This window comes from Squalius cephalus (assembly GCF_949319135.1).
Source record: "Squalius cephalus genome assembly, chromosome: 13".
NCBI classification, from domain to species: domain Eukaryota; kingdom Metazoa; phylum Chordata; class Actinopteri; order Cypriniformes; family Leuciscidae; genus Squalius; species Squalius cephalus.
The window spans coordinates 19,733,593-19,805,681 of NC_137134.1; the positions used below are offsets into that span (position 1 = coordinate 19,733,593).

A 72,089-nucleotide genomic window follows, 5' to 3' on the forward strand; every position below is an offset into this window, starting at 1 on the left:
GTTAAAATACTTTACAATATTTTAGTACCAAGTCTATTTCTTTTCATTCTCGGATTCACACAAAAAATATCTATGATTTGGTGCTTCATTTTGGATTCGCTAAACAAAAATTTGTCATCACATGCAAATCTATACACAGTAATCCATCAACCGACAGGCTATTTGATTGTGCACACATCTCCCAAAGGTCCCAACTAGGTTTATGTCAAATCCAAGACATAGACTATTCTAGTGCCTGAAATGGGACATCATTGTGCTTATATACAACTCAACTTTATCCTTTGTACAGATTTAGCTGTCCCTGACATGTTTGGGATTACAGTTAATCAAAACCAAGATCTGGATTTGTAACAGATAACCCTTGTGTACGTGTATTTGACAATGCCGCGTAAATGGACATTTCAGATTTCCATTTGCACAATGCAATAACAGCTTTTAGTTCGTTTTGTTTCTGTTTATTTATTTTTTTTTAATAAACTCTGTAAGGTAATTTGGCCTATTCAATTATGTACGCTCAAAATGAGTTTTAAGAAATAAGTGCTCTAGTGGGGATCTCAACCTCGTTCTCTTAAAGGGATAGTTGACCCAAAAATGGAAATTCTGGCATCATTTACTCACATTCATGTTGAAGATATTTTGAATAATGTTTCCGCTGTTTTTGTCCATATAGTTAAAACCAAACCTTAAACAGGGTTATTATACTTAACTGAAACTAAAACTAAAACCATAAAAAAAAAACATTGTCATTACTTGAAATAAAAAAGTAATAATTTAAATTATATATATTAAATAAAAAATTAAATATGCAAAAAATAAATATGCAGAAAATAACGCTGATTGGACCCTATTGACTTTCATTGTATGAGATTTTTCAGATGAACTATCCCTTTAAATGTTAAAAGCACAGGAAGGCACCATATTAATCATGTGAGATGGTCTGTACGTTTCATTTAGCCTGAAACAATCAATCAACAATATCAGCTAGTCTGAAGCTCTCTTTTATCTGGCACTGTTAATTACTCCATGCACATCAGCCATTGTTCACCTAGATAATGAAAGCTTTTTATTTCTGGATAGGGTACTTTAGCTGCAGCCTAAATAGCACATGTAGACTTTAGTGTACTACTCAACAGCTCTATCAATCGCCCTAAAAGGGCACAAGACATTGTGAGCCTTCATTGACAAAGCCTACAGATGCTACACAAGCTTTGCTTCATTACATCAAGAGCCTCTACACTGTATGTCGCCAATGGCCCCACATTTCACAATGATAGACTTTCTAACATATCACAACTGAGAATCCACCGAGGACAACCTTTTGTTTGCATGCTTATGAGAAGATCAAACCCAGAATGATCAATACAACGCAACCCATACTGTGAGCTCAACCCAAGAGCAGATGCTGACAGATGGGAATACTAGCATAGTGGATAGTTCGGATTAATGTGAATGGTGGCATTTGTACCGAGATACAACAATGGCTTATGCTGGGCAGTGGGATTTGCTCTAATTGACTCTAAATGACGGTTTTATCCAAAATCAGCGTGTGCAACCGTTCAATTCTCGTCAAGGTCATCTTCACGTTAAAGTACTGCTCATGAACACACAGAGCTCATTTTGTGAAATACATGCAAGAAAAGGCATGCCCTTCTCTCAATGAAATTCATTCAAATGTCTCAGGCTTGATTCAAACCCTTAGAGAGGCATATCTGTGATCCTTATTTTACAGGACTGGTTTTTCTTTCCCAACTGTTGCTTACAGTGTTTTCATGTTTGATCTTGGTATTACCTGACAACAATTTGGCACTATAAACTTGAAAATTGTTCACTCTACTATTCATTCTCACAGATATGATCAACGATACAGAACAAATGATACAATTAAAAGATGAAAAGCACAATAATTATAATAATTCAATGGTCAAAAAAATTACAGTATCTCACAAAGAGGCAGTTTTAGCCATTCAGGACTTCAACGAAAAGAAAGAAAACGCTATTAAATGACAGGGACACTTAATAGTGAGTTGCGAATGTGTCAATGGGAAACAAGCTAGTGTTTTAGTGCAACTAATCTTGTTTAACCCAAATTACAAACACTGGGAAAGAGTTTGCTTAGGAATTGGACCAATGCCATGGCGTTTCAGATTAATCAAGACATTTAGCATTGATAATGCTGTTGTTGTTTTTTTTAAATACAGGTTATGTGACATAATTAGACACGTCTACCCATACCAGGAAACTTCTACAGTTTATGCTAATTATTATTTATAATTTAGGATTTTTTCTGAAAAAAAATATTTATTAAAGGAGAACTCCGGTCAATTTTAACATTGAGCTCATTTTTTTGTACATTTGGAGTGCTGTCAATACAGAGAACAACGACAAAAATCGGTGTTGCCTACACCGAGTTATTCTATTTTTAAAATTTGCACCCTGTTGACTTCAATAGGGCAAGTAGTAAGCCTGCTTTTTAGCCTCTTAACATCCTTTAAGTGTCATTACAAGTGCACAGAAAATGTGAGTGATTCCTTCCGAGTGAACACGGTGGATCTGACTGCAGTAGATGTTAGAGATATTAATAAAAATGAAGTTAATTCAGCCAGCGCTCATACCTTTGTTTACATCCTGTTTTCGGTGGAACGCCATAGTAATCGATTGTCGAGTTCACGCGCGTGATCATTGGTAACTAAACCTATGCACGTGAACTCGACAATCGATTACTATGGCCTTCCACCGAAAACAGGATGTAAACAAAGGTATGAGCGCTGGCTGAATTAACTTCGTTTTTATTAATATCTCTAACATCTACTGCAGTCAGATCCACCCGTGTTTACTCGGAAGGAATCACTCACATTTTCTGTGCACTTGTAATGACACTTAAAGGATGTTAAGAGGCTAAAAAGCAGGCTTACTACTTGCCCTATTGAAGTCAACAGGGTGCAAATTTTAAAAATAGAATAACTCGGTGTAGGCAACACCGATTTTTGTTGTTGTTCTCTGTATTGACAGCACTCCAAATGTACAAAAAAATGAGCTCAATGTTAAAATTGACCGGAGTTCTCCTTTAAGTCAGACAGCAGGTTTAGCTACACAACAAAAACCCAGATGCTAATAATAAATAGTATTTAGTGTTTCATTTCATCACAACGTCCGAAAGCAAAACATAATAACTAAATAGAGGGCTGTCTTGTACTTTCAAAATAAAAAAATTATAATAATGTTATTAATTTGGGTCATGAACAGACATCCGGAGAGGCAGCATTGCAATACAATTCATGCACTTAGAAATATAATCAATCTTTAATCTAATAGCACCCAAATTCACAGTGGATTACCTAGTGCAGAGAAAATATTGGCTTTTGAAGTCAACGAGTAGCTAAATGGAGAGCTTTAATAACAGACTTTGACATTTCATTTGTTTAAGACTTGGTCCACTGAGCAACGTGAGGTATGCGCCTTAACTGCCTTTTATTTAACAATGGGCATGGAAGAAATGCCTCTACACCATTGGTCTAGGACATAATGACAATGATTTCAACTTCATTTAAATGACCAAAGTAAACCTGTTCCAGATCGGAGCCAATGTCGATCAAAACTTTGGACCTGTAGTTGCTGCGAAGTGTTCTTGTACGAGGAGATGAAGGGAGCCACATGCTACACTGGACTGTGATCGGGCGATGTGTAGGTCATAGTCACTGCACTACACTCGGACGGTTCCCTGGTCCTGCGGAGATCCGAGTACAGCCGTTCTTCGAGGGTAGCCGCTAGCTTGTCACTCAGCTCTTCTGTGATTGTCTGTGGGCCGTAGCTTGTACATTCGTGTGTACATTCATCAGGAGGCTCGGGGGGTGGCAATGCTAGCCTAGAGTTCTCTCGGTCCACCGATTGCTCTCCAGCATTGTCAATTGTTGGAAGGGGCTGTGATGCCTCAAGGACTTCCTTTTCGTTGATGGTTCCACTGCTTTCAGTGCTGGAAGATATTCTTATGTTGTCTGGATCCACATCAGCAGCAGTATCCTGATCTGCCTTGAGTGTCTCGGGAGTACTGGTTGCACCTTCGCTGCTCTCTTCATCAGGTGCACTGATGATTCGTGGGAGCGTGCTGTGGTAGCTAGTCTCTAAAGGATAATTGACAGTTTCGCCACGTCGGAGTGGAGAGCGGTACCGGTCAAAAGAGGTTTGGAAGCGCTGGCCGGGGTCGCTGTATTGTTTGGAGCGCTGCCACTGCTTGCGCAGGTGCACGCGAGAACGATGCTTGGAGCGCAGCGGGGACTCCTGCTGATCGAACTGCGGGTCGTGCCGCAAGTACTCGTTGAAAAGTGCGTCGGTTTTCTCGTCAATGCTGTAGTCGCGGCGGGAAAGGACGGGGGGATGAGGTTGATCGTTCCGTTGAGTGAACATCTGGCCGTATGGGGACCACAGAATGGTGCTCTTGTCCGTTTCCACTCCGTCCACACCACCACTGGCACCCGCGGGTTCCTCTTCGAGTTCTTCGTCAAAGATGTCCGTGTCGAAGCTGTCGCACACGGTCCCTTTTCGGCCGGAACTGAAGAAGTGCCTGCGCTCCACGGCGGAGCCGTCTTTACTGCTACTGCTGCTTCCGAACAGTCGCAGCTCCTCAGGAGCACGCGGAGGTGCTTCTATCGAGGCGTAACCGCTGTCCATCTGGAGGAGCTTGCGGTTTCCCGGCTCCCCGTCACTTCCTCTTTCAGAATCGACACTATCCTGCTTACGACTTTTCTCCGATCCCTCATCTAGAGGCAAGTCTGCATCCCCCTCTATCTCATCCCCAATATCCTGCGAGGGGAACCTAGGCAGCCCTCCCATCTCGGTCTTACCCCCTACAGAGCACACGCTTTCTGCGTCACTGCGGACTGAGTCTTTGTCATTGTTGCTGCTCTGGTCGGACGAGACATACCGCTCAAGGGAGGCGCGAAGAGTCCAGATATCACGGTACAAGGTCTGAGGTTCTAAGCTCTCCTGATGACAGCCCATTCCAGGACTCTCATCTGGGGGTTCGGAGGTAAGGCCGATCACCCCGGGACCCATCGCTCTGCTGCAGCTGGGCTCCACCATCACCTCCACCTCTAACCTGAAGAACAGCACACATATGAAATCAGACAAGCTCATAGTCCTACATATAGTCAGTATTTCTTTAAAAATGCCACAATGTAGCAAAGCATGTTTCATGTCAGTGTGCATCTGTCAAATAAGCTTTCCGTTAAAGCCATAAGCCCAGATTCAGACATTTGAACTTTTATTTGACATAAATATACTGTATTTTTATATGATTTTATTATTTATATAAAATGGCAATGCTCCAAAAACAGTAAATAAATAAAAAACACAAAGCACGATAATTAAAGTAACACTGCTGAAAATATCTAAAAACAAATAGATCCAAACTGAGGTAAACTATTCAGCCTAACTAACTGACTAGTCTAAATTAGTCAAAAAGTCAACCACTGTGAACCATCCCTACTATATTAATATGTTTTATGTTCAAAAGTAACTTTAATGTATGTAACTTTTTTATGTTTTAAAAAAAAAAGTCTCTTATGATCACCAAGGCTGCATTTATTTGATCGAAAATACAGTAAAAACAGTAATATTCTGAAGTATCATTACAATTGAAAATAACTTTTTCTATTTAAATTTAGGGATGCACGATATATCAGCCACCATATCGGATATAATTTTTAATGTTATCGTTATCGGCCCAATAAGAAAATTTGTCCAGTATGAATGCCAATAAATAATGGATTATTTCCTTCAGCTGAGACACTTCAGATGCACACTGTTCACCATGATGGTTTTAAATTGCTTGAAATATGATTGGAATCACTTCAAAAAAGAAAAATACAGTTAAGTCTGTTGTATAGGCTACATAAAATTATAATGAGAAAATTATAATTGTGTGTTTGGGACGTGGCTTTTAATGGTGGGACTTTTGTTTTGTAATCAGGCTCTCAAAAAAGATATAAAAAATTGGATTTCGATTTATCGGCCAATATATCGGTTATCGGCTTTCAAATATAAAGAATTATCGGTTATCGATATCGGCTAAAATTTTCATATGTATTTTATTCCTTTGACAAAGCTGAATTTTCAGCTTCATTACTCCAGTTTTCAGTGTCACATGATCCTTCAGAAATTCTAATTCACAGTTGTGCTGCTCAATATTTTTTTATATAAAGAACAGCATTTATTTGAAATCGAAAGATTTTTTAACATTGTAAATGTTTTTACTGTTGATCACTTTTAATCACCCTTGCTTAATAAAAGTATTAATTTCTTTAAAAAAAAAATTACTGACTCCAAAGTTTTGAACGGTACAGTATATCAAATATATTATGTTTGTTTATTTTTCCTTTCCGTTAAAGCTCTGAGGCCCAGATTCAGAGATGTTAAAACAGATGCCTCCATGAACGCACAGATGGTTGTGACTCACTCTGTGATGGTTCATTCGAGGAGACCACTGCACAGCAACAGATTCAAGAAAGTCAGTTGTACTAGGTAAGCAAATATAAACAAATATACTAATAATGCGATACAAAACCATCCGTATCGACCTTCCTGGAACATTTTGCAAAACATATGCAAACCAATCGCTACAAATACCAAAAAGGCACGCCTGTGGAATTTACCCACACTCAAGGAAATAACTTCCATATTCTAAAGCAAAGCTTTTTGCACTGTAAGCTGATGATGCCATGATACGGCAGTGTGATCAGCGAGCTGAGATCAGTCCAGCATGGAATGGGGTCTGCTTTATGAGGAGTGGCGTGGCAGATGGTTGCTATAGCGAATGCATGGGCGAGGCAATTAAAGATACCTGCCGAGGGAGGGTGGGGGTGTGGAAGGGGGGGACAGAAGGCGTGGACTGGGCCGGGTGGGGCAGTAGGTAACATCCTTGGTGCGAGCGATGTATTGTATGAGGTCGATGTGATGGGCGTCATGCTCCTCTTGGTCCATGCTCTCGCTGGCTGCACGCTGCCGCTGGAACTGCCTCCGTTTGGGGGAGCCTTTAGGGACGACATGAATTTTGCGTCAACAGCCTCACAAAGCAAGTTAAAAGGCTAACATGAAATCAAAATCAACATTGTCAACGATTAATTGATCCACCAAAAAAACCTGCATAGATTCTTGTTAGTATTAGCCAATGGTCGCAAGTTCCGTTTTCACCAATGTTCAGCGATTCTATGTTTCCCGAAACCATAGTTCCAATGAACATTCGCAAACACCAAAGTTGCGTGGTTGGAACTACAGCTCTCGACAATATAGGTTTTGTTCTATGAATAAAAGCCTAAATTCAATCTGTTCAACATATAGAGTGATCAAGTCTCTTCAGAAAATTTCTAAATTCATATGGATCAGTTTCACATTCTCTTTATGAACTTTTTGAAGCGTCAAAGTGGTAGTTGCGTAGACTGTCAATGGAGGTACAGAAAGCTCTCAGATTTCATCAAAAAGATGTTAATTTGTGTTCAGACGATGTAAAAAAGTCTTACGGGTTTGGAACGACATGAGTTTTGATTAGAATACATTGCATACGAACTTGCCGCAAAAGTGTAAATATCCACAGATCAAACCGAAATTTATTTAGGCATCGTTTTAGCAAACTTGCATTTGGTCTGGCTCCATTTTGGTATATAACATGCATTGTCTATAAACTGTTTTTAATTATAAATTTTAATAATGCACTTTAATTTGTATTAAATTCGTTAAATTAATTAAAATATATATATATTTTAATGTAATTATTATTTTTATTATTTTAAAATAATTGAATACTTAGTTGAAAATGTTCGTCTAATTGCTTTTTTAGGTGTATTCTAAATATAGTACATTAGTTGTAATGCATTCAAAAAACATAATTAACATATTAACAATATAATATGTATCTTATTAGTTAACCAGGGCACTCTACAATGGAAATCCATTCTATTAGAGCATTGCTTTAATCATGACCTTATTGTTTCACAAAATAATAAAAAATGATATTTTTTGCCATCTCTCCTTTAAAAAAAAAAAGAAGAAAAAAAAAAGTTTGGAATGGAAGAGCCCTGCGTCAACCGGCCATCTGCTTGAGTGTGAGTCTTGGCACACAAATACAGCAGCTCCGTCTTGGCTGAGAGAATATTCTATAGTCTGCTGTGTGTGTGTCTGTGTGTGTGTGTGTGTGTGTGTGTGTGTGTGTGTGCGTGTGCGTGTTTAGCAGACTATAGATTACTATCGAATATAAAGCCGACCTGTTTCTCTGCTCCATGCTACATGAAGGCACTAAAACTCTATTAAGGTCTTCAATCATTTTTCCAAGGTAATACACAATGCAGGGGCTAAATGAAAAGCACAGAAACATTCAATATTGCTTTGCATCTAAGCCCTGAGGTTAGGAAACTGATCGCTTCACAGGTTCATAACACTGTCTGTACTTTCCACAGCAGTGTTCTTTCACTTCCTTTCATGCTGACAGACTTGAGAGGATAAACTGAAAGATTTTTACAGTAATACTTATATAATCAAACAACAGCATTCTAGTTAATCTATTCATTCATGTTTATTCATTCAGTCTCATCAGCTTCACCATGCGCTTTTCTCATTATTGAAATATTAGGCAGATTAATATCATACTTGCGCAGCAAGCATTAAAAAGCTTTTTGACATGTCAATGTATTGGCAAAAAAATAATAATTGGGCCAAGCCCAAAAAGACTAAATTTAAGCTTTTCATTGTCTTAACCACAAATTATTGTTCAGGAAATTAGCCGAATTTAAAGGGATACTTCACTGATTAGCATTACGCTTTGTATCTGTAGAAACCTGGTAGTATTTTCGAATGACCGTGCTTCCCTCCCTCGTGTCCTCCTGAGACGAGAGATTTCTGTATTGTGTGTCTGGCAAAAAACCTCAGATGACGCAAAAATCGTAATTTTGCGTCATCGGAGGCTTTTTTGGCCAGAGGCGAGAGACTACAGCCAGTAGGAGGAGCTCGTTCCGTATGTTTTCAACCCGCCCATAGGGGGATCTCACGATAAAACGGCGTCTTTTTAGTGTCGAGTCAACTAGTAGCCTAGTTGTATAATTTCTTCCGATACTGCCCTCTGTAACCGGTAGGCGCGGCTTGGGAGTGGCCTCGTAGGGCAGCGAAGCAAGTGCATTCTGGGAGTTGTTGTCTTTCATCCTCATGAGCCAAAAATACATTTTCTGGCTTTTCTCAGTCTAGAAGGCACAAACTTCTAAAATAATTTCACATTTCTACTACATAAATGACCTAATTTAAATACACATTCATCTTTCCAGTGGTGAAATATCCCTTTAAGCAAATGCACTACTTAAAAAGCTTTTGCTTTCTCAGAAATTATTATTTTTGGCAGAATATGGGAAGTTGAGTGTGGAGTGATGAATCACAATGAAACACGAGTTGCATGGTGATGCTCCAGAGCGGTGTCATCATAGATCTGCTGAGAAATATAATAATAAATGCACCTCTACCACAGTGAAGCATGGATTGTGCGGGAAGCCTTTTTAGCTGCTAGTATTAGCGAGCTGCTTCACTGTGAAAAGTCATTTAATGCTTTGGAGTACAGGAGAATATTGCAAAATGGCTTGCTTCCCACAATTGAAAAGCTGTTATCTAAAGAGGAATGATCAGATTTAACTTTTCAACAAGACGATTCTCCTGCCCAAATTGCGAACACAACCAAGAAGTGGCTTGAGAACAAGTTCATCAGGTTCATGTTTTGACCTGGTCAGAGTCCAGATTTGAACCCTGTAGTCTCATATTAAACTCAAACAAACTGGGAGACATTGTTTCAACTACCGTTAACATGAAGTGGAACAACACTGACTGTAAAAATCTGTCTGCAATATTTCTGGCTATTCCGTGCTATATCTACAGTATTTGTGCAATTCATGCAAATTTACTGACCAGTGATTTGTGATTAAAATACTTAGACCATTAAAAGACCAATAAATATTTGGCCCCCCTTTATGGTTTTTTTGCCCAGGAGTGAATAATAAAGACACAACGGAAAATGGGGAGAAGAAGAACATGTGATAGAGCCAGTTTTGAAGGATCATGTGACACTGAAGACGGAAGAGTAATGATGCTGAAATTTCAGCTTTGCATCACAGGAAAAAGTTATTATGTATTATGTATTTTTAATTTGTTATGATATTTGACAATATTACCATTTTACTGTATTATGGATCAAATAAATGCAGCCTTGAGATTCAAAAACGTTTAATAATTGTACTGACCCCAAACCTTTGAACGGTTCTGTCAATTACATAAATGACCTAAAACTATTGTGGACACAATGTGCAAACAACACAATTTTTTTCAAAATTGTCTACTTGGGTTGTCTAAAAAGTCTTTCTAAAGGAGATTATAATACTATATGGGGGTCTCTGGCATTAAATACTGTCGGAATTAGTTTTTAATACAAATCAGCATATAGCAATTCCATTATAACATGCACTAAAAACACTACAAATTTAATTAACAGTCTGTTCATTAATTATGAAATTCACACCGAGTGCTGGATGCGTCACTTACCTCTCATGTCTAGACTTGAAGCTCTTTGGCTGCTGTCAAACTTCCATTTCTTGATCTTGAAATAGGGACTTGCTCCCTCAAGGCTGGCGTGTCGGCGGAGCTTGGTGAAGAACTGCAGCATTGGGCCCTGCGGGGCCCCTCCAGACGAGGACAGGGCCGTGGCTGAGGCCGATGTACCCTCTCTACCATTACCCATGATGCCTGCGCTTCTGCCGACTCCTCCTCTGACCTCCATCTGTTTTTGTTCGCAATATTACATAATTGCAATATATCAATTATAAGAGATTAATTATCGGCATCGGCCGATAAGTTTAACTATTTGTGTGTCGGAAGCAGGACTTTTATTTTAAAAGCACTGAGAACGTCCAAATCTCCCTTAGGCTTTATGCCGAACAAACAGGAAAACGGGTCTAGTTGCCGGAGAAAGTACGGCAGAAAGAACTGATGTGTTATCTATGAACTTTTTAGGTAATCAGCTAACTTAGCTAGTTCTTTTTATTGTTGGTGTTTTATTCGATTTAAATATCTGAATGTTAGATGAAGAAAAAAAAATGTGAGAAAAAAAACGGTAACACTTTACAATAAGGTTCGTTAGTTAACATAAGTTAACAACATTGGTTAACATGAACTAATAATGAACTGCATGTATACAGCATTTATTAATCTTTGTTGATGTGAATTTCAACATTTACTAATACTTTATTAAAATCTTGTTAACAATTGTTAATGCACTGTGTACTAACATGAACTAACAATGAACAGCTGAATTTTTACAAACAATTAACAAATACAGTAACAAATGGATTGCTCATGGTTAGTTCATGTTAGTTAATACATTAACTAATGTTCACTAATGAGCCTTATTGTAAAGTGTAACCAAAAAAACGTATCTTTAAATTAATTAATAGTGAGATATCATATATTCTGGCTTAATATCGACCCTCCTCTCTAAAATATCGGTTGCGCACTAATTATTATACCTCAGCTGGTGAGTGTATTAGTGTGTGTGACTCACTAGACATGGACTGGAGGGCTCAGGACCGGCCGCCGCAATGCTCTCACAGAATGTTGTGCGTACAGTGGAGTTGAGAGAGTCGCCAGGAAGGGCCGAGCTGGGACTGAGACTTCGGCTGATCAGGGCAGTCTGTGGCAGTGAACACACTGGTGGCTGCGCATGGGACAAACACAATGCGTGTTATTGCTTATGGCCGTAATGAGAAACAACCCAAACAAACAAAATCATGCAGTCATTCGAAACTTGTCTAGTACAGGTATAAAAATGTTTATCAAAAGCTTCAGACTGAATAAGAGAAGCATTCTAACATTGTATACTAATCAGGTACCATAAAACCGATTTTTTAAATATGACAGGCAACCAGTTTATATTTAATGTTTCTTATGAGGAATTTTGGACCAATGAGATTTGACTGTGGGAGGGGCTTCCTTGAGGAATGACGATGAAACCAAATTTTAAAATGCAACAGACAATCAGAACATATATTATAAGCTTCTTATAGGGGATTTTGGAACAATGAGATTTGACTGTGGGAGGGGTTTCCTTGAGGAATGACAATGAATCCTATTTTTAAAATGCGACAGCCAATCAGATCCTATTTTATGTTGCTTATACCAAATTTTAGACCAATGAGATTTGACTGTGGGAGAGGTTTCCTTGTGGAATGACGATGAATCCTATTTTTAAAATGCGACAGCCAATCAGATCCTATTTTATGTTGCTTATACCAAATTTTAGACCAATGAGATTTGACTGTGGGAGAGGTTTCCTTGTGGAATGACGATGAATCCTATTTTTAAAATGCGACAGCCAATCAGATCCTATTTTATGTTGCTTATACCAAATTTTAGACCAATGAGATTTGACTGTGGGAGAGGTTTCCTTGTGGAATGACAATGAAATCAATTTTTAAAATGCAACAGCCAATCAGAATATATATTATAAGCTTCTCATAGGGGATTTTGAACCAATGAGATTTGACTGTGGGAGGCGCTTCCTTGTGGAATGACGATGAATCCTATTTTTAAAATGCGACAGCCAATCAGATCATATTTGATGTTGCTTATACCAAATTTTAGACCAATGAGATTTGACTGTGGGAGGGGCTTCCTTATGGAATGACGATGAAACCAAATTTTAAAATGCGACAGCTAATCAGAATATATATTATAAGCTTCTTATAGGGGATTTTGGACCAATGAGATTTGACTGTGGGAGGGGCTTCCTTGTGGAATGGCTTTGTTCGCAATATCAAACTACCATGTACCCTTACTGTTTTTGTAGAACATATTGCGCAAATACTGTGTACTATATGCAAATTTCCTAAATGCATGCCATGAAATAATTAGATAACCGACTACTTTCGCAAAAAAATGGTTATATACAACAGAGTACACTGTGCTGTGTACTGTATCCCACAATGCACATTCTCAATTATCTTTTTCCAGCATGATGAATAACCACAGCTACTATTTTTAACAATTTTTCCTCATTATTTGATAAGACTGCCATTTTTACACACGTTGAGATAAAATTCCAAAATACCTGTATTTATTTCTTGGAAATATATGAAATGTTAATACTATAAAGTGTTGTCAAAAGTTTGGAGTCAGTAAGATTTTTTAAATGTGTTTAAAAGAAGCTGGAGCTGCTAGGGACAAAAATAAAGTACAATTTGAGGGATACAGTAGGATTTACTCTATATCATGCCGCTTCATCATCATGTGACTAAGGTAAAGTAGGAGTAAAAGCTAATATTTTAAAACGTCAATGACCCCAATATACAGATAAATCAATTTCTCACTGCATAAACGTCTCCTTACACACCATATCACTTGACAAACTGGCAATCCATCATGACCTTAATGATTTAAACTGACATCATACTGACATATATTAGCAGAGCAATGTGACTGTCACCTGAAAAATTGAGAGGCTGGATTTAGCGACGGGGCGAGTTGTCATGGCAATACTGTTCTCTGATGACTCACACTCGTGGATGGTGAGTATCTGGAGGGCGGGTGGAGGGAAGTGGAGGTGGGTGAGCCGCGCGTTCTTCAAGTGATGGAAGTCGCCCTCCGTAAGCGTGTACCTGAGGGGAGATGGAAAATCACACACACTGTTAGTATTTTTCACTTCATTGTAGATTTGCATTACAAATATATCGCGGGAGTGTTTGCTGAAAATGTCTTTTAGATGGTTAAAGATGTGCTAGATTTATGCATAGTTCCTGTTAGATGAATAATCATAGAATCATATTTTCTATAAGAATGATATAAAAAACAATTATTTATACAAATATATAATTATATAAATATCTCTTATTTAAAAAACACTATTTTAAACACCTTTTACTTTTTGTAGTAATTAAAAGTCAAAAGTGAAATTTGACAAATGACAAAGTGCAAATTCAAAGTGTTTATTTTGTGAGTTCATATAAATGTATGCATAAGTATTAAAGAATTAAATTGTTTTTTTAAATAGTTTTAGATTAAGTACATCTCAAACTTAATAATATATAAAAATATTATAACAATAAACATACACACACACATATATGTGATACACACACATATATGTGATATATGTGATACCTATATATGACCTAATTAATTAAATGTAAATATTCAAATATTTTAATATTTTAAAATAACATTTAAATAATTAAAGTTGTTTTAAATACTCTTAAATGAAACACCTAAAAATGTTTATATATATATATATATATATATATATATATATATATATATATATATATATATACACACATTTATATATATTTATATATATTTATATTTATATAATATATCATATTTACATTTATAATATACATTTAATTATTTAATACTTATTCATTCATTTTTATGACATTACAAATAAATTACAGAGTATCTGAAAAATGCGTACTTTCAAATATTCATTTGTCAAATTACATGACAGGTGATTAAAATGAATTTTATTTCTTTTTTTATTTTATTTTTTTTATTTTTTTTACAAAGTATACACTTTCTTTCCCTTATACATTCTCAGTAATTTTTTAACCCTAAATCTTGATGTTGACAAATGCCCACCATGTTATCCATCAAGAGCTAGTGCATCTGACAAGCACAGATGTAAATGTAAAACGCATCCATAAAGGAATAATGAAAGCTGCGGCTGTGAATAGGAGCTGCTCTGTGTGTCTAGAGTGGGCGGCATGAGTGAGTGGGCGGCTGACCTTCGACCTTTCTCCTGTGTTTTTTTGCTGTGATCGAAGAGTGCTGCTTCGTTGAAGGAGACCCGGCGGCCGGTTGTGCCCGTGGAAAGGAAACGCTCTGTCTCCATGTCGTGGGAGCTGGCTGCCGACAGGCAGTCTGACTCATCAATGCGAATCGTAATCTCTGTGCGGGGAGAGACGGATTAGACCAGAGGACGTATTTGTTTTTCACATAATGCCCTCAGTTGATGTATGTGAGACTGCACAAATGTCGCTTTAACTTGACCTCGACATTTTACCTGAAGCATGTATGTAAATAAATATGGAAATGCATTAACTTGGAGGCTGACATATAATATAAACATTAACTTTATTAGTGAGAATCTTACCATGCACTGGCTGGGCCTCCTCAATATAGGTGGTATTACTTTTCTCGGTGTCATCGCTAGCCCTGAGGCAAACAATGAACCTTCAATGCAAACATGTAATGAGTCAAATTCAAACTTATGTAAATCTCATTCATAGCATGCATAAATGGGTCATTCTCAAAATATGGTGCAAACATGTTCCTAGAGTTTGATTCTATTGCTTTGCACAGTTTTTATTATTTTATTTTGCATTGAAAATCCCTTTAATATTATATTATATTAAATAATATATTTAATATGAATATATTAATACATATTTTATATTAATTATATTAAATATATTTTTTATATTACGAAAAGTTAGAATTCAGTTATATGAAATGGTTTGATTCTATAGTTTTGCACATTTTGTTTGATTTGATTTTGCATTGAAAATCCCTTTAATATTATATTATATTATAAGTTATATCACAAAGTTAGTATTAAATAATATGAAATATTTTTTATTATTATATTATATTATAAAGTAAATAATAATATATTTAATGTAACACTAATGTTTATATTTTGTTTTATTGGTTTTGTCAATGTGGAGATTCCCTCACCAGATTGAAAAGTTAATAATTTACCTTTAAAATAAATTGTATGTTTCATTAAAAATGTAGTTGTCAGTCAATACTCAAAGTTAATGAAATTAAAGTGGCTTTTAGTCAATGTGAGTTAGCGTTCAGGTAATCTTTAACCCCTGAAAGTTCTTAAAACTTAAATACACATTTAAAATTTAGCCTTTTTCTTCCAAAAAACAGAGTGAAAATACTGATGATGTCATCCTGCACTACGCAGATTTTTGTCCACTCAAACGCTGGAATGAAAATGTCCCTCCCCCTAATGCCACCTTCAACCCGATAAAAAAAAAAAAGTAAATCATGCCTGCGATGTAATTCAAAACCAATTGAGATGTCCTGCCCAAACTTCCAGTTTCAATATGAAACATGATTTTATGTGGTCTTTAAATTAGGTTTTGCAATATATTTTGAGAATGTCCCATTTGTGAACAATTCAGAAAAAAAATAACTCATTCACTTTCACCTGCGTTGACATCTAACTAAATGCCATATGATAGGGACAATAACAGCACCGGCTTTTACGACAATATACGGTTTGATTCGCCATAAGGCACTGCGGGTAATGAGAAACTGGAAATGAGTTTCCAGTCCTCTAACCACAGTGCACGGTCCCACACTGCGAGTGTGTGTGTGTGTGTGTATTAGTGGGTGTTGGCTAGAGTGCACTCTCTCCCGCACCAGGAGTGATTTATCGTGGCTGATGGCTGCTATGAGATCTCATTATACTCGTCATTTGTGTGAGCCTGCACTCCTCCAGGCTGCCTGGAGAGCAGACAGACTCTACACCTCTCAGCAGTCACTGACAAATACACCCAGGCTGTGACCAATGTGCACTGAAAACATTTTCGGGACTGGGCGTCCTTGGCTTCACGAGAGGATCTGTTTATTCCAGTTTAATCTCTGCGTTACGGTTCTTTCTGATGTATAATTTGGCGTCAAACATAATCATGTGCATCAGCTGTCAGATTTGTAACATACGCAGCAACATGCAAACGATGATTCAATCTGCAGACTGTCATAATGTATATTCATAATGAAAGCATTCTTGTTTATTTTATGCTATTTTATGTATAAACTGTAATTGTTTCAGTGTTTTTATGACGTGTTTTAAGTTAAATACACCTCTGAATGTAAAAACACGTCCTGTTGAAAAGATCTTTTATTATCAATATCAATCATTGATACAATGTGCTAACATGGATCCTTTTGGTATACATTTTGCAACCATTTTAAGGGTTTTAAATTAATAAATGGATCTGTACATTTTACAAAATCCACAAGGGCTGCTCTGAAAAGATAAATATAGAAATATCACAGAGATTTAAAAAATAAACAAAGTGCACATTTACTGTACTAGTCAGTGTTGTTATTGCTAACTAAAACAATTTTAAAAACTTGAAATAATTGAAAATAAACCTGAGGTAAGTAAAAAATCAATATTAGATGAAAAACTTGAAATAAAATAAGACATTTTGCCTTGGCAGCTAACTGAAAGTACTAAAATGACTAAAAACAGAAATAAAAATGACAAAACAAATTACAAAATTAAGCTAAAATTAAAATAAAAACCGAAAATATACAAATAAAAGCTAACTTTAATAGTATATAAATAATACTAAAACATCACCTACTACTACGACTAACATGAAATACTACACATGTGAAGGTAATTTATTAATTAGTAGCCTATCTATAAATAGATACTGCAGTTGCACCACATGACATTTTTCCAGGGGAAGAACAAAGCGGTAAATGTTAGGCTGAATATTGTTAAAGTTCCCAATCCTAAAATCTGATTGGTTGACAGAAATGTCCATTGATTTAGGGGCGTGTCAATGTATAAATTGATTGATTGGATTGGTCTTACCACGCATGGCGTCTGTCCCCTTCACAACATCGACGACAGACAATCAGAAGGACAGAGAGCAGGACCAGTGTCCCCCCGACAAAAATGGACAAGAGGACCAGCAGGAGGACATAGCCATTCTGTGTCCCTGACGACAACGGGACGTCCTAGGTAAACGCCAGAGAAAGAAACAAACCAGTCAAAGATGAAATTCCTTCTCCGAGTACAACCGCATGACTTCAATTTTCACATTATATAGGTTTCTCCAATTACGTTGTCCAACTTTTTCAGGTCTCATAACCTAGTTGCAATTTTATGACATACACATAAACCAGAGACATTTTTGGCATTAAAGCAAAACTTGGCCAAGACATTCTTAAAAAATAAAGATTCCAAAAGGGGGTTTTCGCAGCAATGCCATAGAAGAATCATTTTGGTTCCTCAAATAACCTTTCAGAGAAGTTTTTCAATAGGATATTTTAATAATCTAAAGGACCTTTTTCTTCTATAAAGAACCTTTTGTCCAATGGAAAGTTCGGTGGATGTTAAAAGGTTCTTCATGGAACCATATAAAGAACCTTTATTTTTAGCGAGATTACATAAAGCCCAGTTTCTGGAGAGGAGGGCCTTCAGGTGTGGGGGCTTTTGTGTCTGAGTTGAGATGTTAAGTACAGTGTTTGCCAAAGACGAGTTTAGAAAGATCTAGAGGTGACAACAGCCACGGAGACAAGAACGGAAGAGACAGAAGGTTTCTTCCTCAAAGACATCAAAGCACAATGGCATACAGCCGCCTTCTTAATTGTCATCTTCGTTCATGTATGTGAAGAGGTGTTCAATGGAAAGAATGCTAAATAAGAGCACAAGAACAAGGCCTGAACAAGTCTTTGGCTCATATATGTAACACCTTACAATTACTCTTACATTATACAGTTTCAATTGGTGGAGCACAACATCCTAATTACCCAGAAGGCATTGTTCAGTTGAAGATCAGGGAAGACTTTATTCAGGTCAGGTCTATTATTTTGTAAATGAAAGCGTTTTGAAGACTGATTTCTCTGTACGTCAGCAGGCTTTATCACTGGGGCGCCCCAACATTAACCCGGATCGTGCAAAAGTGAAGGATGTTCTCAAAGGAAAACCTGGGAACTCTTTCATCGAGTAGCATTGCCAACTTGTTTAAAGACCAACATGTTCTTTCAGAGCAGTTTCACTGTCACCGAACAACAGTGAGTTGAAACAGTCACTAATACAATAAAAAAGAAAATTACAAACAATAAGACAAATACAATAGAAAAAAGGATACAAATGTAACAATTTTGCCTATTAATAATAGCCTACTGTACATACATTGAAAAAAATCACAGCAGTCTTCACAGTATGAATTAAATATACACTGATTCTTATTAGTTACTAAAGTTATTCAGTGAAGAGCAGTGAATGATTTCTTTTGTTGTTTGATTACCGTTAAATGACACAGAGAGCAGGTTTATTAGGCTACTGTCACTTTAAGACCAAATGCATAGATAATACTGACAAGCATTCGATTACTTTCCCAACTGTTTATGTTCACTTAAGACTGACTGTGTTTAAGTGAAACCTGCCAAGACAGGCATTTTGACATATTTTTGTGTGTATTTGTCCGTTTAAGTGCATGCCTGAATCCCAAATTAGCCTGTTGTCCGTGACCACGGATAGAGCGCATAGAAAGGCACCTGGGGAACAGCGTCTCTTTTGCAGCTCAATGCACTTTTAACTTTTTTTTTTGTATCGAGCACGTCCCTCAGGAGACTGTATATTACGACAGTCATATTACATGATTAGACTGATTTGGATGTTACGTAGGAAGGGAGACAACGCTTCCCTTTAAAGGAAAGGAATGGAATGTGGCATCGTGTTTTCATCGTTGAAAGCCAAAATCGAAAACTAAACTAAAATTCCATTAATCGCTAAGATGTAGTCATTAAATCATATTTGAAAGCAAGGGGCAATTAAATCATATTTCAAACCACTTGAAAGCAATCATGGTGGTTTGCATACAGGTAGGACTGGCACTGGCACAATATATATATATTGTTTTCGGACTAAATAGTTTTGGAGAACCAAAATCACTGATCGAAACAGCAATGTTTAATTAGCGTTTCTACCATTCAGCATTTCATGCACACATTGTGGATAAGCTAAAACAGCTAACCAAAAATTATGCTACTTCACAATCATGCAAGAGTAGCAATACGTAAAATTTGTTAGACCAAAATTACGAGAGGCGGCTCATTGGTGAAGAACTTTACTTCAGCTTCATTTATCACCTGAAAACACGACATCCTGAACCGCAAACCGCGTTCAATTACTCAATTACCCAAATTGAATTACCGAAACTTTATTTTTGTTTTTCGGCTAAACGAAATTTTGGTGTTTCGGTTAAAAAAAGAAAAGAATTCGGTGCATCACAAATTGTATGACTTTCTTTCTTCCATGGAACAAAAATGGAGAAAGTTTCAAGAACAATTTTGTGAATTGACTCATTACAAAAATCTGACTCGAAAGAATGATCCATTGACAAATCACACTGCTACATCTTTCTGTTCCTCACACAAAGCTACTATATGGCTTCATTTTTAAGTCGCTTTGGAAAAAAATGTCTGCTAAATGAATACACAAAAATGAGTCCTATATACCACATTCATTATTCGTTTCGTTGTAATTGCATGGAAAAGAGCAACTAGGACATTCTTAAAATGTTCGGAACGAGTAAATTAATCATTGAGGAAACCATTCCTCTAAGCCTTACATAAGGTCCAAAAATCCCGGAACATCCTGGAATTAGTTGCTATTCCTGAATAAATCTCTCTATTCTAACCTAATCGAATGATGCTGCTTATGCCGGTAATTGAAGTTCCTGACAGTAACTCTGGGTTCTGATGCTCTATCACATCGTCTGACGGCGCGATGGATTCGGTCTGACACAAACTTCTCTCGCAAAGGGCTAATTTGCTTAGATCTTGCGGTGGATCCAATTACAACGGATGCAGAACAGGATATTTTTTGATTCGCATGTCTGGAGATAGCTCTGCAAAGAGAGGGAATGGACGTAATGAAAGTAACCAGCACAGGAAGGAGAAGCGCGAGTACTTACGGTGGGGTGTTCTGTTAGGTTCCATATGGCAGACTCATTGCTCATGGTCCAAGCCAGAGAGAGTGTCCCCCCTGAGAAAGACATTACAGGAAGTCAGGCAGCTGCTTTGAAGCCGGTCATGGCACTAAAGACGGATTTGAATTCTCTTTTCAGAAGGAAAATCAAACAAATGCATCCCTGACCTGGCGGTTTCTTTAGAATGATTAGCTTTTAAACAAGAATACAGTTCCCAGTCTCCTTCTTAAACATATTTTCTTCACAATTCATGTATGTACAAACACTTCTGCATTCCAATGTCACCCTTTCCATCAAATAACCATTTTCTTTTTTCCATCCAGTCTGAGGCCCAGCAGCATATGCTCCCTTTAACACCATTAACACTGCAGATTCTGCCTAAACTGCAAAGAAACCCTCTCTCACACTCCTGCACACTCACCTCCCAAGCAGTCCTCGTTTCTTTAATGCTGCGACGCTGCCTTTTCTCCCATTATCTGAAGGCAGCGTGTGTTTGTGTGCATGAGATGCAGAGATAGCAGTGTGTTTAACGGCTCGGACTGCGAAGCCTTGAGCTTCTACTGCATACTCATCCAGCTTCTGCCCACCTACCTGTTTTCATAGCTTCTCTCTCTCTTTCTCCCTCTTGGAGTCTTTAGCATTAGGCATTCCTGAGATAATTCAAGCTCATTCTTTTGCGTCTCGGAAGCATAATGCTGCTGTATTGGTCGCGTCTAATGGACTGCGTTATTAGTAATGATTATTAAAACGAACCAAGAGAGACCCATTTAGTACCATTCATGGACTATTCTTTCAGATGTCATTGCCAGATTTCACTCACAGAGATTCACTCTCTTTGGTTTTCAACAGTTCTCGCTGTAATGAAATATTTTGCTGTGTGATATACTGTAAAGAGCGTTTTTACTCTTTGTGGCCAAAGTCGTCAGGTTAATTTGGTTAATAATTTGGCTTAAGTACCACATTAAGCACATTTTAGGTTATTTGAAGAAACATATTTTACAGTTTCTAATAATTATCTAACTATCATGAACGTTTTGCAACATATGCTCCTGTGATTCTTCTTGTCATGCATGGACAACTCTGCGGAGGTGTAGCACATTCAAAAATCATGCATTATCTTCATGTACACGAGTATTTTCATATTACTGGTACTCATTTTATTTTTAATTAGTACAATACCAATTATCTTTCTCATCATCACTACTGATTAGCCATTCAGTACTTATTACAACAATAAGTAAATATTCCATTGTTACTGGCTTTCTTTTTTTCAGACAAGTACTTATAATTAATGTTGGTTGATTTGACAAAAGATAAAAGTTGTGATAACAAATCATGTACTTGTTTTACCTTTCCCAAAAGTTTTACCAAAAGTTTATATTGCAGTTTTTTTTTACAACTTATTCAGGTCATCGTGATTTTGCCAAATACGACATCCTGGTACAATATCATGTCCTAACCTACCCCTAAACCGATAACTTATCCCTATAATCAGAGTGAAATGATAGGTGAATAACACTGATGTAGAAGCACAAGCACCTAACCCTGGTTGCAAACCTAAACTTAAACCTCAAAATCTGATCGGTTGATTGGAATGCTGTTCCAGAATCAATAAAGATATTGATCCAGGAACATGTTGCATTTGGTGAAATCACGTACACCAACTTATTCAATAGATACTAGTATATTTTTAAACACTAGTGTTACTGTTAATATTTTTAAGCGTGCTATATATAAATTATAGCTAACTGAGCTATTCTGAGTGTTCATTACATATGACATGTAAAAAAAGAATGGTAATTTGTGAAAATAAAAAAATATTCCTAGTAATAACAGTGATCAATTCTAGTCTAGATACAAGAATCGAATCAATTGTACTAAGATACTAGGTAACGTTACTATTGAGGTAAGCATTAGGATCGACTGAATAATAATAGATTAGTCAGTATTGGATAACTTGCTAGTAAAAAACTATTAGTAGGATAAAAATAGATACTAGTTAGTCTACATGAATAAATGTTCACCCCGCTTGCCATAGTCAACAAACAGTACAAAACCCATATAGATGAATTTAAATCTCATTGCAAACCAGTGATGTCCAGGCTATTATTTCTACTCGATAACCGTTTAAAACACATGTCTGTTTTCCAAAGCTACTGCTTAAAGATATTCTCCGCATTTCAGACTACCATAATTCCCCAAAATAAAGCACGATGTCATTCTGAGCGCTCATCACGGAAACAATAGCAGCGTGAATGACAAGCAAACAGAACTCACCTAACTATAATTCACGTGGTCCATGAGACAAAAAGCTCGCAAACGATTCCCCGGTCTTCTCTTTAATTTGGGGTTTTAAATCTTTGTGTATTTATGAATGAAGTGCCCCGTTAAACCCACCCACTCTCCCATCGCCCAGTGATACGGTGACGTCAGAGTGAGGTGCAGAGTTACTTATCACGAGTGTCTCTCACGCCCTCATCTGATGATGTTATGGAAATGAGGTAATCCCCCATTTGAGTCAGTAAAAATCCTCAGTAACGGGCAACCCCATGCGGTCTGCTCTATATATATAGCTAAAAGTTTTAACTTAAGGTCAGCAGGATTGGTAGTTTTCTTAGAAAAGCCTTTCTATGGACCTGAGATGCAAATTAGCAAATGCATATCTCTAAGTCCAATGCATATTTTTCAGCTTTTGGCTGGAAACAGAAAAACGCAATATAGAGTTATAAATCTATTTGAAGTGAATCATTATTATGATTCAATGTGATGCTCCTATCGAACAAGAGCAAATATGTAAATCAATTCAATTCGTGCGATGAATACGGTATATTGAAATTGATATTTACTGAGCGCCCCCTCCTGGTCGTACAACACATTACACCCTTAACGTAGTTGTATGTGGCTAGTTTTTACCTCAGTGAATATTTCTTCGTAAGTTTATATAAACTGATATTTTAAAGACAAAATAAATGTACAACATTTTGATAGTTATTGCACAGGGACAAAGATACAGCTCACTGATATAGTTTGTGACAACTTGCCCCAATGGCTTTCAAAGTTGTTTAAGCCAGGGTTTATGAGCAAGGTTTCAGTTAAACATGAGACACAACCCGATACTGCAAAAATGGAAAAGGTAGTATTTCAAACCAATTGTTTGACATTCACACTCGTTTATTTGTCAAACCATCAGTGAACATACATGCACATCAATGTCGTTTTTAATTTGAAACGATATATTATTTAACAATATAAAGCACCACAAAGTCACTCATTAACGACCTCATTTAACCATTTTTTCCCCCAATAAAATGGCCGATTCATTTGTCTTGCTAATGATGTTTTAAATCATTGTATGTCAGTCTCCTCTACACATTTTCATAATTTTCATAATTACAGCTGGCTTGGCAATGCCGTACAATGACGTACAATACAAATATTTTGCTCACAAGTGATAACTACCTTATTTTTTCCTTTGTTTTCTTCACACATCCTCTCATAATTGATCTTGAGCTTTCTCTTCACGACGCTTTTTCTGTTTGATTAATAAGTGGGCTTGTCCGTAGCGGTACGTCACATCTGAAAATTGTTTTGAGAAAAATAATATATTTTCAGATTTATTTTTTTTACAATATTAAGTTTAAAAACTAACAAAGCTTTAAATATATTTGTCTTTTTATTTTATTTTTATTTTTATCTGTATTTTTAAAATCACTAATAATAATAATAATACTGGTTTTAAAGATTTCCAAAAAATGTTTTGACACAATGAATGTTGAAAACATTTGTGTTTATTGTCCTCCTTGTTCAATATAGATTTGAACGTGCAATAATTTAGATTTGTACGATCGATTTAAATATTTTAAGCTAAATTTGGGACAAGGCTAAAACAAGCAAATCTATGCAAAAACGGCATTTTTACGTTGCAAAACACCACACTATACTTACATGAATAAAAGATAACCTCCATGTCAGATCATATTTGCTTTAAAAAAAAAATACAGTTCCCATAAGCCCCACAGTTCGCGCAAAGCCTGACGGGATAGGTTTCCCGTGCCCTTGTCCTATCAGCCGCACTCCCTGACTTGACTGCCTGTGCTGTGTGGTGGACAGGGAAGCCGAGGCTTGTACATTGTCGTGCTGTAAAGGTCAGGTCTCTTCTCCGTGGTAAAAATGATGGCAGCGAGGTTTCTCCTTCGTCGCGCGGTGCCTGCGTTGAGACACGCGCGCTGTTATGCCGAAGTGGCTTCCTCCGCTGAAATGTCCTTCACTTTCGCATCGCCGACAGAGGTACTGACGCTCCGGCCTCGGGCCTAACTTACACGCTCTGCTAACACGCTAAGCACCGGCTGTGATTGCTTCAGATATATTATATGTCTTATATGTCATGATTTACATCAGCTTATCGTGGATATACTCTTGATTGTAGCTATAGTTTGATTTGTGTGCGCGCGTGCATGTTGCGCGTGCTACTTACGTGGGTAAACTTGTCAATATATAAAACTATTGTGGTACAGATTATTGTTTTGCATCTGTAGCGAATGTATTTAATGTAACACTATACAATGTTTACGCTGTAATGATATATATATACACAAATTCTGGCTTGCAAAACATGGACGCACGTTTGAATGACTTTAGCAGACTGCTAGCATTGCCACCGATCACCTTGACTTGTTTTTTTGCTTTTGTTTTTGACAGATTCAAAGGGAAGATCAATTAAATGTCTTTAAATGTAATTTCTTTATGAAATTATGAATTATCAAATTTTAAATCACACTTAACATTGTTTTATGGGTGTCATAGTGGCAGGGCAACGTAACTGTCACAGTCTCGACAACATTAGATGTTTTGTTCACACTCATGAAAAATCTGGAAATATCAGGGTATTTTAAACTGATTCCCAGTAGAAAAAAAAATCCTTAAAATTAATCTTTAAAAGTCAAGGAAATTTCTGTTATAATTAAGTGACGGATATTAACTTAATGTATTTAATATATTTGCTTGTGGAATTGAAGGGCATATTTGTTTACTAACCATATAAAAATGTAGGCCTAATTTGTAGAAAATGCCATTTGTCATACGCATCTGTATTTGAATGAATGAATCTTAGGAATATTTTGTCAATTAAAATGATAAATAGTAATATAATAATAAATTAAATCATATTATGATCTGTACATTTGCTTGCTAAGAACAACATCAAATGCATAAGTAAGTAATACATATAAATAATGCACAGTTCATAACACAGTAATAAAAAATAACTAACATTTTATTAAAAATAAAATAAAAACACAAATTAAATCCTAAGTGGGAATACAATATGTTTTTCTGCTGGCAAAAAATATTGAGGAAATCACCACTAGGCATTGTTTTGCAGCCCCCACATTTTGAATATATTTTTCCAAAGACCATGATTCATTTCTATTTTAAATAAATGCAGTTCTTTTGAACTTTCTATTCATCAAAGAATTCTGAAAACAAATTGTACACAACTGTTTTCAACATTGAACATAATAATTAATGTTTTTTGAGCATAAAATCAGCATATTAGAATGATTTCTGAAGGATCATGTGACACTGAAGACTGGAGTAATGATGCTGAAAATTCAGCTTTCTAATTAGGCCTATATGTTGCCATTTGTTTGGTTGCTGATATTTGGCTTCTTGGCAAACTGTTCATCTGGTGCATTGAAGCTTGTTGTGCCTTTTGCAGGTGTTCTTCAAGGAAGCCAGCGTAAAACAGGTTGACGTCCCAACACTGACAGGCGCCTTTGGTATCCTGCCAGCCCACGTCCCCACACTGCAGGTCCTCCGGCCCGGCGTAGTCACCGTCTTCAACGACGACGGTTCCTCTGTTAAGTATTTCGGTGAGTTCTAGCTTCAGTAGCTGCGTTTTGCATTCAGTTGTGTCATTCTCTAGTGCTGTTTCAACAACCATTATAAAAACTCCATAGTGGGCGTCCATTTATTTTCTTCATAGGGATTTCAAAAAATTCTAAACCAATTAGATCTGAGATGAATTGCTTTGAGTTGATAGTGCTGATACTGACTTTCCATAGGATGATTTCAGCATTATTATTCTCTCTTTGTGTAGTACTTTAATTAAACCTTTATAGTGATTTATGTAAAAAAAGAATTTAGTGATGCAAAAAAAAAGTGTGATTTTGTTGGTGCATCTGCATAGAAAATAATAAACGCATTACAAGCATGGATGAATACAATAGAACAAAGATGCAAATGAAATAACCAGTGCTTTGTTTGTCAGGTAAGTCTAACAGGCACAGAAATTGAATAATCAAATGTAAAATAAAACTGTATAGTCTTTACTTTATAAATGAAATATATTTCTTTTAGGGCTGCACGATATTGAAGAAAAATGCGATTTTGCCATAACTCATTAAATAATGCGATATTCGATATGTAATACGATAATGCTTAAAGCTACACTGTGTAATATTTTAAGTTGATTTTTAGCAAAAAACACTTTGTTCTTTCAAAATTATATATTCTTATTAATGTGTAATCACTTCAACCAACTAATCAAGTTTTCTCGTAAGTGTAGAATCTGCAATTTAGAGTACATACAAGTGAGTTGCTCGAATGGCGGAAGCCATGTTGCGCATCCATCTTGAAAATACATTAGCCAAAGAGGGACATACCTGGAAATTCAAGCTTCGCCTTTCGTGTTTTTACACTCAGTGGCACCGTGACGAATGCGAGGGGGAGATTACTCGCGACTGCCGGCAGATTTGAAATAATACGGCCACCGTAGGAGTTAAAACACCCTCGGAATGGGAGGGGCTAGAAATTAATATTCAGTTGGTAGTCATAAACAATTTCACCGCTAGATGGGAGAAAATCCAACACAGTGTAGCTTTAAAGTGTGTTAAATTATCTTTAAAATATATTTAAAATGATATAACCTACATACGTGTTTCACATTCTTTTTGTGACAAGAAAACATCCCTATAACTTCTGAAAGTGAACAGCAGTGTTTTACTGTAGCATAAGAAGTAAGTGTTATTTTTACATCAGTGTAAACCACGGGGTTTAGGGTTTCAGGTAGGCCTTTAACAACAGAAACTGAATAATCAAATGTACAAATAAAACATGGCTTAGTTTTCACCCTATGAATTAAATATACATAGTATACTGATTCTTATTAAAGCTACAAAAGTTATTCAGCCAAGAGCAGTGAGTGATTTTCTCTGTCTTTTGTTCATGACCCCAGTTATTTCGATAGTTTTGATATATTGTGCAGCCCTAATTTCTTTGCTAAAGCTGCAAAAGTGATTTTCAGCAGCAGGTTTATTAGGCTGCTGTCACTTTAAGGCTAGACTTAGACTAAAATGCATGTTTGAGCTGTTTTAAAGGAACACGTCGACTTTTTGGGACTTAAAGGGATAGTTCACTTTGAAATTAAATTTTGGTATGTTTTAGCTTACCTCAAGGGCATCCAAGATGTAGGTGTCTTTTTTTCCGCAGTAGTTTCAATTTTGATATTTTTAGGTCAAACCGTTCTTGTCTGTCAGTCATTTAATGCAGGTCTATGGTCACGGTCTCAAAGAGCATGCACAAAGTCCAAATTAAAACAATTCCCCATCGTCCAAATTAAACAATTCCCCATCGTAAGTACACATTGATGGCCTAAGACACGAAACGAGCGGTTTGTGTGAGAAAACGAACAGTATTTATATCGTTTTTTAACTCTTGTACACAGCCACGTCCAAGTGATCTGAGGGCGCGCGCATCCTGCTGTGTGACGTGTGCGCAGACTGGTGCATAGATATATATAAACACTAGATGTCACCTTGGCTACGGCAGTTCATTGGAACGAATGCCGTAGGCAAGACGGCATCTATTCTAGTGTGTATATATATCTATGCGCGAGCAAAAATATCAAAATTGAAACTACTGCGGAAAAAAGACACCTACATCTTGGATGCACTTGAGGTAAGCTAAAACATACCAAAATTTAATTTCAAAGTGAACTATCCCTTTAAGCTTATTCACCATATCCCCCAGAGTTAGATAAGTCCATACATAGCTTTCTCATCTCTGTGCGTGCCGTAACTCTGTCTGACGCACCCACCGCTAGCCTAGCTTAGCACAAATACTGGAGGTAAATGGCTCCAGCTAGCCTACTGCTCCCAATAAGTGACAAAATAACGGCAACATTTTCCTATTTACATGTTGTGATTTGTATAGTCACTGGCGTTATTTTGTTACTTATTGGGAGCAGTATGCTAGCTGGAGCCATTATGTATGTATGTATGGGTAAGGGTATGTATGGACTTAACTAACTCTGGGGGATACAGTGAATAAGCTGAAGTCCCAAAAAGTCGGCTTGTTCCTTTAACTGAACGCAACCTGTACAGACATATCTTAAAATAGGTCAGTGTCATTGTTTTGTATCAAGATGCACACCAGCAATGTTTTTTTTTTTCTAAGGCACGTTTATAAAAGCTACTTAATTGTCCTAATCGAACTAAGACCTAATCCTGGCTTAATCTAAGCCATCTGTGAAACCAGGCCTTTAACTCGATGATGGTTAAACTGCAATTAATCCGTGACTCACATGTGTTCTGAACCGTGACATGGCATAAAACAACCAACAGGGTTTCTGCGGGTCTTAAAAAGTCTTAATTCACCTTTACACAAATTAAGGCCTTAAAGTCTTAAATCAGAGCAGAAATTCCAAAATTCATAAAATCATGGCATTAAATGTACATTTACTTGATGTGCAAATTTGAAATGAAGTCTTTAAAATATCTTGAGTTTATGCCTGTCAATGAGACAAATGTCTGTCAATCTTTCCTTTGAATTAAGTTGATTTTTCTTAGTTTCAATCATAAACTCGCTTCATTTTGATCACTTTCACAGAAATCAATACTTATATTTTGTATCTCCAGCACTGGAAAACAAGACACACATACTGAGAAAGAACATTACTTTTCTGCCGTGTGATCTCAGAGGATACAGGAAAGGATATTTCCATATACTAATGATTCAGAGCAGACCGATTCAAGCCAATTTAATTTATTTTTTTGCAAAACTAATTAAGACATAATGGAGATCTATTGGAAGTTGTATTTTCCAAACTCTGAATTGTTGCTAATACAACTTATTGTGTTTCTCCCTAGACATTTAATTTTAGAGAGCATGTTGACATTTTCCCTTACTTGGTCTTAAAAAGGTCTTATATAAGTCTTGCATATACCTTCATAAAACTTTGATTTATTAAAACTTTCTAAAAAGCATCAAATTAAAGTGATTTGACTTTATTTCCCTAATTTTCACAATTTATTACTTCCATAACTCTAATTTATTTTAAATCCAGTCTGATCAGTAGTACCTGGCCTGATTTTGCCACCAAAATCTCCCACATAATATGATTGAGTAATATGAAGACTAAAAAACATTTGATAAAATTCATAATATAATACATGGTAATTATAGAAACACTTGCAAGGAGAATGAAACTAGGAGAAGATGGAAGTGACTATGACTTGTGGTCCTCATTTGCACACTTCTTGTAACATGATATTCTGTGTTGAAGCAAGCATGTTTGAAAGCAATCTACCATAAAGACGCCTGACTACTTATTGCAAATGATTTTAGAAATCCATCCAGAAGGGGTCAGACTTGTCCTAGAAATGAGAGCCTCTTCAAACGTCAACAAATAATATGGTGTACCTTCCGTGCTTTGTGTTTTGCAGTGAGCAGTGGATCAGTCACCGTTAATGCTGACTCTTCAGTGCAGCTGCTGGCGGAGGAAGCCGTTCCTTTGGACAGCCTTGACCTCGCAGTGAGTCCCTGCTATGCTGTTCTCTGAAACTCAAAGAATAATGGAAAAACCCAATCATGCATAGCTCCATTCTCTAGTTTTCACGATCCAACCCATTCCTGGGTGGTGTTTTTTTGGTAGAGTTCACTCAGAAATGCATCATTATGGACGAAAAATGGGTTACAAGGTCCATTTGAAGAAATAAAGGGACTAGTAATTTTCGATAAACAAAGACTGTTCAGATTATAATGTAGGCTTGTAGGCGTTTAATGAGGTTGAATCTGTGTAGTTGTGCCGTATTTGAAAGTTCATACTGTTTCAGAAACGCCTTATTATTTGTTTGTCGGACTGCATAGACATCTTTTATTGGATTATTATTTAAATTTAGCATTCAAAACTAAATCAAGCCGCCCTTTTATAGAAATCATGCTGTTTACCCTCTACAGCATCATTAAAAATGCTCTTCAGTCTGTTAGTCGAATGTTCAGAATGACTTTTGGGTTCATTCCACATAAATAGGCCAATTTTTTATTCTTCCTAGAGATAGCTATGCTCGGGGGCCTCGCTGGTTAATAAGGAAGGAAAGGTCAGCCACCGTTGAAGTGGTGCAGATGTGTCAAATCCCCACTGAGAGACCTTTAACTCCCAGCAATGTTTGGCCTTTACAATGTGTAATCGCCACTGTGACAAATGTCCTTCACAGGAAAGAGGCCACGTTTATTTGCTCACTGTTGAGAATACGGCCATGCTAGTCTAGAATGTGGCTCAAGTAGCAGCAGTATTGATTTTTAAGGCAAAGATGAGTTTTCTCACTTGCTTCAAGACATTGAAGTTCTCAGATCTATACGACACTTGCTCCAGTTGATGGCTCCTTTTATAATGTCAGCTGTTATGGATTGAGTTTTCGCCTGATACTTCAGTGTCAAGATTATAGTGAATGTGAACCAAATGTCAAGAGTGCCATGTCTTTTTTTTGTAGGCGGCGAAAGCGAACCTCGAGAAAGCCCAGTCAGAACTGATGGGCGTTTCAGATGAGGCAGCCCGGGCAGAGGTTCTGGTCAGCATAGAGGCAAACGAGGCAATCGTCAAAGCGCTGGAGTAAACCACTTGTGTGTTGGTATGTTCACTTTTTAGCAAATGAGAAATGTGGGACAACACTCAGTAAATGCTGCATATGAATGTACTTATGCTTCATCAGTTTCTATTTTGTATTCTTTTTTGTTTTTTTTCTCAGTTGGAAATTCTGTCGGTGTGAAAAAATTCCCGGCTTTGTCTGTTCCCCACCCCAGTGAAGTCAGAAACCTGCAAGACTGCTTGCTTTGTACAGTGGATGAAATTAACAATAAATTTATTTGAAATAACACGTTGCGTCACGTATGTTCTTTGCGCTTCACAAAACTAATTCAAGCTGTATTTGGTGTGCTATAGATTTGTTTGAGTACAGTACTGTTCACTACAGAAAGGGGGCGGTATAGTACATAGTAAAAAATGATATGATCAACATGTTTTTACATTACTTTAACTCATCAGAATAAGTTTAGAAATGTTTTATAACTTGTTTTATGTTATACAAGACTCAATTCACTTTTAAAGTCAGTTTAAAGTCATTTAAGTTGAAATTACTTAAAAATCCAAGTTGATTGTACTTAAATTTAAGGCAATTTTTTTTTTTAACAATGTAATGTTTAAACCAAGCTATTTGCAGAGGGGACTGGAGCAAATATTTTCCTCTTTATTATTCAGTCAATAGCGACGTTTCCAACCACATTTATATATGCATTTTGTGATATTGCATAATAACGCTAAATGGAAACACCAAGAATGTATGTGCTCAATTGAATCCGAAAAGAAACTATGCTCATAAACTATGTTGGAAACACATTTACAGAATAAGTTCCTCGATGCGCATAAAAAAAAAAAAGACATTTTGCGATGGGACTGCATAATTGGACCAACCAGTGGACTTATCTTTTGCACAGCATCTGAAATGCTGTTTTGGTTGTTCTGAAATGTCGTTAAAGTGCTTCAGTATAATTAGGCTACCTCCCAGAACTGTCTTACACGACTGCATTCCCGAACAACAGCCATCCGCCTCCAAAAGCAAGATAACATTACTGCGTTCCGTCTGCGTGTTCTGAGGCGCGAGTCATTTTGTATTATGAAATTATATACAGTGGCTTCTCCTACTGCAGCAACTTCCATTTTTCTTAGTGATATTTAGCACCAGTTTATCAGGAAGTGATGATTTTGTTGTCTTCGGCTTACTAGATGGAATCGGTGCTTTATTTGCAAATAATTTTTGCGATATGCAATTGGAATATGTTAAATTCACAACTTTAGATGGAAACATAGCTAATGACACCAATTCTTGTGACTGTTTTTTATTTTATTTACCCATATTGCATTTGTTTCTTGTTTGCATCTTCAAGCCTCGTAGCTGTTATGCTAATTTTCAACCTACTCAAGTTTCCTTCATAAGCATTTTCTAGATCCATAAAAACTGATAAGCAGGTACTGACAAGCCAACAACAGAGTTAGAAATACAGCTAGACTACGGTGCAAGAAGAAACATCCTACAGACGGTGGACGTTGTGGAGTTAAAGTCCTATATTTGCTTAAGTACAGGGTAATTTGGGTACACGGACGCTCCAGAGCTATATGCTTGTGCTGACTGGAGTTTTACGAGACTAAACCAAATGCGTCTTTATGAACGTCAGATGTCTAGCGTGGCAACATGCTACAGCTTGCCCCAGTGGCACATGCACAGAATTGGCAGAGAACACTTGCAGAAAGTAGTAATCGTCCTTTGCTAAGAAAAGTTGTTTTTTGGGTTCACTAGTTTGTCTAAATTGTTACTTGCACTGCATAACTTGCATATGTTTACTATATGTTTGTGATGAATTGCTTATGAATAGTTGAACAGACAGAATGAAAAACCAATGCAGACATGTCATCTTTTCACAGACTGACAGTGTCGGAAATCAGTGTGGCAAGTCTGATGTTTTAAGATTACTTATGGTTTAAGGAACCACAAGGTTCTATTTATGTCTCACAATGTTTCCCTTGTTGCCATCTTTTGTTCCTATCTCAAGTGTGAGTATAGCCTCTATTCTTAAACTTCCTCTACGGGATAGTCCTAATTATGGTTCTGAAGTCTCAAGAAGGGACAGTTTTAGGTTAGAAGTTCTTCCCTAGCAAAACTTTTCTCTATCTTCAACTTTAGGAACAAGATATCCCAAATGGCGCCAAAGTGTTTTTGAAGAAATAGTATACCAAATTGGAATAAAATGATCAAGCAATGTCAATGGAAAAAAAGCCACCATTGTCCACCTTATTTTTAAGGTAAAAGTGGGCATGGCCATTGTGCAATGTACAAGGCCTCCAGTGTCATATGCTTTTTTGAGTAATGTTAGTAGAAACAAGTAATAAAAACTCAGTGAGTGTTTTAGCGCAATTTTCTGACGTCATGGGATCACAACACTAAGAGATAGTAAATCTTTTTATGTGTTTTTTTTTGTTTGTTTTTTTTTGTTTGTTTTTTTGTGTGCGTTCCCGAGATTAGACCTTCCTTAACATAATGCCGAAAACCCGAAGTCTCTAGGTGGTCTGGTTGAGGAGGAGATAGAAGTGCAAGATTGGTGCGCACAGACAGAACAGAAATCATGAGTTAACAATCGCAATTTTGTCCGTAGGAAAATTGCGCTAAAAAAAGCATCCGCCATGCTGCTTAATATTGCAAACTGCCATTTTTAAAATAATTTTAATTATCGTAACCATATGCACACTGGTTTATTGGTTTAACACGCATAATTATTTTGTGTACCTATAGCGGCTAATAAACACATTCACAGAAAATAGCTTCCACATTGCAAAATAAGGTGGTTGGGACTAGTGTTCATTTCTGTATTCATTTTTGCAGTTTAGCTCTAATCTGCTTCAATGCAGCTGCCCACAAGTTCTAGTCATTCTGAAGACTTTGACTAGATGCTTCAGGTGTGTTTAATTGTTGCTGGAGCTAAACACGGCTCGAAGGTGGCCCTCCAGTAGCAGGATTGGACACCTTTGTAATCTAAACTCTGCAGGAATGTCCCTCTTGGAGAAGGATTGGGGGTTTGTTTGAGGGGGTCAGTGGTTCTCAACCCTTGTCCTGGAGTACCCCCAGTATTAGTAAAGACGCCAAGACCTTAATGGGTATGCAGTGTTGGGGGTACACCAGGACTAGGGTTGGGAACGACTGGCATAGGTGTCACAGTAATGCTTGAGATGCCTGACAACTGTAAAAGTGCAGCTTAAAGCTCTGACCTGGTTTGCTTGCAGTCTGCAGGGCTTCAGACTCTCAGGTGACTGTGAGATACTGCACACAGGCTGGGAGTGGGCGCGAAGGCCTGACGCTCCCGCCTACACAGACATACGGACCAGCGCAGATCTGCGACCAGTTCTGCAATTACTGGAATTGACTACGGCTGGAGTTCTGAGAAAAGCATCCGGTCTTAGGTCAGTCTTGTAGAGCTGTTTCTCGATGTAGACCCTACACCACATCCTTTTTTGTCACTCCCACCCACACTTGCAAAGGTGCCTACAAATAGAATGTAGAGCAAGCATTCTAGAGAAACCTGCAAATCCACAACACACCTCAAAACTCTGAGGTTGAACTTTGTCAGCTTTGCTCTAGTGATAAATAACCCTGATTGACATCTCAAGTAATCAACTATACATTTGGGCAAGGGGACATGGCGTCCCCTTGTAAGTCTTTCACATTAGTCATACTGACTATCTTTTGTTAAGCTTCTTTTTTTTTTTTGCGGTACTAAACGGATTAGTGGTTAAATAATGACTCCTTGTGAGTCCCTGCCAGTAAATGTCATAACTAGATCATCTACTGCAAATAGTATCTTTCCAGAGATATTAGTTACCAGACTTTTACCTCTGGGGGTCCTACGCAATCTTGGGAATGCTAACGGCTGACCTTCTCCAGGTATTATAGATCCAGGTCCAGACAAACACACAGTCCTCCACAAACCATGGCAGAGAGGTAGGTACAACATACTTTTTATTGATTGCAAGGAAAGGAAAGGACAAGCTAACTTTCTTTGCATCTCCCTCATACTAACAGTGACGTTTGTGGTGGTCTTGCGTTCCACAGAGCAAAGTGTCACATTCCCGAAGGGTGAGGTTGTTAAATCAGTTGACTGGGAAAGCAATGGTGAGGCGGGGCACATGGGTCTCTTGTAGAGTGAAACCCTGTACAGTGTACACCAACTCTACAGCACAGTTTAAGTAAAACTGTGTGATGGCTTATAACACACATTCGTATGATGTACTTTAAAGGTTTAAAAGATGTCTACAGCCAGAGAAATTGAGGTGAACCCATTTTATTCTCTGTAAGGCACATCAAGAAATGGCTGACAGTTCTCAAACCCTTCCCCCTAAACTTGCCAGAATCCAAAGACTTCCTGTTCAGTCTCCAGCATCCTTTGAGGGTCAGACCGAGCATTGTTAAATGGGACGGTCTAGCCGACGGAGGATTGTTCTTGTCGTCTAGCAACTGTGACAGCTGCCATTGATGAGTGACAGTAACGTTTGTACTGGGCTTTTTTGAAAGTTATATTAAACTGTCTGAAAACAAAACAGGGTTTACAAACTGTCTAAATGTTCACCATGGTCCATTTATGTGTATATACAGTATAACTATATATAATAGCATCTTAGTAAGATATGTCAACATTTGAACCGCTTTAAGTTTTTTTTATTATTATTATTTATACATTTGTATCATTAGATATTTGAGTAAGTTGAAACCCAATACTTTCAATTAAGTGTAATTCAGCAATTTTTCTCCCAAAAAAATCCTGTCGTCACTGGAGCGCAATAAATTCTGGGGTAGACAAGGCCGCGAAGGATCCATCTGTTGTATCCTTAATTTCATGGGAAATGAAGGACGCATTTGGAGGCCGCCTTCGAATTGGGACAGCCTTTGCCACGCGGCGACGCAGTCGGCCTTCAAAGGATGCAGCCTTTGAATTGGGACGCAGCTCATGTCACCTGTCAAGTGTCTACTCTTAAACTAACCAATCAAGAAGCACTTTCCTTCTCCGCCTTCTTCACTTTTTTCCCATGTAAGGTATCCAGCTGGAAAAAAGCTCTGATTTTTTTCCCCTTAAATGCAAAACATTGCCCCTTAGAATGCATTACACTGTGGAATCAACCCTGCAGCACTGCATGGAAAACCAATTAGGGAAAACCCAGTTGTCACATAGACCTACTGTTTAACTAAAGAGAGAGAAAAAAAAAGTTAATTTGCGCTTCTGTGCATGCATCTTTACTCTAAGTAGAACCTCTTGTTTGGCAAGAACATTGAGTGAGTTTGCACAAACAAAAATAGAATGTCAATAGCTCAATTAATACTAAAGTCATAAGTTTGATTCCCAGGGGACACAGACTGACAGAATGTAAACCTTAAATTCACAGCAAAAGGCCATTCACAAAGAACAAGTTTCTGCATTCCACAGCACTGCTTTGACATTATTTTTCTATGTATACATGCACCAGGTGGACATGTTTGACTGTTGCACTTGAGTTTTGCGTCTTCTGCAGTGTCTCCTGCATGAGTGCTGCATTTGATGGCTGTATCAAGTTAGAAGTTCAACTTCTAAAAGATAAAAAAAAAAAATGAATTGCTTGAATTGTTTCCATGGCATTGGAACTTATGGATTCCCTTATGGAATTTACATACAGGCCATGGGCATGAATTGTTCTTTTACATTAATAATTTTTACCTAATTATTTTCATAATTAATAGTTCAAAATTAGCAAATTCATTTGAAAGGCCTATTGTAAATGTAGATTCAAATTTATCATCCTGTCCTTACCCAACACTCGTGCTGGTTTCCTAATCACATGTCTTAATGCTGAAGCACTAGGAAAATATGTCATCATGCTAGTTTCCATCCAGCACTACCCAAGTAGACATAGCACCATTTACACACTTATGCAGTCCTGAACTTTGGTGCAGGGCCCCACACCCGCATGCAAATGTATGACGTTTTCCAATGAAGGCAGACAGCAGATCAAACATAACCATGAGCCCAGCCATTGATCTAATTCTGTCAGCTGGCCCGGAATTAGCAGGTGGTGGGGCGGGGAAGGTTGGGCTGTTAGGCGAGGTCAGGAATGCTCTGACTGTATAGGCGCTAGATGGAAAACGATGCCAATTGGTCACTTATTTTCATGGTGAACATAATTACGAGAAGTAATGATGACAGCAGGCAAACTAGCCTTATATGAAGCCCAAACGAAGGTTTGACAGTGAACTTATTTATGTTTACCACCTTGTTGCCCTTTCATCAAGTTATGCTATGACGATCCCTCTGAGGTAATGCTCCCAGGAACTCCCGACTTGTCATCATTCCAGAAAGATAACGTGCGTGCTAAAGCTAGCTTTCAGATTTCCCGTACTAACTCAAACTAGTAAAAGCTTTCTCCTGCTACAGATTTAGGGTGAATTGAAGCAAAAGGATCCATTGGGGAACAACTGGACATGATTTACTACATAATTTTTAACTGACTGATTGACACATCTTAACCGTTTAGCCATGGTGTTATTTAGCATGCATTTTATCACAGTGGTTACAGAATGCTGATAAAGGTATTACATGGGCAAAAAATACTGGGTTCAATCCAGGACAATCCCCCAAATAGATCGCCTCTTAGAATTCACAAGCCCTCAGATTATTGGAAGCCACTACATGTAATAAGTAGAAGGTTGCTGGTGTGGTTTTGCAGAAAGATATTTAAATATGAATACCACATGGGCAATGTGCAATATCAGTGTACAAAACGTCTTCTGAACCTTCAGTGTGTTGACGCACTGCACTTGTAACCCATCCAACAAATGATGCACCTCAGTGAGGTGGATACGTCCTCAGAAACATTAGCATAACATTAACATAGTGCTGCATGTAAACACATACTCGTGCTTGGTGCCAGATAGGTTAACAAGAGTACAAAAATAGACCTCTTTGACAAATGAACTGCTAGGCATTAGAACTGCTGCACATATCATATATTCTGATCTGTTATACCCCGACATGACTAAACATGGACTGCATCAGTCTCTGTTAGCCTCTTAGCTTAATGGCCTGGTTTCACAGACAGGGCTTAGATTAAGCCAGGATTAGGCCTTAGTTTAATGAGGACATCTAAGTAGCTTTTATAAACGTGCCTTAGAAAAAACATTACTGGTGTGCATCTTGAGACAAAACAATTTCTTTCAGTTAAAACAGCTCAAACATGCATTTTAGTCCAGGACTAGGCTTAAACCTTGTCTGTGAAAGCCCAGGGGGAAGAGTTATTAATTGAAAGGTATTAAGAGGTTAAAGTTGATGATACACTGGGCAACTTTTTGAGCAATGTTGCTGGGCAATATTGCCATCAATGGGCAACCAGGTGAGACACAGGGCCCACGACTGATCTAAGGCATCCAGATAGAAATCTATTGGCAATTCTCAATGGGAAAGTGCCCAAGCAACATTGCCCAGCAGCATTGCTCAAAAATGTTGCCCCGTGTATCATCGCCTTAAGGGTTGGTTCCGTGATTCAGTGGAAAGTCATGATTACCAGTGTGCTGTTCTTCCTCACACCGGATATTGGATACTCTGATGTTAGCGACTATTGGGTCTCACTATGCTTAGCGCCATTTCAACCCCGGGTTAAACAACGTTTCACACTTAATTTTTAAAAGGGATTACGTCACAAAATGATGATGTAAAGTATCACAAAGAATGCTTGATGCAACATAAACAGTCAAGCTTTTGCTTCTTAGCATGGCCTATTTGCCCCTGCTGGTAGATGTTGTAACTACACTATATTTCTCCATTGACAGTTTTTTTTAACCAAATTTTTGTCTGTGCTGCTTTTGACACCACAACTTAGGATATGGTTATTTATGTTCATCAGCCAATTAGCATCTTGGCCACGTCATTTTGCTGCAGCTCTAGAGTGCTCACGAGTAAATACGCCAGATTTCACATTACATACATCCACGGGGTTCCACACCAGCCGAGCAAGTGCCATTGCACACATTAGTACACTGTAATTCTATTCAGTTTTGATCCAAACAGTTTTGTATTGTAAACTTCTTGCTTCATAATACCTTTGCAGCTGTTTGAATATCAACTAATGAGGAACTGAAAGGACCAAAGAAGAATTAATTTGCATGAACAAATTAAACTTTTCCTTTGAAAAGAAGTGGTATAAGGATATATTGAAACCTTTTCTTTTCTGGTATATAAGCACTAGTTAAGATTATTATACTTTTAAAACAATATCTATCTTTTTTAATAATGAACCTGACCAACTCTTGAGCATCTTAACCGAAATAAATATCAACCTTTTAATATTGCTGTTGACTTCTGAAGTCACCAATTACCAGTAAGCAACATGAAGAACACTTTCAGATTACATTCTCTACAGAGAGTGCAATCAAGTTCAGAAACCGGATTAACTTGTCTAGGAAACAACGTTTTAGTCTTCGATTAATCCATCTTTTTCCAAGAACACTTCATAGAGGTCATAAACTGATTCCTTCTGCCACTATGTGGGAAGCTGTAAAAGTAAACAACCTCATTGGCCCATATGTAAATGCTTTACCGGATGGACACAACTGAGCTCTCTGTGGTGAACTCGAACAGCACAGGGAAATGAGGAAGTAAGCAATTCAGGCACATTAGCGCGAAAAGCCAGTCGCGGGGACTGCGGCTCAGAGACGGAGACAGGAAATAATGGCATTCTTGTGAAGTGTATGCTTCTATTTTTAAAGTCTGATTGGAAGCAGGATGACCAAGCTTCCTACGTCACAGATGGAATCAGAGGGCCAGAATTACCTTCCATATCAATGATTAGATTACCACAAACAGCGGATACAGGTGAAATGTCAGTGTGCCACGCTGCCCCCGTGTATTGCTTCTCTATAGAGGCAGTGTTCTGATTAAATTAGCCTAACGTGGGAAGTTGCTAATCCGAGCCAACCCAGGATTAAGCCTGCAGGACATCGAGAGTACATGGGAGAATGCATGTTTGAGTGTGGGTTGCTGAGTGGGTGGTGGATAACAAGGGTTTGCGGAGAACAAATAAACCTTGCTGAACATGAGGCTAACAAAGATACCCCTGAAATTTCGCTTTGTCTTAATTCATCATATGATGTTGTAGAATATAACATGAAATGTGGATTAATAACAAGCAATACACACTTGATTTGCTCTGGAATTTGGCTGACGGGTTGGTCGAATTCTCTTGTGCTTATTCTCGGTTTCCATTAAGGAGTGCTTTTTCATTTATAATGTGGTCAAGCTCAGCAGGTGCTACTTATGAAAGACTATACAAGTGCAATATGCCTACAGAGCTACTAAGGCCTGGAACAAAAGATGTAATATTGTGATTATATATTGCGAAAATACCTGCATCAATGGGCTCATGATTAGCTGAAGATTAACCACTTTATTGAAGCTTGTTTCCGCCACTGAATAAAAAATAAAAAAAAAGGTAATCGCTACTTTTTATTTTGCAATTCCGGCTTTTTTTCTCCGAATTCCATGATAAAAACTCACAATTTCGAGTTATAAAGTCAGAATTGTTAGATATAAACTCGGAATTCTGGGAAATAAAGTCAGAATTGCAAGCTATAAATGTCATAATCCATACAGGTTATTTTAGTTCCTCAATTCTGATTGGCTGAGGGCCTTTCTCTGGAAAACTTGATTCTCATTGTTTAATCACGGCATTCATTGGTCAGATATTTTTTTAAAGGGATAGCTCACCCAAAAATGCGTTCCAAACCCATAAGACTTTCATTCATCTTCAGAACACACGTGATCGTTTTAATCAAATCTGTCCAAATTCTGTACTCTCTATTGACAGCCAAGCAACTACCACTTTGACGCTTCAAAAAGTTTATAAAGAGATCATAAAACGAATCCATATGAATTTAGTAGTTTAGTCCAAATTTTCTGAAGAGACACGATCGCTTTATATGATGAACAGTTCGAATTTAGGCTTTTATTCACATATAAACATTCAACAACGAATTGGTCGATTTGTTTTGTACAGGAAGTGGAAGCTTTAAGATATAGGCCTATAGATGGCTAATATACAGGTAACTCAAATTAATAGTTAATGTCCACGTATTTATTCATTTGGTTGAGTAAGCGCCATTATATGTAGAGTCAGCTGTCAATATCTCAAAATAGATGGAATAAATGGATCACGGTTTCCACAAATATATGAAGCAGCACAACTGCTTTTAACATTGAGAGTAAAACCTGTTACCAGAGCTGCAACTCAGCATTTTATAATGATTTCTGAAGGTTCATGTGACTGAATTAAGTAATGGCTTCTGAAAATTCAGCTTTGCTTTGCCATCACAGGAATAAATGACATTTTAAAATATATTAAAATACACACACGTAATATCTCCCATCACACCCTGTTGGAGGAAATACACCTGCAAAGTACACTTTGTTGTCTTTTCGCTTCATAACCTTTAGGGTGGATGTGTAACTATGTCTTGTGTAATTTCTGTGTTCCCACAGTACTCATTTCTCCCCAACTTCCTGTTGACAGACCTATGAGCCACGGCCCTACGCACTGACAGGCATGTCCTAATGCTTCCCTCTTCTGTTTCAACAAAGAAATCGGGGGGTAAACAACAATCGGAATGGGTTGACGGATACAGGCTGTTGAAAATTTCTCGAACATGAATATGGGAACCAGAGTGACTTTGATGGTTTGGAATGCTGTTCACCCACACATGCACAGACGCCCACATATGTCCCACACATGTCTCACATTTTAATACGCATAAAGATTATTCATTGTATGTGACACTTCAAGATCCTTCACATCCACCCATTCCATTTAAAGACAGAGATTCTAGCATGAATAAGGCTAATTGATTCATTGAAAGCTGTTTAATTGGCAAGAGCAAACAACCTCTTCAATAAATTCCCTTTAGGGTGGGAAAGCAGTTAGACGTTCTTACAACACATTGTGTCAGCTTATGAGGAGCACAACAAAGAACTCATCATTCATCAACAATTTGTTTTCAGGTTTACGGTTTTCACCTTGCCGCATCACCGCTTCGAATAGGTGACGAGGGAAGGTTTATGTGAAACATATTTCAGTGTTGTAGTAATGTAGGTCATTTAGAAGAAACCAATCAGACATAAAAATATAAATGCATAATCATTATCTTGACTACTACTCTGTAAAAACGTCCCCACCTTCAATTTTTAAGTACAATCAACTTGGATGTTTAAGTCATTTCAACTTAAATTACATTAAACTGACTTTAAAAATTAGTTGAACTTATATAAAAAGTTGAAAATTGCTTAACTTATTTTGATGAGTTAAAGCAATGTAAAAACATATGTTGTCATAACTTATTGATCATATAATTATTTACATTGTATACATATTTAATCAATTTCTGTATATGCACCTTAAAGTCTTGGCTACAGAACATTTCCTCTATTATTTCTCCTAAAACAATTAGTTACCATTTTGTGACATTTATGAAAATACCCCTGAATCTAATAAGTATATAAAATTAGGATGGTGATTTTAGTTTGGAGGGCAAAATTTTAAAAAAATAATAATAATAATTTAAATTGGTTTTGTGCTAAATGTTTAAAAACAAACATATATAAACCACAGAGAGAAAACACATTTGTGACTTTGTGAAAAAAATATCATTACTGAGATATAGCCCTTGTGAAAATTATATGAGCAATAAGTTATAACAACAGATTTTTTTACGTTGCTTAACTCATCAAAATAAGTTAAGCAATTTTCAACTTTTTTATGTTATACAAGATTCAACAATTTTTTTTTTAAAGTCAGTTTAATGTAGGCTAATTTAAGTTGAAATTACTTAAACATCCAAGTTGATTGTAACGTTACTTAAAAAGCATTTTTTAGCATTTTTTTAATGATCAATAAATTATGACAATATGTTTTTACATTGTTATCAAAATAAGCAATTTTCAACATTTTATTTTAAAAATTCAACTCATTTTTTTTTTTTTTTTTTTTTTTTTTGTAGAATTTACATTAGGCCTATATATACTTAAGTGCCATATTTGTTTGGTTTTAGTCTACGGTAGAGTTTACCTTTTTATATAATTTATTTTATAAAATGCTCAAATTATTTGCTTACATAACATGTATACTTTTATTTCTTGAAATATTGATCTTTAGTAGGCTTATTTGCTATATCCAACTTCCTGCGATTCGAATTCCACGTAAGTTTGTTGTTTACCGTAGGCTTCTCTCGTATCCAAGCAATGTGTTTTCCTTGACTGGTTGCCCAGTTACTTCTTTATGACGTCAGGGCATAGTCACGCCCCTGCTAAATCAATGGCTTCTCCACGTTAACATCTTTTAAGGTGGCTCGGGTCTTATAACTTGGCTATATATCTGTGTTTTACCATCCAACTGAACCTCGTTTTCACTCTTAGATTACATCTGAGTGGAACTACTGTCGTGAATCCATACAAATGTTATGAAACGTCCATAAAAATTAAATAAAGCATGTGATTTAAGGCCTCCACCTTAAATCACATGCTGACATCGCAAGAAGCGAAGACTCCACCCATTCTATGAGCTGCTTTGTAAAGAGGTGTTGTACTTCAACTCCGACGCTCGAATGCTGTCACACGGTGTAGCTTCGGATGGCAGGAACACTGGAATAGACTTGGGATTTAAACCGGTGTCTGCACTGGGAAAGCCGATTCATTTAACCCAGACACATCTTAGCGGATATTTTTTTGCGGACAAATCTAAACTATATCAATATTTTCTCTATACATGCCAAAACTAGGCAACCTTGTGGAGGATTCTGAGACATTGTCGCGAAACTTTGAAGTTTTCGCCACAATTATTGGTAAGTGTCAGAGTCATATTTTTAATAAGGATATTGAACTTTTTATGCAACAGTTTGAGTTTTGCAGTAGGTTAGGTTTCGTTTTAAAGCAAGTTACGTGTTTAATTTGACTTTTTACATTTGTTTTGAGAAAAAATCTATTATTAATTTCTACCAGCTCCGACCTTCTTAAATTATTTGAATTTGGGAAGTTAACGAGATTTTAATTAAAGACATTTCAAATTAAAATACTGCCACGGTTTCAATGCAGCATATTTTTCCATAAAATACTGAGGTTGTCATTCTGCCTAAGTTTCCTTTTGTTCTCTACGGAAGAAAGTCAGATGGGTTTGGATCAACATGTTGGTAAATGACATAAAAATGTATTTTGCGTGAACTTTTCCTTTTAGTAGCAAATAAATATTAAGCTTCTAAGCTTCCACTTGATGTTAATTTCTTGCTTATACGACAAAAAAAAAAAGTTGTTTTGGACCTGCCTCGCTTGCTTGGAAATGGGCTTATACCTATTTTGGTCACTGGTTGGCGCTAAAACTACACCGTAAATTGTAGATGGATGGATAGATATTTTTTTCTCACACTGGTTCACACAACTCAGTGATGGCTCTGATCATGCACCACGTGAATAAGTTGTAAAGTCTGGCATAAGGAACAACCACTTGGGCATTATGCCAGAGTTTTTTTTTTCTTTTTTCTTCACAGATCTGCCATATAACCCGAAACAAGTTCTTTTTTTTATCAGTAGTTTCTTTAGATAAGGTGTTATATCATAGCTGGCCCAACCATCTGTAGACGTTTGCAGACTGTAGCTTACAGCACATTTGGCACGAGATCATGATGAGTGATTGACGTAAGTGTCAATTTGTGTATCGCCCCAAGCGATGCTTATACTGGATGACTGGTCTGGGACGCGACGTTTCCTTAAGAGCATACTGTCTTTTATGGAGGACTATTTGAATAGAGATAATCATAATCATAATACAAGCTTTCAAACGTAAGCTGCACACGTAGACAGATTACAGGCTAGAACATGCGTGTATAATTAGATATTTGCATATGGATGATTCTTCAATATCATTATAGCTTTATACTTAAATTGACTGATTTTATAGATGTTTTGTATGGTGATTTTCTCTATATTTAACTTGTCCCACACACAGACATGTTAACTTTTATTTCTGAATGCAATTTTATTTATTTATAACATTAGCCTACTTACTGCTCCCAAAACTGATGTCATCATTGAAGAATCACCCATAAATCAATGTCTAAAAAAGAAGAACAGCGAATTATGGAGGTAAACCTAGATCAAGTTTGTATCGACGAAAGTAGCCATGTAGTCGCGCGATTAAACAAACGAAATTTTACATATTACAAATATAACACCAAAATCGCAAAATTACGCAAGACGAAGCTAAAAAAAAAATAAAAAAAAATTCGACCCCTAAAAGTCACTGAATAATTTGCATAATGGGAAACAAATATGCAACCTAGACACTTTTTTTGTTTATAATGCGTTGTTTTGGAAACATGCCGTCTAGTGTTGCCATTTAAACATTTAAGGTGATATTCGGCGACTTTTGTTACTTTGACAGTTTGCCTCATGAATGGTGTGGAATTGGTAAGAGTAGGTTGGAACTCCAGGACTGGAGCTCCTCGCCCACTCAGATTGGATTTGTCCTCAATGAGGACAGCGATGTGGGGAGAAAAAGGAGGCGGGGTTTGTGCTCCACGTGGGTGATGAGTCTGTCCCCTCGTTGGCTACGAGCGTGTGACGTCTTTACAGAAGCCTCCTCTGATTGGACAGCGCTTTTGTGGGCGTAACCGTAGCTGCACAGTGGAAGCGAGATACGGCGAAACAACGGGCATTATTATGCGTGTTTCACTGGAGTTTCTCTTCGCGATGAGGGCTGGGGTTTAAAGAAACCGTTGCGCTGGTTTTGCAGTACACTGTCAACGACAAAGGACTACAGTTAACAGAATATCCATGTTTATGCACTATCGGAAAATTAGAATTAAATACTGCTGTAAAAGAAGCTATTAATTTGGAGGCTCACAGCAGGATCGATCACCAAACGGGAATAATCATTTGGGAATATTTTCCAAGAGCTTTTACAGATAGCTTTCCACTGAGAGATCCAGCCCTGTCCATCCGTCCGCTTCCACCGACCCTGTCTCCTCTATCGTAGGCTATCGAATGGACCAGCATCCGAGCGCCCGGAGCTGCAGCAGTCGCGGAACTGCGCCGTCCTGCGAGAGCGTCTCCGGCGAGCCCCCCATGAATTTGTACATCCACTCCACCACCGGCACACGCTTCGAGCTCTCCCTTCCCGCAGAAGAGACCGTGGAAGGGCTAAAGAGAAGACTCTCTCAAAGACTGAAAGTCCCCAAAGAAAGACTCGCTCTGCTACACAAAGAAACGTGAGTAGTAGCCTGATGTGTTACTGTTAGGTTGCACGGTTGCTTGTGTTTAACAATGGTTAAGAGCAAGTCAGAAGGTTGGTTTTTGCTGGGCTTCCTAATGGAGATTTGCAGCCACCTCCGATGGCAAGCCGTTTTAACATTTATTCAGTTGAACTAACTAGTAGGATTTATATTTTTTGTGTTACCAGTACTTGTTTTGTATCACTAGTAGCCTACTGGTAGTAATCTTTCCACTTCATTGGCAAATATTCATTAGATATCTAGTGCATTGAATTAGCACTGTTTAGTATCTAATCAGTTAGTAACCAGTACTTATTCATTTAATACTATGGCGTATTTTTTACCTACTTGACTCTATTTCAGTAATGACAGGTAGCCTAACTACTGTTGTTACTGGTAATCAATTGCAATTGTAAGGAGATCTGTGGTTCATATATATATATATATATATATATATATATATATATATATATATATACATACATTCACTTCTGACTAGTACTTGAATCCAGTTTTTCAACTCATTAGGTAGTAGTACTAACTGTTTAGTTGTTTTTAACCATTCAAATAGTTACTATCATTTTGTAGTTTCTAATATTGGGATATTGACTACAAGCAAAACAATAATCACTAGTATGCAAGGAATGAGCAATTGATGACTTACTGAATAGATAGTTGTCACTACCGGAATAAGTACTAGTATGACAAAGAAAGGTAGTCTCTTACTAGAACAAGAATAAGTAGGCTACTAGTAACTAATTAGTAAAGGAAATGGCTTGCCATAGATGCTCTTATAGCCCTGTTTCACTTTGTTGCATGCATAGCACCAAAACATTTTTAAATTAAATTTTTTTTTTTTTTTGCTGTGGCAATCCACAGCCTCTTGAATAAAGAAATGAAAGTGATCTAAGCTGTTGACAGTGTGCTGTGGAAGTCAGTTAGACCATGTGCAAGGTGCGCTAGAAACCTGTGATATCGGAAACTGTACTACTGTTTCAAAACATTATGCAAGCAATATAAGCTTTACAGCTTATAAAGGGCCCAAAGGTGTTTCCCGCTGACAGTAGGACATGCATATAAATAGATTTTCCTAATCTCTTGATTAAACTGGTTCGTTTGCTTGGTTAGAATATGCATGGCATTAGTAATTGTCATTATAAACTTGATGTCGGAGGAATAAAGCATTCATAGTGGGACTTGCGCTGCTGTGTTAGAATATTCTAAGCGAACGTTAAGGAAATAAGAGGCAATGTTAGTTTCAGGGCAGTTAGCACATTGCCTAACAATTGCACTTGGGTGGTGGAGCTAGGAGGTGAGAGAGAAGCTCTTTTGTCACTTGCAAATGACCCAAACAGTTGCATTGTTTGTGCTTTGAATTGGGATGATTGAAAAGCCCTCACAAGTAATCACCACCAAATTACATCATCCTTTTAAAACGAAGAGCGTCGCTTAATCTCTTCTGTTTGGTTTAGCTGCCTCCAGGCCAAGTGCTCAGTCCCTTTGTTCGGCAGGAGGTGGTGACATTTAGCCTGAGCACATGTGTGTACATTATGCCACTAGGACAGACATTTTTAAAGGATTGGTGGGTTAAAAATACATTTAGGCAGTTTATTTGAAACATTTGGATTCATGCGGGGGAGTTTTTGGACTAAACATGCTGATTTGTTTATGCACTGGTATCAGACAATTTTATTGTCTACTGGTAGAGGCTACACATGTATAAGCTTACTTTGTTTTCTATATTTGTATAATATCTAGATAAATGTACATCATGTCCAGACCAAACTGTTATTTTCATGCTGTTATTGTGTACAGTTAAAAAGGGATAGTTCACTCAAAATTCACCCTCATGTCATTCCAAAGCTATGTGACTATTTTTCTGTGGAACAAAAAAAAAAAATTTTTTTTAAAGGTTTTCATACAATTTTGGACCCCATTGACTTTCATTGTATGGACAGAAACAGTTATACAACATTCTTCAAAATATCTTATTTTGTGTTTGGCAGAAAAAAGTCGTAAACAGATCTGTTTTGGAATTAACTTGCTGGAATTTTTCACATCTTGAGTTTTGAAGACTAACATCTCCTTGATCTTTCTAGACGCCTGAGTTCAGGAAAACTTCAGGATTTGGGAATAACGGATGGGAGCAAGTTAACGCTGGTTCCGACAGTTGAAGCAGGCCTAATGGTAAAAATAGCATGAGCTACTTTATATTTGTTGTACTTCGTTGATCCTTTTTGTCACACTTACGTTTACCCTAATTTCTCTCTTCCTAAAGTCTCAAGCATCAAGACCTGAGCAGTCAGTAATGCAGGCGCTGGAGAGCTTGACGGAAACCCAGGTAAGGTTTCACTCTAATAAGGTCATCCCAGTAGATGTTTGAATTACACAGTGGCCCATTAAAATGGACAGTTGTGCGTACACTTAACCTAATTGCCAGGGCAGCACTGAACACCCGCACTTGGCTCTTTTTTTTTTAAAGGATCATTTGTGTGTGTTTTGAACTCTCTACTGGGCAAGATGTTGCACTGACACATAGGGTAATGGGATACAGATGATGCCCTTCTAAGCTTTTAACTCAAAGACCTCCACACACTTACAACGCATATTTTAAGAAACACCTTCCAGTTTCTAGGCAACATCTGTGAGCCGAGGCAAACCCCACCTAGAAGCCACTTCATTGAAACACCACCTTTCAAATGAAAGAAACTCTGCAACTACTATTTTATCTAAAGTGTATGCTTACCTCATTTCACTTAATGTTTTGATTGGTTATCCAATCTAATGTTGGATATTGACAGTCATATATTCTGAAATACACTTGTATGTGCATGAAAATAATCCACCTCCACTGCATCTTCTTGCTGATATTTTGGGAAATCCTGGGTTATTGTGTTTGTGTGAGTGACATCAGTGTGTGTATTTGTTTAGGAGAGTAAAGGGCCAATCTGTAATGACGACACAGACGTGTGGTTGAGTGTACAAGGGGAAAGGGTAGACAGGGGAGTACACCACTCTTGATCAATATGCTCAATATGCCTTCTCCCGGCAGCTGCAGTGTCTCCTCTTTCTGTAGAAAAGCTTTTTAACCTGTTAAAAGTGGCTCACGTTTTCAAAAAAAAACCTTTTGCAGTGCCGTGCAAACGTTAGTTGCGCTTTTTCTCTGATCTAATTAGCTATTTGCAGGCACTAGGCAGCTAGCAATGTAATTTGGTTGCTTATGAAACGACCCCGTTTTAGAAATCGTCATTTTTAGTCATCGTTTGTGTCTTTTTTGTAGCTTCATGGTTACAGACATGAACTGAGTCAGTAACATTGTCAAATGTGAGACATATCAGTCCTTCAGAACTGAAATTAGTCAACACCATTGTGCAGCCACAACGCCTGTAAAAAGTGATCTGCACTCCATGATACCTACCGTTCTTGTCATGTATGGCTAGTTAAAGTCAGGCTTAGTTGTTACAGTGGACGACCACATACACATAGCAGAATTCCAAGAGCTACAGTGTTAGCTTCCAGGGAAAGATCTATCTCAGACTTCCTCGTAACCAGACTGTTTTATGGAAAGGGAAGGCTTGCAATTATTGGAATGGCATTTTTCCCCTTGTAACTCTGGCCTAACAGCTTTTTCTGGCCTATAATTTAAAGCTGCTGTGGTTTCGCGTGTCTCTCCATAGTCTCCAGTTTTACCCTCTCCGCCATTAAAGAGGAAGAACGGAATGACATCAAGGAGTTTCTTAGTTCCAAGGGAAAATATAGCCCAGTTTATGCAGTCCGCTTGATTGATCCTCTTGAACATTTAAACGCCATTTTTGCATTCGAGCAGCGCTTTGTTGCTGGAAATAATGACTGGTGTCTGATTCTTCCGGCGATGGAGTACATTAATTAGAGGTTTCTGTGCTAATCCACCTCTATAGGCAGGTAGATTGCTCGCTTTTTCCTTGGGGGATAACAAATTGGTTTGTTTCCTCAAGCAAGCCTCAGTGCCACAGACTAGAGATGTTTTCCTGTCATAACTCTCCACCCTTCAGACACCCACCTACTCACTTTAGAATGGGTCCGGCGCCTGTCATTGTGTCTGAAAATGGACAGATGCAAATAATGGGATTCAACAATATAGAGCGAGTCACCTCTCAGTCACCCCCTTGTCGTTTCCACCCGCCCAACCCCCTTCCCAGAGGGAGCAAGGGATGAGAGGAACTGAATATGAGAAATGGCCGTAGTGACGTCACCCTTGAGGAGGGTCTGGAGTGTATGTGATTACCAGGGAGGACAGTGATGAGTCAGAATCCTAGGTATAGATTGAAGACAAAAATAGAAGCAGTGGGATCGCACGTCACACTGAGTGGCAAGGCTACACGGGACGTCGATGGCTTTCGTGCCATATCCACAATGAATTTTCTTTGATTTAGCAAATATTTGAAATGGAAAAGGTGGGTTTTGGCATGTTGTGTGAACAGCTGGCACATGGGAGGAGATATTCGTTTGCATTCATCTGATCTGTGATCAGGGCCATGCCTATGTGTGTTTGCACAGAGAGCACTCCCGATCCAAGGGGGACTAAGTTGACATGGGCAATCACTTTGATTCGTGACTGTTCTTGTTTCCCATCCGCCTTTGTGATTGAAGTGCTCAGTTTCGTGACTGAACTGAAAAGGAAGGAAGGAGGGAGGGAGGGGGACTATGGAGAACTTCTCTTTAGCCGATAACCAAGCCACATGCTTTTTGTAATCAGAGTTAAACTCCTCTTCTGTACTGAGCTGTTACTTTTTTAGCACTGTTTCTTATATTTGTCATTCTTAGTGTTTCTTTATTCTGTGACCTTTCTCAAAATGTTTTTTTTTTAGTCATTAATTAATGATGATTCCCATGATTGTAGATATTTTGAATCCTGTTGGCTGCAAGTGCGACACGTCTGTTTTGACTCAGTCTCTCGCCTACCCAGACTAATCTGTTCAGTCATCTGAGGAAAAAGGTGTTGCGCTTTCACGCCGCATATCTTTGATGGTCACCCGGAGCTCAGAGAATGAGGAAGAGGGGACACGGCAGAAGCAAAAAAGGAAGATGCCGTTGTCACTTACCTCATGTTCCTCCGAACCTGTATCATCTTTCTTTATTATGTGGAAAACATAAAAGATATTTAAAAAAAAAATCTCTGTGCTTTTTAAATTGAAAAGTCTTTTCAATTGGACCTAATATTTTCATTCTTCAGAATATCTTCTTTTGTGCTCAACAGAAAAAATCTTTTGAATAAATGATGACAGCATCTTCGTTTTTTGAAAAACTATCCCCTTAAGGCAATCGTTTCTGTCTGTGCCTTAAAATGATTTAGTTTTGGTCTACAGACATGATGGAAAGAGACTCCATGCAAGTTCTGGATGATCGAATTTAGCCTTTACCCACTGAATCCTCAGCGTTCAATCTTATGTAGACCTTGAGTAGGTCAAACCCCTCGAGTGAAATCTTTAAAAGTAGCCGTCTCTTCAGGGTTTGAAGAAAGATGCGAGTGATTGATTATTGTAAAGGAGCTTGTTATTGCATCCACACCATTCGTGCTCCTAAGGACTAGGCTATACTACCCCCTGGTGCGTTCAAAACCAGCCAGTCGATGATGAGGGTTAATAAGCTGGTTTTGAACTTTCCGTGTTTGCTGAGGCCTTTGATAGGTGACCAGTAGTCTTTTAGTAATGGTTGGTATCAAAAGAACCTGTTTTCTGATTTGACCCTTCATAGATGGGTGTATTCAGACTGTGGGTGAACGTCAGCCTGGTGCTGTTCCGAGCTCCTGCCCCGTATCTCCTGTGCTACAGAAGAAACCGCCTGAAAATGAGTTCCTTGAACCGCAGGGACCCCAATAAATAAAACTGTCAGCTATAGAGTTGGGAGGGAGAAAAAAAACGGAAGGAGCCAGAGGCGTACTCTCACTGAATATTTCATCAGCATCTACTGGCATCCTTACACCCCTCCACCCTCTCTCTCGCTACAAGGTTTCTCCCCCAGCCCTCCTCCCCTGTCTCCCCTTATCATGTTTTCTTTCTCTCTCCTTCACTCGCTCTTCACTGCATAGCAACCGCAGCCCACTGCAGAGCAAAATGCCTCCCCAACAAATCAAAATGGACGAAGTGCAAAGATAAAGGAATAGTAGCGCTAGTCAGTTTCAGGTGAACCAATGTTGGCTTATACAAGTATAGAATTCTTCAACATGGTAACTTGTTGCCATAGACATGTCAGTATCTACCTTTGTTACCTTTTAAATGAACCCAAACAGAATATGCAGACTTTTCCTGCATTTTCTGCACTGAATTTAGTGTTAAATTTGCGAAATGAATGAAGATATGCAACAAAAAAGAAGTGTTTTAAATTCTTTTTGACTTTTTTTTTCCAGTAAGATGTCTAAAAATCCTTAAAACAAGATCAATTTACATTAGAAGAAACTCTGCATGAGATGTTAAGATTTGTTTCCATTTAAGTCATGATCTGGCAGATTTTGTTCACTTTCAGTGAACTTGTTTATACTAAAAGCGAATAATCTGCCTATGCAGTAAAACAAAAGTCCTTTGAAAACAAGTCCTAGAGATCTCAGAAAAATATCAGTCTAGATATTTTCAATTTAGTTTCAAATAACTAAAAAAATAATTGTTTTACGGATACTTTACCTAGAAAATTACGTAAAAATAACAGTTATCTTTTTTCTGCATTGTACAGCCTAAATGTTAAGCTAATATGTAAAAGACAAGTAATGATTAATGTTGAATTTTTGGCATTCCAGTTCTGCGAATAATAATAAAAAAAATGTGGTCACCGATTCCTTGTGTGCCTGTTTGGAGTTTCAGATCTGTAGTTTGTTTATTTTTATTTTTCATGTAGTGAGTGAAGAAATGGTGGATCCAGGTAGGCCTCCGGCATTTCCAAGCCAGTGTCAAGTGCGCTCGGTTATAGAACTTGGTCTGAGTGCCTTGACGAGAGATAGTTGGTGGCCTTTAGAACAAAGAGACCTGTGCAAACGTACACTTGCAGTCTCTTTCGAGTTCCTTGTCCATTTTAGGCATTATAGACTACATGTTGACACTTCAGGCTCCGTACACTTGACAGATTCTATATAGCAGTGTTACAGATCTAACCAAAGTCTGGAATTTCTGAAACTAATAATTAAATATGAGCGTTCTTCCACAACCACCAAGACTCTCCATAATGGTCTGTTAATATTTCTTAGTTTTTCTAGTCATGACAAGAACACTTAAAACACCACAAACGCATTTTTAACTGTATACTTGCACACGCATTTCTCAGATGCCGTGTAAGTGAAAACTGAAGATCTGTAAACCCACTGTGTCCTTGTGGTCATTCGTTTATTGCACCAGAAGCGTGTGGGCTGGCCGATGTATTGACAAAGGTCTGCGTGACTCAAACTGACGGCTGTTGTGGGGAATGTCTATGCAGACCGTGTCCTCACCTTTCAGAGGCATTTTTACTGGTTTATGGGGGCTCACACACTCTCTCATTATGTGGGATGAGTCTGGGCTTTCAGTGAGTCAGTGAGATGCTTGGGCTTTATGATGACTGATCTGTAAGGCTAATGTGGGGTCTGGCACACTTTACTTGATGATTCGCAAGCCCAAATAATTTTAATTATTAGTGCTTGGATGTTCAGCGCCCTCCTTGCTGCTGATATTCAAAGCCTTTGTCCTATTACAAAGTCACTCCGCTATACGGCAATGGAAGTAGAGTAATTATAGGAACCTTTTGTTGGTGTCTAATTTGTGCATTAGATGCAAATCAATTCACAAGACAGCTGTCAGTCAGGGATGGGATCCACCCTCACTCTGGGGTGAGCCACCAATTTCACAATTGACATTTAAATGGGTTGCAATCAAACTTGACAGGATATTCAGTGTATTTTCTTTTAATTTTATGAGTTCATATTCAAACATGGATATCAAGGAGGATTTATTTTTTATTTTTATTTTTATCCTTCTTAAAGATGGAAAAGGGTCTCTGTGTCTAGCTTTCCACGTCTGTCAGTGAAATGCACAGAGTGGTAAAGGTCACTCGACTGTGAGAGTGGCTGTTCGATGGAAAAATAGATCAGCAAAAGAGCTAAAGAAAAAACGATGGAGGGTAGACCCCAGTGATTCAAAAGGTTAACAACAGGTCAGTCAGCACTCTGTATTTCTCGCCTTGTTTTCAAGGGGTCGGAGAGACCCTTGGCTCAACTACCATTCTGGGTACTCCTAAAATGGACAAGCCTTTCCGGTCCAGCCTTTCAAACAATTAGCTATTATGTGACTGTGTGGCGAGTGGGTCTGCATCCTGTTTCTATGGCTGATTTTTCAGGCCTGGGGCCAGACAGAAGTTAGTGTTTCGTGGGTGTACTGAATGGTAGAGTATTGTGTGTATGTGTGTGCCTTTTGTATACTTCTGCTTATTCATAAAAAGGCATTCAGTCATATTGCCAAATTCTTTTCCAGTCTATAGCAGTACAAATGGAATAACCAAAGCCACCCCCCTCTTCATTTCCTGTTCACAGGTCAGCGATTTCCTGTCTGGCCGGTCTCCTTTAACCCTGGCTCTGCGAGTAGGCGATCATATGATGTTTGTCCAACTGCAGTTGGCAGCGCAGCACTCGGGCGGCCCACAGTTACAGCATCGGCATCTCATATCACGCGGGAGTCCAGAAGGCACAACAGGACAGTCTCATGGAGCTTCGGGCTCTGCCTCTGGGATGGCGAGGGTTTCACACAACCCCCACCCACATCACCCGCACCCACATCCTCACCATCCAAACACAAAGCTCCCATCTAACCCTGCGGCCTTCCCACCTTCCCCCTCTATCCCATCTGTTCCTCCCATATACCCCACCTCAGCCTCAGGGCACTGTAGCCCTCCATTGAACCCCTCTCAACTCCCTGGAAGTTTTCTTCACTCCCCGCAACCATCTTCGGCCTGTCCCACCTCTCCAAGCAGCCCCAGTCCTGCAGCTTCCTGTCCAGAGGTGAGCCACTGTTTGTCCTATATTTACCAATTCAGTAATTTTGTATAATAATGGCAATAGTTAATTTACCAATTAGATAAGATGCACTAAGATGTAAAAACCATACTGAGTGTTGACCATTGCCCATATTTTGCACAGGCCAACTGCCCAGCAAAGACGTCTGGCAACTGTAACACTCCCTCGCGGTCCCGCAAACCAGGCGCTATCATTGAAAGTTTTGTGAACCATGCTCCTGGAGTCTTTTCCGGAACATTTTCAGGTACAACTTCTCAATAGAAGATTTAAATATTCTTCTTTATATATAGAAGATTTATGTAATCTAATTAACCTATATCTATAATGTATATCTAATATCTATATTGGTTCTTCCCTAAGGCACTTTGCATCCCAACTGTCAGGACAGCACCGGACGTCCCAGGCGGGACATAGGCACCATCCTCCAAATCTTGAATGACCTTTTGAGTGCCACCAGGCATTACCAGGGCATGCCACCATCACTCACGCAGCTCCGCTACCAGACCCAGTGCAACAGCCCAAGTTCGCCAGCACCATCACCACCGCCCTCACCTCCCCACACTCCCGGACTAACCGGCCTGCCTACCAGAGTGCCCTCTGAGACTCAGCCCACCCTCCACCCACTGGTGCAGTGCCAGAGCCAGATCCGCATGTGCAAGCCTCCCGGTAAGTTTTATTGCATTTGCCTGAATTTGGCCTTGTAAGTGATGCATGTCCTGGAGTGTTTACTGTAGCTAAAAGTATTTAGATTGTAGCCAAGAGGTTCAGTATTCAAATCCAAGGCAGTGTTAACATAGCTTCAGAAGGTCCAAGACAAGGGTGTAAGGATAAGAAAAGTGAAGATGTTAGAGAGGTGGAGAAGGAACTAGGCTTGTTCTTTCAGGCCCTGGTAGTCATGCTCCAGCAGCCACAGCATGTCTGGCTTTGTCTCTGTGCTGACGGTGTCCTCTTTCCTCTGAGAGGCAAAGAATGGGGGTGGACTACTCTGTTACCAAGAGGAAGAAGGCAGAGAGCCAGAGCGAGAGAGATAACGAAGCGAGATAGCGCTCACAGACGTGTGGCAGGTACCCTGCTCTGTCTGGTAAAAACTGATTATCTGGGGCAGCTCACTTTAGCACTGAGAAGGAAATTGAACTGCTCTGTCATGAAACACCACTGTTGGAGAGTACAGAGATAATGAAGAAATATCATCCTCGCACTGTTCAAAGCACGGGCCTGTTATCAATCTAGACTAGATTAAAAGCATACCAAGCTAACACTGCACAATATGAAAACATATCATCAACTACTTGGGTGGAATAACTTCGGTCACTCGATTTTCACAAAGGGGTTAGGAATCCTACGCATTTTTTGAGATGATGCATACTTTTCCCGTGTGTTAACCCCTCTTCTGCTTGCATAATACTCAGTCATTGGCCTGTGATCCCACATTGAAATTAAATGGGCCATCCTACTGGTTCCCTTCTTGCTCATCTGCAAAAACTGTCTCGGCAGTCAGAGCCAGGGCTACTCAATGGACGCTTGTTTTCACATCAGCCTTTAAATAGAGATTTACACAATAAATATGAGCTCCAAGAGAATGCTCATTGTGTTTGAAAGTCAGCAAGAGGAGGCGGAGGGAAAATACCAAGAGTCCATTCATAAAATTGTTGTTTATATCCGGCCAGTGACTGCCCACTGATTAATTGGCACTTCCTCTTGGGCAAGAGAGAAAAAAATGGCAGGACGCTGTGCCTATTTTCTGGACAAAACTGTTTTGCTTGTCAACATGTTTGTGAACCCATGGTGTAGGTCGAGATTTTGTTGGGAGATCGCTAGACATTTGTTTTGAGCTCTTTAAGACCTTTATCTCTCAGCACCTGGTGACCAACTTGTCTACATTGGACAGACACCTGTGTCTTTCATGACCCCTTTGAAATGTCACATACTTTTAGCCAGGGTATCATCATTTCTCAGTACACTGTCTACTTGATGTGATTGCAGACCAAACAAACCCGATATCCCCACCATACTTGTTTAGACATCCATCTATGCACACTGTTCTTCTATATATTTGGCTTTGACAGACTGTAGTCAGTGTTTGCAGTGAGGTTGGAGAGAATATGGGGGATGGAGAGCTGGGGCTGCAAAGAGGGTCGGCTATTCTTGACTCAAATTCCTGTGCTCGCCGGGGTCTCTCAGACCACTTTGCCCACTGCAGGCAGCCCCTTTGTTTGACCTAGTGTGCTCAAATAGTGCAGTAGTGTACAGGCCTCGCCTTTTGTGTAGAGAGTGTGAAAGAATGAATGCCTGTAGGTTTAAAACTTAGGACTGGCCTTTAGATTTGGTGTTGCCTGGCCACTGCGCTGAATGGAGGGAGGGAAGGGGGATGAAACAAGTTTCAAACTGGGAGGGGGCGGATAGTGCAGGAATGCTTTCGCCCCTCAATGTTCTGTACTATCTGTCAGCTCAGGTTAGTTTAGTTTGGGCTGTGCAAGAGCGTCAGGGTGGAGCTGTATTTTAGCAGGGTGAGAGAGAAAGAACAAGGAAGGGTGCTTGAATTCCTCCCCTCGCTCATTTAATCCGACCGAAAGCAAACGCTCCTGGCTGCTGTGTACATACTGCGGCGATGTGAAATGTCAAGATTTCAGTCCTCTTTGTCCTGGGTTCCCTGGTGCTTAAACATTGCCAAGTTCTTTTCCTAACCCAAAAGAGACAGTTTGCCTCTGTGCGGATTGCTTGATCAAGTGCCCCAGGGCTCTCACCGTGTCACTGTGGTGCTCTGACCTGCCCAGCTCAACCGGGGGTTAAATAATTCATTCCCCCTCCTTGCTCACTGCCAACAAGCATGTAAGAAACCCCCCAGGCTGACTATCCTTAGCTGCTCATCAGGCGTGGGCCATGGCTAGCCATATCCGATGTCTTTTATTGCTCCTAGTATGCAAATTGTGGTCATTTGAGACCATGGCTCCCTGCCGGGTCATTGATGCCATCGCATCAGAGAAGCAATGGAGATGTCAGGCTTTGGCCGCTCCCCTGGTTTAGTTCTTGCTAGGGGTGCAGATGGCTGAACACAATGCCTATGCTGTGCACCCACTCCGAGCTCCTCCCAACCCAGAGGCAACACTGGCGCCCATCCCAGCTCTCTGGGAGTTAGCTACAGCTGGCCTATAGAACAGGAGTACCTACTGATCTCAGAGTACATCTTAACAGGAACATTGCAAACTATAAAATAGTATTTTCTTGGGGGCAAAGCTGGTCACTTTGTTAGAAGATCCTGAGGAGTTTTGGTTGGACAGCGCAAATGCTATAAATGCCTATAGATTGGTCAATGAACTTTAAGAGTGCTCACAATAAAGAATATATTTTAAAATTGTTTAAAACACATGCCATGTTCTAGAAATGTACTCTTTGTATCTATAAAAAAACTTTTTACCAAGTTTTTCATTTAACCACCATTTCCCATTTTATTATTTTAAATAGTCACTCTACATGACTCTTTAAATATTAATAAGCAGTGAAGTAATTGTGTTACAGTATTTTCACAACATTATTATTTTTAAGTAACAACATTATTTAACATATAATCACTATTAATATTATTATTAAAAATATAAAATATTTTACAAATTTTATTCTTTTCATGTGATTATTTTTTTTTTCGTTTCTTTTTTTTCTTCAGTTTAAAATCAGGAATCAGAAATCAGGTTTTTTGACAGAATTTTTACATTTATGCCTCCAAAAATATATGAAAATAAATTTGAATACCTAAATTAAAAACATTATCATCTGAGAGGAAGCATATTCAACTCATTGTATGAGTGTATTGCATTTTCAAATTATGTTTGGGGAAATCAGTAGCACTGGACAAAAAAGGACCATTAGAGGCCAAAGTTTGATGTCTGACACACTGTGACATACTTTTGTGTAACTCCCTCCTCCTCTGCCAAGACATCTCCCCTTGATGTAGAGTGATTGCTGCACCCAGACTCGAAAAGATCAGAAGACTTATCAAGACAAACAAACAAACAAGTCGAAGACAAGTGTTAATTAAGCTGATCTTTAATGGATCAATGTTTAAAGGAAAGCTCAGAGAGACTGCCAGATCTCTGTATTGTGGGCCGACACATTGGGTTGGGCTTAATGTTTACCCAAAACCCTGCTTAACTGACCTAATACCTGCAGACAGGCCAACAGCCTCATCGATTGGGTAAAAATCCTCCCTCCATTGCTCTCTCTCTCTCTCTCCTCATTCTTAATCCTCCTCCTTTCCATTATCCTCTCTCACGTGGTTATCAGCACTTGGCCTGAATCTTTCTCCCTCCATGCAGGGATCAATACATTCTCATACATCAGCTCGTTCCCTTCAAAAAGCACGAGGCGAGAGCATAACATCCCAGCTTTTTGCACGCTGCTACTTTTTAGATTCCAGAGGGATTTTTTGTGTAATCTCTTCCACCCTCCATGGCTTGTTCTCATTTGCCTATTTCTGTCTTAATTTATGGTCCTCTGAGGTCTCCGTCACGAGGCTGTATTGAGGAGGAGGGACGTGGGTGGATGTGGGTGCTGGGGGGAGGGGGTAAGAAAGAAGGCCAGGTGTATATCTCGTGCGCGGGCCCAAACAGCTGTGTGGCAGGAGGCGGGGCCAGGGTTGTTTTGTCCTCTCCTCCCCCTGTTCCTTTCCCCTGAAGCTCGGGCAGAGCTTGTCACAAGCCCTTTTTTTTTTTGCCCCAACCCCCCTAATTTGAGCCGCAGGCCTGAGAATGCCAAGTGCGCAGTGAGGACACTGCAGCACACACGGCTCGCTCTGAGACAATGCATCTTTGGCGAAGGAGGATGAGGGGAGGAAGGGAAGGGCAGAGAGGGTGAATGCAGGGGGAGGGGCTTTTTCTGTCCATGATGTTCACTTGCAATCGTTGCTGGCAGCAAAATTACTCTCTGTTCTTGTCCGCCCACCCCCCCCTCATATGTGTATGAGTCCAAACCTTAGCATAGGGAGGGGTCTAGGAAGCACGAAGGGACAGAAAAGGGAGAGCACTGCTTGTTCTGCCTTTGTTCCCAGTGTATCCCAGCCCCCCTACCGCAGCCGTTCACTCTTTTTGCACTCACGACAGCTTAGGCGGATCTGTTGGGATGGCTTCAGGCTGGTGAGCCATGCCACAGCCTAATAATAACCCCCCTAAACGGGTGCATTGAGTCTCCCCCCGGGCAGCCACGCTCGTCCTTATAATGATGCGGGGGTTGTTCGAAACATTCAAGTTAAGTTTGTTTTTCCTTGCAGCACAGTCCCCAAGCCATGCCAAACTAGTGGTGATGTTTTTACAGTGTCCGTGGATCTGTTTGAATGGGCGACTGTGTGAGAAAGGACATTGGCAGAGGCCACAAATTCTCACAAAGAACAAAAAGGAACTTGGCTTAGTAGCCAGGGTCTGCCTTAATGTCTTTGAGACCATTGTAAGCTTCATACAATACCTTGACAGTGGCATGCCGTGCCCAGTGCCGTTAATGAGCTCCTCTGCTTTTTTTTTTTTCCCTCGCAGATTTTTTTTGTAGTTAGGTCCCTTGGGGCACCGCAGCCTTATGCAGCAAGGTTTTTTTTTCACCAGCCCCAGTTGGTATGCAGAGAAGAGCTGACAGGCTGCAAGGTGAGGTAGCTGGCCTACTTTTGAGGCCTAGAGTTGCAGCGAGACTCTTTGAAAGGGCAGATGAAGGAGAAAAACAATAGTGTAACGATAGAAACCTTTCTGAATGCTTTATCTGTTGAGTTTGTGCTGTCGAACAAAGACCTTCATAACCTGTAAGGTCCTATAAGACCAGAACCTCTCTAATCATGCTAAAAAGCCAGAGAAAGCCCCAAATCTGATTTGTCTAACCAGGTTAGGAAGGAACTGTTTGGTGGATCTCTGTTGTTGTTTGTACAGCCTGTTCTTTCTCTACAAATATCCAAATGATTAAAACTACCACTTACATTTGTATCGCAAATCCTTCCTAGATGGCTCAAACCCGCCCACCCCGGAAAGGTATTATGTAAAGGGGGAAATTAAAGCCACACAAAATCCTGATTTCATTTTGATATGGAGAGGTGGATGAAATTGATTAGCGAATGAGAATATGCATCTGAACTCTTTTTCTATTGCGATCTGGGTGGAATTCCAGAGCTTGTCTTTCTCACTCTACCTCCTTGTCTGTCTTTCTCTCCTGAGGTATTGGGGAGGGGTGAACCATGTGTGCATATGAGGGTGGGGGTCTTGGTATTGGGGGGTTGGGTGGGTGATTACTCGTTCAATGAGCTCAGGCCAGGAAAAGAAAGGGGGGGGGGGGGTGGCTTACTTCGCTTACAATTTCCATTCGCTTGCATTTTCTATTGAAAGCCAATAGCAGTGTCCTCGCCTGGAGATGGATTGCTGCGCTAGAGCTAAGGTTTAATCAATAGGTCTTTTTAATTTGCCATCGATCCATGTTAAAAGCTACTGCTGCTGGTGCTGTGTGCGTATGTGTGGCGGAGCACATGCGATGAAAGTCTGTGCTCGGGATTATTGACATTCTAGCCGGCTATTTCATTATTTAATTCTGGTATAGTTCCTAATGGAGCTGGCTAATAGATTGTGGTTTCTTTTTCTCTTCCATTCTCTTGAATATATTTATAAATGAAAGGTTTAGGGTTGAGCTGTGGAGTGGAAAACCCCCTCATGCAAATTGGTGCATTTAGCCACTAAAACCTTTAGAAAGGTTTAGAATGGAGATTAGAAATTGCAAGGTATTTGCTTCCTGTTATAGAAATTGTATCGCTTAGGAATGTGTGTGCACATGCACCTGTGGGCGTCGGTCTCCTTGCGGGCATGTAGGTTCCTTTATGAGAATGCACGTCTCCCTTTTGCCTATCTCAAGGACACGCCTGCCAGAGCCACTTCTGATAAGGGAAGAGAGGACTTGCTGCCACATACTGAGATGCTCTTCTAAAATGAGACGGCAGCAGAGTGTGCTTATTTCTGTACTGACTAAAAAAGAGAGGGTGATTGGCCGGAGGTAATCGCAGCATGCCTTTTTAAGAACATTGACGTCACCACTCAGACTTTAGTTTATTTATCCAGCACCCGGCCTTTGATAACATTCAGCAGGATCAGCAGTCGGGATCCAAAGCACTGAGTCATTCTGTCCTAGACCAAATATGTGTACTGCACCAGCACTTCCCCCTGCTGAAAACATAGCGTAGATAGTCACTACCTTATGTTGTGTTTTGGATGCTTGTCGGGGTTGTGGATCTAGCTTGGGATCAGATGCTCAAATGCGAATGAAGTATTTCTTGGTCAACCAGCTCTGCCTGAATGCTTTGGTGCGCCAGCTAGGGATGAGTCACAGTGGTCAACTAGTCATTCAACAACCTCCTAGTCATTTATTGATGATTATTGTTATTATTTACATGACATTATTTATTGACATGCACAAATTGTCTTTTTTTCAACACATTTCTTACCCATCACAGCCATACACATTCAAACGAACGTCTTTGGCCATTGTTTCATGGTTTTTTTAGTGTCTCGTCATGAGTGTTGCAATTTTAAGATGGCATGTAACTCAGGATTTGATTTTGGAACTATGTAGTTTTGCACATTCTTAGCAACTTTAGCTAGTTTATACTAATTTAATCAGTGCCAAGTAGTCTGAAGCAACAATTCAAGGCTTGACTGACTTCTTTATTTTTTTTTACTCTAGACTCTAACTCTTACTCTTTCTCCTTGGTTCTTTAGGAGACCGATTGCGTCAGACGGAGAACCGTGCCACACGCTGCAAGGTGGAGCGACTGCAGCTGCTCATGCAGCAGAAGCGTCTGCGCAGGAAGGCCCGGCGAGACTCTCGTGCCCCGTACCACTGGCTCCCCAACCGCAAGGCCGGGCGCAGCAACAGCAACAGCAGTATGTCTAGCGAAGGCTCCCTGGACCTGGACTTTGAGGACTCTGTGTGGAAGCCCGACGTCAAAGCTGATATGAAATCGGAGTTCATCATGGCCTGAAGCCGCAATGGTTGCACCATTTTCAAGGAAGATTGGGGTTTACACTTTAGAGAGGAGAATTTCCGAAGACTGTACACACAGACGTACATTCAGAATATGGTAGGCTTTACTCCTCGTCTATCCTGTGACCACAAAGACTTTACACAAAGGAAGATTCACAGACTTTTACTTACCTTACGTCCTTGATAGACTACGATCTTGGAACAGACTAAATTTCCAAATGACGATGTTTGGATATGGATTGGACTGATGAATAGACAGAATTTGGACTCTGAACGTCCAAGAAGTAAACACAAATGAGCATAGCAGACGTCATCGGTGTTGGGATTTGTTTTTCTCTTTACTTTTTTATGTTTTTCTTTTTTTATCCTGGGGGAAGATCCATACATGCCAAATTAAAGGCATGATGAACTGACAAGAATCAGATACTGATCCTACTTCCTCCGTTTTTCGTTACGAATGGGCATTCACAGTTCAAGAATCATTTGAAGGGGGTTATCTTTGTTTTAAAGTCCTGTTTTTCTTGAATCATGATGATTTCTGAAACAATATGTAGCATTACCCACAAAGCATTCAGGTTTTTTATCTTGTAGACGAGGAGGGTTCATTTGCACACACACCTGTGATTTGAAATAGACAAATGATATCATAACATAAGCAAGAAATGGCACAGTGCATGTTTAGTATATAAATGTACAAAAAAATACAAAAAAGTCTTTCTCAACAACAGCTCAGTAGAGTCAGAGGTTCAAGTAGGAAACTAGAATATGAAACGAAACAAAAATATGCTGATGTGATTGAAGATGCGAGGCTTGTGAAGTTGGTTGTTTTTAGTATATATATATATATATATATATATATATATATATATATAAGAACGACTTTTCTTTTTTACCTCCGCAAAATCAAACAAACCAACTAACCAAATGTAAAACAGCAGTTGCTCAGCAAGGCTCAAGTCACGCTGTGAAATGAATCTGATGTTTTATAATCATTTAAATACATTACTGTCTAAATGTGTATAATAGAGAGAGTGGTGGGGTGCCAGAGGAATAGTTTACAAATGTGCATTATAATGGCAGAGGGGAATCTCTCATTTATGCACTCAACTAAAACAACCCGCCGTTCAATGGTTTTATTCCAGCAAACACTGACAGTTGTGACACAATTTCAACTTCTTTGCAGATTCCCACGTAAACATCCAGACTGGAGCGTATCTCCCCCCTTTACACTCTGATAGTGCCTCATATATAGACGTACTGACATATTCAATCAGGCGTTCCACAGACAGACGGTTCTGCTGCTATATGGGATTTCTCTTTGCATGCAAAAGTGTGAATTATCCTGATCCTTTTTTGTAGAAAATAATAATAATAACAATACTGAGAAACTGGTGCTGAAAAGAAAAGATATACAAGCATGAATTTGTGGAAAATGGGGTGGGGGGGAGGGGACCCAGATTTCGATTTGGAAACGTGATGTTACATATCAGTTGCAAACCAAAACAGGACTGGAATTCTACTGTACATGGATCGTTTCTGGACTAACCGAGGAACAATGGAATATTTTCTACTCTCAACATCCAAGGGATTCTCAGAGCAAACCCCAACACTCCCATTGACCTGTCCAGATGGAGACTAACCAACCAACATTCGCCCCTAATGACTACTTGGAAATAAACGTGAAAATGTCCTAAACCACATCGATGTTGCACTCACTGAGTTTGCAATGAGATTACCTACCTGAAAGGGAACATTGTCTTTTCCTTTTTTTTTTCTGTTCAAGTGGCCTTAACGTTCATTATCTAAACACTTGCAGAGTGGTGGACAACATAGGGATGTTTCTTTTGTTTTTGTCCTGTGTTTTTGTTAAAGCATCACTTTTTCTGGGGCAATTTTTGTGTTTAGGAGGTGGAGGCTCTATTATGTCAAGGCTTCGGTGCCTTAAAGTTTTGCCCTATCGGTGTGTACAAAAAAAAAAAAAAATTCTGAACAAATTATTCGCATTTATGCAGGTTTTTATCAATTTATAGGAGCTCTGGTAGAATATTGTCTTTTATGATTGTTACAAGTCACAACCTGGAGGTTAAACAGGTTCCATCAGTGTGTTCCATTGTTTGTTTGATTACGTCCCTTGATCCCTGCTGTCCTACAAAGAAGCAACAAATTTGAATTGAAAAAAGGAAGTTTCAACTGCAGTGCTATAGTGACAAAGTGCCCTAACTCTCAACCGAGAAGTCCTTTAAGGACACATTGACAACATGCACTTCCCTTCTCAGATAAATGACTTAAAAGGACAATTTCTCCCTTTCCCCCAAGAAAATCATTATTTAATTTTTATATATGTATGAAATATACTCTGTGTGTGCCTCACCTATATGTAAAGCGGTAAAAAAAAAAAAAGAAGTGAAAACTGAAAAAAAGCATAGGAGATGATCTGATTTTTAGGATAGGGTAATTGAATGAGGGTGGAGGGAGGGAACGGGGGGCATTTTCAATAGTTTGTTGGAGTTCTGATCACATCATTTAAGTTGCCTGTTCTTTCTTGTAGCCAATGAAAACTGATTACAAGAGTCAAGAAAAAAAAAAACAATTTACAATGTTCTAGCTATAGACCGGTGTAGCACATGTGTGACTGTATTAATTTATGAAACCAAAATGGTAACTGTGAATTATGTATTTCTTTGTGCTTTTTTTAAAGTGGGAAGAAGGCGGGAAAAAAGGGCGTTGCTGTGCCCTGTTTTGTTTTTGTGGAATATAATGGAAATAATCGAGTAAAAAAAAAAAAAAGGAAAATATCTAAATATATTTTTTTCTTAAGCAATACATTTCAGTGTGACTTGTGATAGGACATTTTCTTTTTTTAGGTAATAAATTGAAAGAAAAAAAATGAATTTTTTGGTGTATTTTGTGTTTTTTGTCTATGTGTGACTTTATCCCATGTGGAATTTGCAAGTTATATATATTTTACTATGAAAAGCTATGAGCTACTATATAAGAGCTATACTATATGATAGATAGATAGATAGATAGATAGCTTTGGGAACAGATTTAATTGTGTTAGTAGCTTGTGTTGCCACCTTAGGCCTACTACTCATTCGTGTCTTTCTCTATTACCAATTCCGTATAGTTTATAACAAGGGTGGAGTATATCTACGTACTGCACGGAGTGTCAGAATGGCTGTGCAGTTTCGTGATGAAAGCTAGCTTTAAAGCCTACAGATTTATATGTGTCTGCTGTTCGCTCAACCGCAGGGGTGCCAGATCAGAGCCGGATCGAGCGAAGTGACGGCGACTGAGACTCCCAACGCTCCCCCCATCTGTCAGCCAGTCCGTCCTCCTCTCGAGAGCTGAGACGAGATGACAGATTGAGGGTGAGCGCAGGACTGGCTGGTACAGTAGGCAAATGGTGCACACACACATGCTGTTTTAAAGAGAAGCCTTCAGCTCAAAGCTCCCACTCTCTCCGAAGAATTGAGAAATAAAATATCTCATAGAGGAAGCCATTTGCAGAAAAATTAAAGCAAAAGACAAGAACATTGGAGTTCAAATTGGTTTTCAAATGAGGAAGATTACTGGCACACACCACGCACGCTAATTCCAACTACTCTATTTAAAATCCCTGCTAGTGAATGGGGTCATCTCAGAAATAGTATGTGGGTGACTTCCCTCTGCGTCTCTTAAATCTGCAATGCCAAACACAATTATAAAGCAGCGTTGTTGTTTTTTATCTCGACGTGTATTTTGCTCTGTTATTGCTACGAGTAAATTGAATATATTTGTAACATTAAAGTACTTTTAGATGAAATATAGCAAATGTCACACTGCAGAATACACTGCTTGAAATGTAAACAACCCATCTGCTAATATAATACATCTACTTCTTTATCTTTTCCCCCATATTAATGGTGAATGAATTATGGCTGTTTACATGTGTGGTACTACACAAGCAAAACCACCCAAGTTCCTTATGGTATTTCCTCAGTAATGATATTTACAGGTAGGATAGTTTGCATATGTAGTATCCTTAGCAAACATTAACCGCTTCCATGAACTAATCCATCTTAAAATCCAGCTTATTTTGATTAGTAGCAGTTAGCAGTTGCAACTTGCTAACATTTTAATTTCACTACTTCAATCAAAGTTTCCGTGAACTTTACATTGATTCATTTCCTCATTCTGCACCAGATCAAATTAATCTCTGAAACCACTTTCTTTGTAATTCACAATAATAAAAAAAGAGAAACTGACAAAAAAAAGCTGTGCCACCACAGCTGGTCAATTAGCCATCAATGTCCGTGGGTTTTGTAGCATTTTTAGAATCTGACTCAATCATGCAGTTCACATAGGACTACATTTCTCCACATGTGCAACTCATATGCAAAATTGCCATTGGCAATTAATAGGATATGCAGAGACTGAAATTTAGTCCAAGTGCATGCAGACACAAGAACAAAGTACTACTGTTGTAACCTACTGTTATCATAGTAAGAACTGCTGCCCAAGCAAAGCTTGAAGGCTAACCTTTTAAGTTTCCTGTAATGCTAAAACTCTTCTGTCAGACGAGTTTCCCAGAAGCAGACAACCCTTTTATGCATTGTCTTAGCTTTGCATCTGCCTCCACACCCAGCTTGTGAGAAGAAAACTGCAGTTAGCGCATGTTAGCGGTGCGTATTTAAAACGAAACTTAGCAATGGGGAACAGAGATGAGCCTGTGGCCAAGGATACCACGAACGGCAGATCTTGAGGTTGAGTTATGAAGACATTTCCACGGTTCGACTGGGCACAGCTGAGACTGGTCACATGACGCTAACATTTATTTGTATTAGCTGATTGAAAAATGGTGCTTTGTGTAAAAGACAAATATTGTGTGAAAAATGACTAATCAATTGCTGCGTTCACGCTGTGTCGTAATTACCGTAACTATTCAGACTTGTAAAAAGCAGACATGGGATCATAGAACTCATACTCACAACATTAGACTCACCGTTTTCTGAGAGCTACGACTTGTACCATGTGACCGCTGTACCACACGGCCACTGCAGATTTATTTTGGAGTTAATTGAGCAAGAAAAAGTGTGAACAGCTCCAAGTACAACGTCACGTGTTATCATCTCTTACTTACAGTAATTACGACAAGGCATGAATGCAGAAATAACTAGTGCTTAGCAAAGAAAATGTAGTTAATATTCATGAACAAAGATAACATTTTTTGTACCCTTGTTTTTGCTTCACGTGTACAAACCAGCCCATTTTTCATTCTACAGTTGTTGTTGTTGTTGTTTTTATTAATTAATATGTGAAACAAGACTGAAATGCATCATGGTAGTCTTGCAGTACGTTTACAGAAGGGTTGCTTTGTCAGTACACAAAGTGAAAACCCTCATGTGATTTCTTGACAGGCATTTTTTTTTTTTTTTTTTTTTTGCTCTCCGTCCACGTCAGTTAGTTTCCTGTGAAGTTTGCAAGAGAAGAATGGTGATCTGTTTAAATGTTCATCTTATTTATGCAGCTGTTGGGGCTGAATGGACCTTTAATACCATCATAGTTTTTCCTTTCTGTCCTTCTCTACTACTTTCGGACAACACCAAGCTGTTCTAGATGCTTCTCATGCTTTTCCAGCTGTTCAGTCACAACACCAGGGTTAACCTTTGATCCTGGTCCACCACCATGGCGAATTAACAGTGAGTTTTTCTGGAGCATGGAACCAGACTTCAGATTCTGGCTATACGTCAGTGATCGTGCTTGCAAAACCTACATGCTTTGTCCTTGTTACCCCAGTTCTCATGACATTAATTTAACTGTATGTGGTTTGCGTAATTAGTGCTGGGACATTTTTTTGGTGTCACACCTATGTGGGACGTGCTAAGTGTGGTCTGTCCTCGTCTTTCTAGTACAACGCTGCTTGAGCCCCCTCACATGCAACCTTTAACATGACACATGCTTCAGAAGGCCAAAACCACCTCGGTTCAGCACGAACGTCGAATGCTGAAAACATTACCCTTGAAATTAATAATCGCTGCCTCTCATTTACCGGTCATGACCTAACCTGCTCCTCGAGCATAGGCAGAACCTCACCAAATGATCTGTGGTCTAATTACGGGCTTTCGAAGCTAATTGTGTTACATGTTTGCTGCTCAAGGGCTCTGAAGGCCTGCACTGCAAATGACATGATTTATTGCGCCACGCTTCGAGAAAGGCCAAGGAATCCTCGCGGTCCCAAACAGGTGGGAAGACGACCAACCTGCATCTCCTAAAGGGTCTACGGACCATCGGCTCCAAGAGTCAGCTCCAGCATTCTCTGGTTAAATGTCAGCTCTGATAGTCTCAGATCATCAGTTAGGAGAAGCTTTTACAGGCACGTAACTTACAGGATATCATTACTTTGTGAAGAACAGCTGGTGTTCTTGTTAGATTGCACATGTGCCATTTAAAGACACTTGGCATTTAAAGTTTAGCATTGAGCCCTTTCCGACACCTCAGGAACACCCCTGCGAAAGGCTTTTCAAACGGCACCCAACTGTGCAAAATCCTGGAGACCTTGTGCAACTGCCTTAACTAACACTGTGGTTGCAGTCTCGTGCCTCACGGTGAGACTTCAACATCCTTGAGGTTTGACTGAGTGGAAAATAGAGCCAACCCACGCATACCTGAAACAGACGCATCTACTCCGCTTGTGAGGAGAAGTGCAAGCCCAGAAAGACGGGTGTTGTAACGTAAACCCTTTATCTGTGCAGCTGGATCCCCTGGCCTTGGGAAAACGAAGCTACTAATGCGACACATGCAGGTGTTGATTAAAGAACCGCAGAGGGCTCGCGTAAAGTGCATCTCCCTTCGGCAGTCTCTTTATCTGCATAATAGATATCAGGGGTGACCTGTATTGTGCAAAAGGTGCCGTCCCTTGCTCTGTGCTTGAAGGGTACAAGTGTCTGAAATGTGTTAGAAGTGTCACGTCTAATGAAAGTGGGCTGCAGGGCGCACAAAAAATGTCAGTTATTAGTGGCGCCTGTAGGCCTAAATGATGCCTCAGATTTTGCGGCTTGTTGAAAAGAGGTGTGCTTCACTGTTCTAACAACTTGACTAGCGAATTTCATTCGGCGTACAACAAAATGGGCAAAATATAATCCAGCAGACTTACGTTGAAGGGATCCGCGCCACATCTAGAGACCTTATTGTAGAGACTTTAGAGCTAGTGGAAATACGAGTATCCACAACATAGAAAAGGAAACGCACATAAGTTCTAGGAGAACAACACTGAACTGCTTTCAGCTTGATCGCCGCATTTTTATAACCCTGTGTCATGCTGCAAAAGACATGAACGGTCAAAAGCGCCCATCTAACGCATGTGTACATAGAAAGAATAACGGAAAAGTGAAATGCAAGTGGAAGTGAAGTGTCAAAATGTCATGTAGTTTAACCAATTTCCCCACATACCTTAAACGTGCACGTACACATTTTAATCACTATATCATATCAGGACAGTTGTATCGCCTTGACATTTTTTTGACGTCATGCCCTCCTTAAAATATACAAATGAAAAAAACAAGCTCATCATCACAGAAGCTCTGGCAACCACCCACGACACTCTAGCATTATGGTGACAGCTTTTGCACAGTCAAAGCCACTCTAAAAATATTGTTTTTATTACAATTCATGCCAAGGAACAGCATGTAGGTGGTATTCAACTTCCAGATTTCATTGAGCCAGGATCCTTCGACTTAATGCACCAAGGTCCTTTTATGGTGCTGTAAACAGAGTGCTTTAAATCCAGCTGAGAAAGTGAGAGAAAAGAAATGAATGAACACAGGAAACCTCACTCTGGCAGGAAGTGGGAACGGCTGCTATGGTAACAAACTGAAAGAAGGAGCCCTGGTGGAGCTCTCGCGAATCGCTGTCTTTTGACGTCATTTCGCGCACAGAGAGAGCGAGTGAGAACAGCTGCCGAAGACATAAAATAAACAAAGGAGGAGATGAACTTTACAGTGCTCGCTCAGAAATGCTACACGAGGGCCATGGTCCGATGTTTGGAAAGGCACTGTCTTCTCAGAAAGTATTTATGCAGTTTTGTATGCTATATTTATGTGTGTATCTCCAAATCTTTTTTTTTTTTTTTTGTCATATTTGCTGTACTGGAAAGGCTTATTTTACAAAACTGTCTATTGTAATGCAATTACTGCACGGTAAACA

At 38.9% G+C, this 72,089-nt stretch overlaps 3 protein-coding genes across 5 annotated transcripts; 2 read left to right on the forward strand and 1 right to left on the reverse strand.

Moving 5' to 3' along the window:
- Positions 1–3,093: 3,093 nt before the first annotated feature.
- cbarpb (CACN subunit beta associated regulatory protein b) lies at positions 3,094–23,177 on the reverse strand. 3 transcript variants are annotated; one of them, XM_079889761.1, is made up of 10 exons: positions 23,037–23,177; positions 20,745–20,815; positions 17,633–17,778; positions 15,161–15,222; positions 14,793–14,955; positions 13,496–13,667; positions 11,576–11,728; positions 10,561–10,795; positions 6,836–7,025; positions 3,094–5,092 (listed from the first exon to the last, which is right to left on the reverse strand). In XM_079889761.1, exons 2-10 carry the CDS (start codon positions 20,787–20,789, stop codon positions 3,655–3,657), a joined length of 2,604 nt encoding a protein of 867 aa, XP_079745887.1. In that variant the 5' UTR covers positions 20,790–20,815; positions 23,037–23,177; the 3' UTR covers positions 3,094–3,654. The 3 variants fall into 3 exon arrangements, with proteins under 3 accessions (XP_079745887.1, XP_079745885.1, XP_079745886.1); XM_079889759.1 differs by having other exon boundaries at positions 3,095–5,092; positions 15,161–15,240; XM_079889760.1 differs by lacking the exon at positions 23,037–23,177 and adding an exon at positions 21,181–21,881 and having other exon boundaries at positions 3,095–5,092; positions 15,161–15,240.
- Positions 23,178–24,797: 1,620 nt separating this feature from the next.
- atp5f1d (ATP synthase F1 subunit delta) lies at positions 24,798–31,910 on the forward strand. Its single transcript, XM_079890161.1, has 5 exons — positions 24,798–25,046; positions 26,476–26,629; positions 30,482–30,570; positions 31,529–31,666; positions 31,784–31,910. The coding sequence occupies exons 1-4, from the start codon at positions 24,930–24,932 to the stop codon at positions 31,649–31,651; spliced, it is 483 nt and encodes a 160-aa protein (XP_079746287.1). The 5' UTR covers positions 24,798–24,929; the 3' UTR covers positions 31,652–31,666; positions 31,784–31,910.
- A 12,329-nt stretch (positions 31,911–44,239) lies between these two features.
- midn (midnolin) lies at positions 44,240–64,214 on the forward strand. The gene is made up of 8 exons (XM_079891167.1): positions 44,240–44,485; positions 46,672–46,903; positions 49,006–49,093; positions 49,185–49,247; positions 55,434–55,898; positions 56,037–56,157; positions 56,274–56,579; positions 63,641–64,214. Exons 1-8 carry the CDS (start codon positions 44,410–44,412, stop codon positions 63,901–63,903), a joined length of 1,614 nt encoding a protein of 537 aa, XP_079747293.1. The 5' UTR covers positions 44,240–44,409; the 3' UTR covers positions 63,904–64,214.
- The last annotated feature ends 7,875 nt before the right edge of the window (positions 64,215–72,089 follow it).

Coding starts and splice junctions, on each gene's coding strand:
- cbarpb (XM_079889759.1), bottom strand. CDS start 20,789: ATGAGCAATGAGTCTGCCATATGGAACCTAACAGAACACCCCACC. Junction 14,956..15,160: donor GGAGGCCCAGCCAGTGCATG/GTAAGATTCTCA, acceptor CTCCCCGCACAG/AGATTACGATTCGCATTGAT. Junction 11,729..13,495: donor CCAGCCTCTCAATTTTTCAG/GTGACAGTCACA, acceptor TCCCATGCGCAG/CCACCAGTGTGTTCACTGCC.
- atp5f1d (XM_079890161.1), top strand. CDS start 24,930: ATGATGGCAGCGAGGTTTCTCCTTCGTCGCGCGGTGCCTGCGTTGAGA. Junction 25,047..26,475: donor CTTTCGCATCGCCGACAGAG/GTACTGACGCTC, acceptor TGCCTTTTGCAG/GTGTTCTTCAAGGAAGCCAG. Junction 30,571..31,528: donor TGGACAGCCTTGACCTCGCA/GTGAGTCCCTGC, acceptor TTTTTTTTGTAG/GCGGCGAAAGCGAACCTCGA.
- midn (XM_079891167.1), top strand. CDS start 44,410: ATGCCAAAACTAGGCAACCTTGTGGAGGATTCTGAGACATTGTCGCGA. Junction 44,486..46,671: donor AGTTTTCGCCACAATTATTG/GTAAGTGTCAGA, acceptor CCTCTATCGTAG/GCTATCGAATGGACCAGCAT. Junction 46,904..49,005: donor GCTCTGCTACACAAAGAAAC/GTGAGTAGTAGC, acceptor TGATCTTTCTAG/ACGCCTGAGTTCAGGAAAAC.